The sequence below is a fragment of the Chelonia mydas genome, chromosome 11 (assembly GCF_015237465.2).
Source record: "Chelonia mydas isolate rCheMyd1 chromosome 11, rCheMyd1.pri.v2, whole genome shotgun sequence".
In the NCBI taxonomy this organism is placed as follows: Eukaryota; Metazoa; Chordata; order Testudines; family Cheloniidae; genus Chelonia; species Chelonia mydas.
In genome coordinates, this window is record NC_051251.2 from 20,255,889 (window position 1) to 20,327,977 (window position 72,089).

The 72,089-nt window shown below is 40.8% G+C and overlaps 1 protein-coding gene across 1 annotated transcript; it reads right to left on the bottom strand.

Moving 5' to 3' along the window:
- Positions 1-1,218: 1,218 nt before the first annotated feature.
- Positions 1,219-58,311, bottom strand: NXPH2 (neurexophilin 2). Its single transcript, XM_007057473.3, has 2 exons — positions 57,867-58,311; positions 1,219-3,710 (listed from the first exon to the last, which is right to left on the bottom strand). The coding sequence occupies exons 1-2, from the start codon at positions 57,918-57,920 to the stop codon at positions 2,967-2,969; spliced, it is 798 nt and encodes a 265-aa protein (XP_007057535.1). The 5' UTR covers positions 57,921-58,311; the 3' UTR covers positions 1,219-2,966.
- Between the last annotated feature and the right edge of the window lie 13,778 nt (positions 58,312-72,089).

Here is a 72,089-nt window from a genome sequence, read left to right on the forward strand (position 1 = left end):
GGTCCTCAAAGAATCAATCCTGAAGCACTTACATGAGAGGAAAGTGATCAGGAAGAGTCAGCATGGATTCACCAAGGGAAGGTCATGCCTGACTAATCTAATCGCCTTTTATGATGAGATTACTGGTTCTGTGGATGAAGGGAAAGCAGTGGATGTATTGTTTCTTGACTTTAGCAAAGCTTTTGACACGGTCTCCCACAGTATTCTTGTCAGCAAGTTAAGGAAGTATGGGCTGGATGAATGCACTATAAGGTGGGTAGAAAGCTGGCTAGATTGTTGGGCTCAACGGGTAGTGATCAATGGCTCCATGTCTAGTTGGCAGCCGGTGTCAAGTGGAGTGCCCCAGGGGTCGGTCCTGGGGCCGGTTTTGTTCAATATCTTCATAAATGATCTGGAGGATGGTGTGGATTGCACTCTCAGCAAATTTGCGGATGATACTAAACTGGGAGGAGTGGTAGATACGCTGGAGGGGAGGGATAGGATACAGAAGGACCTAGACAAATTGGAGGTTTGGGCCAAAAGAAATCTGATGAGGTTCAATAAGGATAAGTGCAGGGTCCTGCACTTAGGATGGAAGAATCCAATGCACCGCTACAGACTAGGGACCGAATGGCTAGGCAGCAGTTCTGCGGAAAAGGACCTAGGGGTGACAGTGGACGAGAAGCTGGATATGAGTCAGCAGTGTGCCCTTGTTGCCAAGAAGGCCAATGGCATTTTGGGATGTATAAGTAGGGGCATAGCGAGCAGATCGAGGGACGTGATCGTTCCCCTCTATTCGACACTGGTGAGGCCTCATCTGGAGTACTGTGTCCAGTTTTGGGCCCCACACTACAAGAAGGATGTGGATAAATTGGAGCGAGTCCAGCGAAGGGCAACAAAAATGATTAGGGGTCTAGAGCACATGACTTATGAGGAGAGGCTGAGGGAGCTGGGATTGTTTAGTCTGCAGAAGAGAAGAATGAGGGGGGATTTGATAGCTGCTTTCAACTACCTGAAAGGGGGTTCCAAAGAGGATGGCTCTAGACTGTTCTCAATGGTAGAAGATGACAGAACGAGGAGTAATGGTCTCAAGTTGCAATGGGGGAGGTTTAGATTGGATATTAGGAAAAACTTTTTCACTAAGAGGGTGGTGAAACACTGGAATGCGTTACCTAGGGAGGTGGTAGAATCTCCTTCCTTAGAGGTTTTTAAGGTCAGGCTTGACAAAGCCCTGGCTGGGATGATTTAACTGGGAATTGGTCCTGCTTCGAGCAGGGGGTTGGACTAGATGACCTTCTGGGGTCCCTTCCAACCCTGATATTCTATGATTCTATGATTTTCTTTAACAAAGGATTTTTCTGTATGAGGCTTTGCAATAAGAATAGAGAAATAATCTAGTGAGTGACATCCTTGCTGATTTGACATATAGTCTATCTAGTTGTTGGTCCAGAAGCACAGCTGCTTTAGCAAAACTTCTTATATTCATGTACCTTTCTGTCAGTGCTCATCAGTTCATATGTAACAAACAGCTCTCTCCTTTCCAGCCAATCCCTTTCCAAACCTTGGCAAAGAGCTGTGACATCAGACACTAAACTGTGACATCAGAAAAGAGAAGCAGAAGTTTGCTTCTTTTTACACACGTGTCTTGGTAATCAGCAATGGTGGTAAAAACAATAACAAAAAAAATACAAATGTCATTTTTGCTTGATCCTAAACTGTTGAAACTGATTTTGCCATTGACTTCAGGGGAACAGTATCAGTCCCTATGTAAGCAGCATACAGGGCCAGATCCTCTGGTGGTATACATTTATACCAGCTGAGGATCTGGCCATATGTTGAAATGTGCTGCACTAATGGCATTGGTTTATAATCTTATATGTGGTGTCTAGATTTTTGTTGACCTTTCATTTTTCAGGGATTGTGGTTTTCTTCTCTTAAAAGATACTAACTAGTTTAACTGGGTTTCATGAAAAAGAAAAGCATGTGTTATTGGGGTATTGGCCTTCTCTTGTGATACTTTTCCATTTCCAGGAAGGTAATAAATCAGGATGCGCTGGATAGCAAGATGTTAAGGTAAATACTTTCCTTTAAATGGAAACCACACTCTTATTTATTCTGGGACTTATTGAACATGGACCATGTTTTCCCAGGGTACACATATATTCTATTACCACCTTAAAACTAGTACCGATATAGATGTAAACATCCGAGTATAAATCAAAACAATGGTGACCACAATAGGGAAAAATGTACACCAAACCTGTATACTTGGTGGGTCTAACAGACTAAGGATCACTGCATTTTCACAGGTAAGAATTTGAAGAAACAGCTCTTCCATTCCAGTGACTATGCATTACTGCCGAAACACAGAGTAGGAATTCAATTCTCTTTCATTTCTTTAATAGAAATAGCATTTTATTTAAATATTAGGACTCAATTCATCAAATCCTCTGTGTGTGACAGTCCTATTGACATCAATTGAAGAGTTGTTGAAATTATTGAGTTTTGCATGTGGAGAGCTTGCAGGCCTGGCCCAGTTGTCTTCCTCTTATAGTTTGTTGTTTGGGAACTGTAGGTGCTAACAAAATACAATCAGGATTTGGACCCCAGGATGTGAGGTGCTGTATGTACCAAGTAAACTATCTCGCTGCATCTGCTATCTAAAGCAGCCCTTTAAACCTACTTCAATAAAGATAGCTTTCCAGATCAGTGTTTAGCACATGCATAATTTTGTTCCTCCTTGCCACATTTTGCTAATGTCTGATATTTCTCTTATTATTAACAACATAGCCAGAATGTAATTGTGTTAAACGAAAAGGATTGTTACATAAACAGGCTGAATATTTATGAAACAGCACAAACATCTACAATTTTTTTAAAGACATATTTAACCTGATAGGGAAGCACTGTCCTCTGCAGACGATTAAAGGAAACTCATATTTATGACCAGTGCTGCATTTCTACAGTTACTGAGAATCTGAATTACATCAGCCAGAGGACAAATAGGGCGTCTCACTATGGTAATTATAATCGGGGCAGACCTTTTGCACCAGTTTGTAATCTACACTGTAAAAAGCGATGTAAATGCAGATAACTTTAAATGGTTTAGAACACAACCAAGAAACATGGCTTTGTGTCTGCTCTTGGTAGCAGATCTTTGAAGGGTCAAAATTGCACAAGGCAGTTTTCTTAGCCCGATCTGTTTTTTCATACTCAATTCGGCAGTTGAAGGACTTGGATTCCTTGGTCTCCAGCGTTGACTGTGGAGAAGATTCAAATTCCACCACCTTGGAAGGCGGCACCAGGCTTACAGAAACATTTCCAAGACCTGTTGAGTTATGTCGGAAATAAACACTGAAGGTTCCATTGCCATGATCAACAATTTTCCCTGTGATGAGGAGGTTTAGTTTAACAGTTTTGATGTTGGAATGGAAGTCACCCCACCCAAACATTTTCTTGAATTTCCCAGTTTTTACTATTGGTCTGCGCTTAGTCCGTGCAAGAGATTCTTGAACCTCAGTGATGTTGGCTAACCAATCCCAAAAGTTTTCTGTGCTGTCTGAGTATGACATCTGGCCATGTTTCAACACTGGAGATGGCTTAACAAATAGGCGTAAAGGGTTGATGATCCTGGAATGGACAACGTTGTTGACCAATGTCTCTGCAGCATCTTTGTCTTCCCAATCCAGCACTTCTGTGGCATGGACTATTTGTTTAGTGTCACAAAATATCTGTTTCAAAAGAGAAAAAGTGAAAATAAAAATGTGAAGATAATGGGGTGGTTATTAATATTTAGTTGTACATAAATAGGGTCCAAGCCCTTAATTGCATGACTAGCCTTTACATGTAATCCCATTCCAGAGGACTACTCTGAGTAAATACTACTGTTATGAATAAGGATTTCCAGGACTAGGGCTCAAAGGGAAAAGACTGATTTCTTAACCTCAAGAGATTAGTGTCTTAGAGGTAGAGTGAAATGGCAAAGCAGAATTTTCTGTTACTATTTTCATTTGCCTAGTGTCTCTTCCCCACCCTCCCCTTCAGACCCTGTTCTCTAAAGACTGTCTGTTTATAATGTCCACACGTAACTTTCTTTTAGTTGTGCTGTACCTATTAATGCCTTTTATATTGGTCTGTGCCTAGTAACTTACCTTGTGCAAAACACTGTAGTAGGAAGAGGGCCTGAAACATAAGCCCTTGTATCAGAGGCCTGGTATGAGGCCTGAGGCCTCGGCTAAAGTAGTGGTCAAAACTTTGCTAATATAAAGCAAAATCAGGCTGTGAACTAGAGGCAGGCCCTGCTCACAGAATCTGTCAAGAATAGGGGTGATACTGCAAAAACACATATTCCTAAGAGGTGCTAGGCACAGAGCACTCACGCAAACGCATTCCAGAAGGATGGTACCAGAACACCTTGATACCAACACATTCCCTAAAGATAACAGGAACACACTGACCCATCCTAAAAATAAGGTCAGTGTGATGGATAGAGATGTACAAGGTGATGGGTGATAACCGGCTACGTCAGAGGGTGTCGCCTAACTATGTCAGAGGGGCAGTATGTAACTTGTTTGTCTTGATGTATAAAATAGAGTCTAAAAGGGAGTGTCTTTGGTTAGCCGAAGGATAGTGGAAAGTCCTGCCACTAAATGAGCTGCGTCCATTGTCACGGGCATACATGTATTGAGTGTACTTGTAGCAAGTAGGGATGTAAAAGGCTAACTAATAAGACTAACGCTTTAGTCTTACTGGTTAACCCGCCTTAACAGTTAACCCTGGGCCAACCCGCTGGATTGGCCCCAGCCACTTAATCGGTTAACCGTTTAAATGACATATTTTAACCATTTAAACGGTTAACTTTTAAAATGGTATTTACATTCCTAGTAGCAAGTAGAAGGCACCAATACTGTGCTCCGTTGACAATAAACCTAATCAAGTTCCATCGCTAAGAACTGAGTCTGTGGTTATTGGACAGTTTGATCAGAGCCTGCTGTACAGGCTATCTGGCCAGAGTCAGTACAGCACGCAGAGAGAACACACACTCAGCCAACATCTGACCACAAACATCATGTAAAGTTAGCACTCTACTCTCAAAAAGACATAGGTATCTAACTGACATTTTAGCTACCTAAATCCCAGAATGAGGCCAAGTGATTCCCAAAATCCACACTCTCCTGCTACTGACCTCACTCACTCGGCACCTAAATTTTTGCTGTAAACATTCTCTAGGCATCTACATTTCTGTCTCTGCACATGCATATTGCTGCCTCCCTCTAGACGTCTGGATGCCTATGCCCTAAAGCGATGCACAAAGCAAGGGGAAGATAGGTGTTCCTTCGCCTAACTTGCCTGCAGGGCTCAATCCAGTAAGTGTACTCAGACCTTGCCTACCAGATCAAGATGAGCTCACACAACACAGCTGGGTGTGGAGGAGGAGGACCACCTCTTCCATAATTGTTAGGTCAGTGGCTAGGTACTAACCTGGGATGTGGGACACCCCAGTTCATGTACCCCACTCCACTTGAGAGGGATAAAGGATTTCAGCAGGGATCTGACACCTCTGAGTTAGGGTTCAAAAAAGAACTAGATGGGTTCATGGAGAATACGTCCATCAATGGCTATTAGCCAGGATGGGCAGGAATGGTGTCCCTAGTCTCGGTTTTGCCAGAAGCTGGGAATGGGCGACAAGGGATGGATCACTTGATGATTACCTGTTCTGTTCATTCCCTCTGGGGCATCTGGCATTGGTCACTGTCGGAAGACAGGATACTGGGCTAGAATGGACCTTTGGTCTGACCCATTATGGCTGTTCCTTTGAGTGCCCTAGCCACAGGATATGGACTATAGTGTATTTTGATGTGGGGCTCCTTCAGTCTCTCCTACTATGCATAAATAATTTTAAAAAGTTATTGGAGCAGGGGGACTGGATTCTAGGTCTCCCAGGTGTGAGCTCTAGCAATCAGGTTATAGAGCCATTCTCATGCTTGCTTACACGTGTGCTCATGCTCTGTCTCTCTGGCCCAATGACTCTTTCATTAGTTATCCACAGTGCCACAGCTTCAACAGGAAAGACTGAGGACTTTTCTACATGGTGTGGTAATGTGCCTATGGAGGGGTGGGGTATGATTTCTAAAGCAGATTCATGTGTTAGACATAAATTGGTCTGTGTAGACCCTATTGGTGCGCTTCAATGTAGTGCTGTTTGAAATAGTACTATATTAAAGTGCACAAGGAAAGCATTAATGGACACCAGCAGGGTCTACATGGGGCCAATCAGTGCATAGCACATTAGTGAGCTTCAGAAATCACACTCCCCAAAATAGTGCATTATCCCGCGTGTAGACAAGCTGTGGTGGAGCTCTACATGAGACTATTCCAGAACCCAAGGGACTAGGATTCTCACCTGAGGGCTGGTAGATTCCATGTGAGAGGGAGAAGGGATTTGAACAGGGGAGGGGCACATGAATGGTGAGTCTCCCACACTCCAGGTGAATAATGTAACCATTGGGATAAAAGTTATGAGAGAGGTCCTCCACACTGCTGCTGCCTGCAAAAATGGCGTAGGTGTCTACCTCCAAGAAGAGATTTGCAGCTGAAAATACCAAGCAGAGGGCGGCACCTCCCTTTATCCTGGGTTTAGATACCAAGTTCCCTGGAGGGGCAGGGTTTAGGACACACCCCTTAGTTTGGCACCTGCTACTGGCTAGGTTAGGTGAGAAGCTAGCATGCTGGCTTTTGTGAATCCTATTCTGAGATGCCTCTCTCTCATTCATTGTATAAGAAGTAGGGGTGCAAACTTCAGAAAAATGTGAATCTCATTGATCTGAAGCTGATAAAATCTGGTGAGTGTGTGTGCTCCTTCAGAATAGCTTAGATGACACTTCCTTCAAAAATATAGAAATATGTGTTATTTTTGTACAATTCTGGGGCAGGCTTCAGTATAAACAAAAATGTTCTATAGTGATACTGTATAGGCATGCCATATCTTTAGCACTTTTCAGGATCCACTTTCTTGAATGTATAATGAAATCCATCCTTCTCAATGTTTCACTTCTCCCATCTTCTCACCTTGCAAAACACAGAAAACTAAAAGGCCCTAGTCTGTTATGTTCTCTTTACAAACACTCATGTTTTCTAGTAATAAGACTCTAAAACAGCATCTGAACATACACAGTTACTTTTTACAGTCTTTTTATAATGTAAAAATTGAGATGAACCTGAACCAAAACTTTCAGTCGAATGTTGAAGGGGGTCCAAAATATGAGTCTGCATCTCCATTTAAATCTACAGCTGACTCCCTCTCTGTACAACATACTCTGTACACATACAACATAATAAAGATCACTCCTAGGCAGAGACCTTGTATGTCAAGTTTCTGTCTCTGGACTAATTTTTTATGGCTGAGTTATCAACTCATAAATATAAGGGATTCTAATGGAAACACTGACAGATGCTTATCTATAATAGCACAAAAAGGACTGCTGTAATGATACGATGGAAACCTGTCAATATGATGAAAGGGCCTGGGTGAAGAAATGGCATGTTTATGTATGGCTTTTTAGCCACTCGCAACCTTGCTCACAAGTTAAAGAGCAGCGGGATGGTTTGGGGAATAGCACTTTCCCAGCACAACTTGCCATAACCACTGCTAAGCAAATAACTATCAGCTGCCTTGTTACAGAAACGCCATATTGCTTGGATGAAACAAGAATGGATCCACACTTTCACCCAACCCTCAGTCCAAAACCTGCCACGAACCTTTTCTGAAAAATGAAAAAAGGTAACTCTTTTGCTGCACTTACAGATTCCAACTGGGGCCCAGAAGTAGCAATGTTGAAATACCATGATGGAGGCTGTTAAAACCATGTTTCCTGCCTGCCTGGAAACAGGAGGGCTCCCGGAAACTCGTCTCTGGGCCTGTTCTGAGCAAGGTTTGATGACTCCCTGGTTAAAATGCAGGTGCCCAGTCTGCACTTGTACCTCTACTCTTAATGGCAGCTGCACTGGTGGGAGCAATGGAGGAAACTAAGAAACAAAGCGTAGAACAGAAATTGATGAGGTTGGCCGTGAACATGTTGTGTGTCTACACTCAAACTGGGAAAGTAACATGGCAGCTTATAGTGTTTTGCCTTTTGCCAGGGGTGTAGGCTTGCACACAATTGCCTTTCTCTGCCTAGTTCAGCACCCTCCCCCCCTTTTTTTTGCGCACCTTATATTGGAGTCTCTAACTGTGCTTGTGACATCTGTTTGACCAGACTTTTTTTCTCCCAGTTCTCTTTGTAGTAAGAAATCCTAGAAGGGTTGCCTAACATACTGCTGGTGATGCTCTGTGCATTTCGTTAAGGTGCTCTATCTCACAATGAGACAGTACGGGGCTGCTGACCACGTTGTCCCAGAATTCACTGCTACAGCATGGTGGTTGTGGATACACAAACTGCATGGTTATGATGTGAAAAATGTAACTGTATGGACACCGCTCAGCTGTTTGTGCTGCAACAGGGTCAAATGCGTGACACAAACTGCTAACAAAAACACAACTCTATTTGTGGCATCAATGGGGCTTTAGAGGGTGAGCTATCATTAATCAAGGTGCTGGGATCACAACACTGTATTGTGTTAAACCAGTGGCATCTGATCACATCACATTACGTAAGAGCATGCGGTATATAAACCCCCCATAATCTGACATGTTCCTGTAACAAAGGTGACACAGATGACTGCATCTGACAATTTTCTGTCTATTTTTGCACAATATCCAAATAGCCGGTTATACAAATAATTGAGCTATGGGAATGAATATTCTGGTGCAAGGAATATTTCACGCAGGGAGAGAAGAAAGAAATAAACATTGCTGGAAGTGGTGAATAAAACCGTAAACTTTAATATCGGACTCCACCTCCATTCCTATTGTTATCTTGTCACACTAATTCCATTGAGAGAAAAAGGCTCAGCAGCTGCAAAAGTTGAGGTGAATCAGTTGCTTGAAAGGAGCTACACCAGCTCTTACTAGGGAAATGCTTTGTTTTGAAAATGTTTAGTTTAAAAATGTTGCTAACAAAGAAAGACTTGACTTTGGACCTGCCAGGGCAATGCACCACAGGAACCCGGGAGAGGAATATGGTGAGATTGTTAGAAATATGAATTTCTATATGTGCTTTTCTATTTATAACTTTATTTTATTTGTGCAGATTCTTTTATTTTCAAGTCAAAAGGTTTTACAGCATAGAAGAACAGAACTCTCCAAGGGTTCATTTTCCTCTCTACATTTCAAAGGCTCCGTATTTGATGACAGCTTTTTGTTATTAGTGAGCACAGCCCAGTGCCTTTTGTTAAGTTGTTTATTCACTTTGGTTAGCAATTTACAGGAAATAAAAAAATCGGTATTAAAAGAATGCAGCACATGCTGGAAAACTGACTTCCTCAGCATCTCACCTCCAGACTCTAGCTACATTTTGCTGTGTAGCCTTCCTTGTAGTGAAGATCATTGTTGTCTGAATAGTTGAAAACTCTTGTTTAGTAAGTGAGAGAACTTGTGTCTTTTAATTTGTTTGCCTTCTGCAGTAGGTCCCGCTCGTTGCACCTGCTTTTGCTCATTCCCCGAAAGCCAGTCATAGATTTTTGAGGTCGGAAAGGATCATTAGATTATTCTAGTTTGACACAGACCTTAGAATTCACTGTTACCTCTGTCTTGAGCCCATATGCTTGTTTGACCGCAGCATATCCTCCAGAAAAGCACCTTGTCTTGATCTGAAGGTATCAAGAGATGGAGAATCCACTACTTCTCTTGGTAGTTTGTTCCATATGTGACTTATTTCTAATTTGAATTTGTGTGGCTCTAATTTCTAGTCACTGCTTTCTGCGATGCCTTTCTTCTACACTAGATTGAGGAGCCCTTTCATACCTGCTATTTTCTCCCCATGAAGGCACTTATACATCATAACCAAGTTTACTTGATTAGAGACATGGGGTAAAATTCTTGCCCGATTTAAGTCAATGAGAGTTTTGTCACTGACTTCAGTGGAGACAGGATTTCATGCCTGGTCTCACTTATGCAGCTCCCCGTGAAGTCCATCCCTTGCTCATGGTTTTCTTCCTCCCAGGCTTTGTCTGCGAAAGAAGGCTAAACTGCAGAATGCCCTAGTCTGGGTGAGTTTTAAGCTGATTCCATATTTTGGACACTGGTCCTATTTATATTTTTACTTCATTTGTTTTGTACATCCTCCCAGCCACCAGAGCTTTTCATGTGAGTGACTTTTTAAAATGTCATATTAAATAAACAGAAGATGATAAGAATTGTATCCTTGTAAGGGTCGAATTGTCCTGATGTTTCCAGGGTTTTGCTCCAAGTTATCAGTCAATCTTGGGACATGGTTTTTACAGGGGATCAGTGAGAGAGGCACCAACTTCATCCCTGCCAGGGTCATTTCAAGTCTCTCAGAAATTAGTGCAAATGAATCGGGGAAGGGGAAGAAATAGTTATCGGAATAAAATGGATCTGAACCATTATTCCATCCACTAGTGATGCTGCTGTGATCCTTCTAGCATATCACTGAGCTGTCGGGGGGGGGGTCCTAAGAGGGCCAAGATTGTTGTCAACCTCTTCCAGCTGCCTGAATGAATCTTATCAGAGCTCCACTTACGTGGGAAGCTAGAGTCTGGATGTAGCTCCTAACTCACTCAGGACTTGTCTACATTTGAAATGCTATAGCAACATCACTGCAGCTGCACCTCTGTAGCGATTCAGTGTAGGCACTACCTAGGCTATGTCAGTACTACGAACCTTACAGCAGCACAGCTGTAATGCTGCAGCTGCACCGCGGTAAGGTCTCCTGTGTAGCCGCTCTATGCCAGCAGAAGAGCTCTCTCTCCCACTGGCATAATTAAGCCACCCCTGAGTAGCAGTTGCTATGCTGGCGAGTGATGCTCTCCTGCCGACATAGCGCTGTTCACACCTGTGCTTTTGTCAGTGAAACTTTTGTTTCACCTGACAGACAAGTTTTGCCGACAAAAGTGCTAGCATAGACATAGCTTTAGGTTCTCCCCGAGAGGCGGTAGCTAGGTCAATGGAAGAATTCTTTCATCAACCTAGTGCTATCTAAAGGAGGACCTACGTCAGCTTAACTACGTTGCTCAGGCTTTTTCACACACCCTGAGCAACACAGTTAAGCTGAATGAATTTTCTGCTGTAGCCCAGGCCTCCGAATGCTGTACCAGTACCAAGGTTTTATTTTGAAAAACAGATATTCATGTTCACACTATAACTTCTTATGGTACTTCTCTGGCTTCTTCATCCTAATTTCAGTATGTCTGCAGTCTTTTATACTGTGTATTGCAATAATAATGCAAAATCACTGAACTGGTGGAACAAAAACCTGAGCTTGAAAAAAGGGGAGAGGGAGAGAAATTGCTCTGCTTTATCTGTTTGAACATTCAATGATTTCAACACATTTATCAAATTTTAAATAATTTATGCCTTGACAGGGCTTATCAATTTTGCAAAGCACACACATTAGCTAGATACAATGATATCATATTCGCTTTTTCAGCATCTTACACTTGAGCTCAACAAGATTAATAAAAACTCAGACCTTCATCAATTAAACAGAAAAATATAAAATTGTATTCCATTACAGCCTTTTTGGTATGAAAATTATGACAGATTCTAATAATTCATCACAACCAGCTGAGCTTGAATTTTACTGATAATTAAATGTGTTTCTCCCAAAGGCCGAGACTGTGATGGGTTTTATGGTGGCAGATGCGATTGCTGTCAGGAATGCTGTAAGGAATTTAGGAATTAAGGATCATCTTCTATTAACCAGATTACACAGAAGAGCCATATTTGATGCTATCTAGTCACAGGCATGTTTTTCAGAATTTGTTGTGCGCCTATATGCTTTCATCATGATAAAGATTTAATTCACATTCCAGGGGCATTACTGGCTGGGAATGAAGGCCCTGATTCAGCAAAGCACTTAAGGACATGCTTAAGTCCATCCCTATTCTGCAAAGCATATGAATGGGTATTTAAGTGCTTTGTTGAATCAAAGCCTAACTGTTAAACATGTCAAGTGACTGAGTGAAATCACTAATGGCTCTTCTGTGTTGTCCAGTTAAAAGAAGAGGCTACTTTGCCAAAACTGACCCATCAACTGGGTAACTGGCAAATATGAGACTGCTGGATTACACAGATTAGCAAATTTAAGTGTCTAGCATTTACATTGATTAAATGAGTAGTTACCAATACAGCTGATGAAAAATTTTCTATCTAAATGTTTCTGGTAGACAATGCAGCTTCCATAAAATCAAAATTTACCTGGGGAAAACCTTGATTTTTCTGATTCCATTTTCCATTGGGAAAATCTAAATGAAATATAATTTGGGTCAATCTGAATCAGAACATTTTGGTTTGTTGAACAGAATAAAACACCTCATTTTGGCTCGGTTCATCATTGAACCGGATCTGTCTGAGCTACCCAGTGCTTCATGGGGGTGCAGTTCAGGTGCCTTATGCCTTTGTACTCCTTTATAAGCGGGGCTCCCTGGCTGGACTACATTTCCCAGGATGCACAGCGGTCTCCCCTCTGGTTGAACTGCTGTGACATCATGGGGAGATGTCATCATCCAGCCTAAAGAGAAGAATGGGGCATGAAGAACCTGAACGACAACTCCCATGACGCATTGCAGTAGCTCAAACAGATGCAGTTCAATGTTGAACAGAGCGAAAATGAAATGCTTTTTAATTTTTTAATGGAAATTTTTCAGAACTTTCTGTTGGTCGAAGGAAAAAATCAGTATTTCTACTTTTCACCCCAATTCTGGATAAAAGCAAATATCAGAATATCTGAATTTTCCAAGTGATGGACATTCTGATTTTTGACCATCTTTGATTCCCAGACACTTATACTGTGGTGTTCTGAAAATTGTGTTAAAGTTATGATCTGTCACTTTAGATTCTCATTGGCTTTCCTGTCCTGCTTGTAGGTAGGGGGCTCTGTAGGGAAGCATGCAATCTGGGCTTACCAGCAGTCAGTCAGCAGCCAGCCTAGAATAAGGCATGGGGGCTGAGTTGTGGCTCTCTCTTTATGGAGCAGCCTGTTTTGTTTCTCTTTGATTTGGGGTGGTTGTGTGTTACTCTGGATTCTAAGAAATCAAGAAGTGTTACATTATAGTCTTCCAGCAACAATAGTTGTTTTTATGTAACTACTCTGTGTGCACACTGTGAAACATAACAGAGAAAACTGGTGATGAGGATGTATTAAAAATAAAAATGTAAAGCTAAAATGGCTATATATGGCAATATGAACCATTTCCAATTTAATGAAAGAGAGGACAATTTTGCAAGATATATTCGGAGAATTAAGCAGTATTTTTTATGCATGTGCTATAGAAGATACTGATAAAGGGCTGTTTTCCTAACGTTGGTGGAAAAAACAACTACTACTGTGCTTAAAGTTGTTTTCCACAAAAACCTGGTGAACTGGAGTATAAGGGCATAATATACCACGGGCAAATGTGAGCTAAACAACTTTAGCTGAAGTCAATGGAAGTTGAGTGCGTGCAATGACTTGCAGAAGGCACTTACCCTTTTGCCAGGATTGCGCCCAGTGTTTCCCTCCCTTGGTCCATTTTGTGTGAAACGGACGCAGATTATTTAATGACAATTATGTTGGATGATTACTGGAAATTATTTTTGAAAGGTCAATGGGGCGTGTAAATATCACGTAGCTCCTTTACTTAGGAAAAAAGAGGAAGCTTCAGGAAAATACAACAGGCTTCTGAATTTGATTTAAGTTGTGGGGAACCTATTAGAATGACTAAAATGAGATAGTTTTGCGACGTAAGGGACAGTCAGCATAAACTCTCAAATGGACGCTCTCATCCAACTCTCTTATTAGAATTCTCTGAGTACTAAATTAGTAGATAGGAGTGAAATAAACATGGATATAAATTTGCCAGGGCTTCAACATTTTACCAAACACCTCTTCACCAGAGATAAAGTTCAGGGACCCTCAGCCTATACAACTTTCTTCAACCTCTGACACTTTCTGGGGTTACTATTTTTTTTAAAACTTACTAACACAGAGAGGTGGCTCCATACTCTCTCTCTCTCTCCCTTTCAGGAGTCCCAGTTTTCCCCTTTGTTTCCCCTTGTGCTTTATTCTTCAGTGCCTAAGTTCTGGAGACCCAACTCCCTGCTGTGCCTGGAGAACCTGTGGAAAGTGGAGTGCAGTACACACATGGTATCACACAATAAAAACAAGTGTGTTTTTAACTTGGGTTGAAACATCATTGATAACACGGCAACTTGGCTTTAACTTATCTATCTCCTATGCTTGACTTGGGCAGGGTGGACTCCAGTGTTTGGGCAGCATTTTCTCCCCCTGTGCATGCTGTGGAGTGGTCACAGAGCACAGCTGTTACCTGAGTAGCAAATCAGAGCACAGTTACCAATAGTTGTGCTGGTAATGATGGGAAACTGAGGGAAGGGGTGACTTGAGCTCCAGAGCTTTGACTCAGGCCTTATCTACACTGTGGGGTGGGGTGGGGGAAAGATCGATCTAAGATAGGCAACTTCAGATATGACAATAGCATAGCTGAAGTCGACGTTTCTTAGATCGACTTAGAATCACTTACTTCGTGTCCTCACAGCGTGGGATCGATGGCCGCCGCTCCCCCATTGACTCCACTTCCGCCTCTCACCGTGGTGGAGTTCCGGAGTCGACGGCAGAGCGATCGGGGATCGATTTATCCCATCTACACTAGACACGATAAATCAATCCCTGACAGGACGATCACTAACCGACGATCCAGCGGGTAGTGTAGAGATGGGCTCAGAATTCTACCCAGGGAGCCTGCTGAGAGGCTGCAGAGGGTTGGGTTGACTGAGAAGGGAAGAGGTCACTTATCAAAGCAATCTGAATGTTGAATAAGGTTTGGTTCTGTGGCCAGGACAGGGACAGAGGTTTCACTGGCCACGCGCTTTCACTGCATCTCACTTTCAGCAATTTTGTGCTCACTTTATCTGTCTTTTTAACTGCATGTTTCTTTGTTTCAGGCTCTCCTGTTTAAAGTATATTTTACAAAGAAAAAATTCAGATGTACTGCTCATTGGCTATGGCAAAGCTATTATTATCCACTTAGCAATACCAGTCCCAGTTCTAACCATAAAAATGTGAGCCATAGCCACTTATTTCCTGATGCTCTGTTTCCTAGTACCTTGCCATTCATTGTGAGAGAAGATTTTCACTGTAAAATGCAAAACACCTGTGGTTTGAATGTGGGAAGAGTTGTTTAGGATTAAAACGGGGGCCAAAACCAGAATCTGTAATGTCAGGATTAGGCCCTATATTTGCTAGAACTACACTAAAGAGAGAAGAATTATGGCTAATACAGTGGATAACAATAATACCCCAACAATACTAAAGACCCTCCCTATTTACTTTGATTAACAGAGCAATCTGAGTTTTGTTAGACATATGTCCAAAACTTTGAATTAATTATTCCTCAGTGTAAATGAAAAGATCACACACACATTGTTGCCACAGTTCAACCATGCTAATCAGAGCGAGGTATGGGAGGTGGGAGTTAAAAAGAGAGGTTAAAATACATACCTTGGAATGCCCTTTGCTTCACAGTCTGGTTATCAAGGGCATTGAACACCCATTCCTAAACTGAAGCAGTTTTCATTTTGCAATTCACCCTCTTAAATTGTAAATAACAGCCAGCCACTATGGCAGCCCTTCTACCTCTATTTAGAGATTATGGAATCTTTGTGTTACTGCTCTTGCCCAGTTAAAAACCAATAGTAGTCACTAATTTGGTTTTCATTTTCTTGATCAGTAGTCTCATTTTAAAAGATATTAAAAATATTTTCACTCTTTTTTAGGATAATGCCCATTTCAGCAAAGATACACATTCAAAAGCAGAACATTGCAATACAGGGCCTCATTATTCAGAAGCGTTGAGCATCCAGAATCCCATCAAAAGTCTGTGAAAAAACTTAAACTTGAGTTAAACTTGGATTTATGCTGGAAATGGCCCACCTTGATTGTCATGCACATTGTGGGGAGAGTGGTCAGTTTGGATGAGCTATTGCCAGCAGGAGAGTGAGTTTGTGTGTGTGCGTGGGGGGGGGGGGGGGGTGAGAAAACCTGGATTTGTGCTGGAAATGGCCCACCTTGATTATCATGCACATTGTAGGGAGAGTGGTCACTTTGGATAAGCTATTACCAGCAGGAGAGTGAGTTTGTGTGTGTGTGTTTTTTGGGAAGGGGGGGGTGAGAAAACCTGGATTTGTGCTGGAAATGGCCCACCTTGATTTTTATGCAGGTTGTAAGGAGAGTGGTCACTTTGGATAGGCTATTACCAGCAGGAGAGTGAGTTTGTGTGTGTGGTTTTTGGAGGGGGGTGAGGGGGTGAGAGAACCTGGATTTGTGCAGGAAATGGCCCACCTTGATTATCATACACATTGTGAAGAGAGTGGTCACTTTGGATGGGCTATTACCAGCAGGAGAGTGAGTTTATGCGTGGGGGGCGGAGGGTGAGAAAACCTGGATTTGTGCTGGAAATGGCCCAACTTGATGATCACTTTAGATAAGCTATTACCAGCAGGAGAGTGGGGTGGGAGGAGGTATTGTTTCATGGTCTCTGTGTATATAATGTCTTCTGCAGTTTCCACAGTATGCATCCGATGAAGTGAGCTGTAGCTCACGAAAGCTCATGCTCAAATAAATTGGTTAGTCTCTAAGGTGCCACAAGTCCTCCTTTTCTTTTTGTGAAAACTGTGGGTGCATAACACCTCTAAAAATCAGCCCTTTACTATATTTGGGATTTGCAAATTGCTTTGCAGCTGGGGAGTTTTAAAGCATCTACAGCTACTGCAACTTTGCTGCACTAATGAAAGGTGGCCAGAAATCCCCTGTTCAATAGATTATATAATTGGATTGCTTTAACAATTCTGTCTTGTCTCCTGTAGTTAAAACTAAAATGACATGCTGCTTCAGCAAAAAAAAACACCCTCATGATCGAACTTTGCAGCCCATTAAATTTTCTGCTTGTAAATGAATCTTACAAAGAACTTCCCTCCCTGTAGAGAAGACACACAATAGTATCATCCCTGCTGACAAAACTGAAAACAATCTCTGCAGCACAACATATTGCTATCAATGATTAGTGGTATGAGTTCTCCCAAAACCATATCTCTTCTGAATCTTTAGGGAATTGTCAGAGCAGTATAATAGGAAAGTGACAGAAAGGGAATGAGGAATGACAGACTCAAACTATATATCAGTATATTAATTGTGGATATTAATATTTCCTGACATCATACATCATTGTCTGAAAAGCTATTAATACCGATAAGTACAAATAGGAACTCAAACATCTGAAGGAAGGCATGAAAACAATTGAAAACTTTGCTCAGCTTGCCTGAAGATTTATTTAACTTTTAGCCTTTTTCAGATACCTTTTAAAAGTTGCCAGACTGACACACAAGCTATATATGACACAAAATATAAGTTGGAAATATAAAAGGAAATATACGGGTTCAGCACTGTTTTTGCTGCTAATGTTGAATATGGCAAATTCTTCCTTTTAAGTTGGTGCTGGTAATGTGGGAACAACATGAGCACCTTGAAAGACACGTTGCCATTTTTTTTTCATGCAAAGCTCTAAGAGAAGAAATATACAGGTAAGGGTTAAGGAATCAAATAGAAAACTTCTGAAAGCACAAAGTAATTTTCAAACAAAAAAAACATAAAAAACTCACACTAGAAACATACTGGCTCCATGTTTGCAAACGTTCCGATTTAGGCTGTGAGCTCACTATATCTTCTAAACTAAGCAGATTTGGGCCTGTTCAGTGCTTGGATGAAAGACCTCAAAGGAAATGCAATGTGTCTCAGGAACCTGGGTTAGTTATTCGGTACAGAGCATTCTTTCCCCTTATGGGTCATTAGTGAATCAGTGTTGCAGAAGGGATGCTGCTGTTGGAGGTACTGCCTTTTAAATGTCATGAAAATGGAAGATCCCAGTGTCAGGGGTCATTAAAGATTTAATGGCATCTTTTATTACCTTTAGTGTGCTATCTAGATCCCTATAATTATTACAGATGGTCAACATTTTTCCAACAAACCTTTTTTCAATGAAAAATGGCTTTTTTTCGCTAAATGAACATTTTTGCAAAAATGTTAACTTTGTTTAAATTGTCTATTTTTTGGTGAAAAAATGGGTTTTTCACAAACTTTTTTCTTAAAAAAAAAAACAGAAAATTTCTGGGGAAAAAATTAAACAAAAATTGTTTTCTTTCAAAATTTGTTAGTGAAAAATGCTTTGTATTTCCCAACCTGCTCTAGTAATTACGTTTTGCCTATCCTAAATGTTAGATTAATTGCTTGCAGTGTACACACTATGTATAGTATGATCTATATTTTGAATTAATCTACCTGTTCACTGAGAACAGCCATTTTCTGAATTGCTCCCACCTATTCTCAAAGAAAACACATACTGTAGTTTCTCAGGGAGACTTTACTTTTATTCTTTCTTATTATTTTTCTTAATCTAACATAAATCTCTTTGGATTTAAAGTACATGCTTTACTCATTTGTCAGTGTAAAAATAGTTCTTCACACTCTTGTCCTAAACTCTTGTGTAGCGTTGCTGTGCTCCGTAAAACATGCCAGTGGAGATTACTTTCTCTACCACTGGAAAGCAATTTCTATATTGTTATAAAATGTCCTGTGATCTTTCTGAATAAAAAGTGCTATGCAAAATATTGTTCAGGAAGTCACTGTTTTTTGCATATTGTTTCTTGCAATTAGAGGCCATTATGGAAATTTTAGTTCAGTCAAATCTTATTTTTCAGTGAAAAGAATTTAAATATGAATTGAAATGAGTCCTTAATACAATTTAAAAAATCCATTTGGGATAGGAATTGGCATACTAGATCAGACCAGTAGTCCATCTACTCTGGCAATTTGTCAGAGGCCAGTACCAGCTACTTCAGAGAGAGAAATCCTGTATTAGGCAGTTCTAGGTGTAACCTGCCCAAAGGCAGGGACAGGTAAGGCATAGGCACCATGGGCCCAGGCCTAAGGGTCCATCTCTTGGGCCCAAGCTTACTTTTTAAGCAAGTGTTCAGTCCTCCGAACTACAAAGCTTGAAAACGTGATGCAAGTGTAACAGATGCAGTGATATCTGCCTGAGCCTGCAGAGAACCTGGAACAATAGCTCTAGATGGTGTGATAAGGTTGCCAACCCTCCAGGATTGACCTGGAGTCTCCAGGAATTAATGATTAACCTTCAATTAAAGACTGTCATGTGAAGAAACCTCCAAGAAGACGCCCAACCAAAATTTGCAACCCCAGGTGTAAACTTCTTTAGTTTAACAAAGAGAAGGTTATGGGGTGACTTGATTACATTCTATAAATAGCTACATGGGGAACAAATGTTTAAAAATGGGTTCTTTGCTCTAGCAGAGAAAGAGGTATAACACAATGCAATGGCTGGAAGCTGAAACTAGACAAATTCAGACTGGGAATAAAGTGTACATTTGGAAACTAATTAACCACTGGAACGAGTTACCAAAGGTCATGTTGAGAGTCTCCATCACTGACAATTTTCAAATCAAGAGTGGATATTTTCTAAAAGATCTGCTCTCTGAGTTATTTTGGGGATGTTCTGTGGCCTATGTTATACAGAAGGTCAGCCTACATCATCACAGCTGCATCTCTTACAGATTAATACCATGATCCTGCTACCTGTTCTGCCTGGGACTTCTACGTATCGGCCCATGTGGTTCAGATGGCAGAACTGGTGGCTTCAGAAGAAACGTGGGCCTAAACCAACTTCTTAAACGTAGTTAGCTGAATTTTAGAAAAAGTTCCACCTCACTTTTTGTATGGCTCCATCCTGCAAGATGCTGAGATGCCTTCATCCCACACTGAAGTCACAATGCAACTTGCAGAAGCTGCTCAGCACCTCACAGAGCCAGGCCCTAAATTAGCTTTCTCTTATTGCAGATTAAAATGGGAACACGTAACACTCTTTGCCAAGCTATCACCTGCTGACCATCCGTCTGCTGAACTTTATAGATAATAATTTTCTCTCCTGCTTCTTTCTTTAATGCCTGAGAGATTTCACTTTACATTTGCTAAGATCAGTTAATTAAAATACCAATTTCAAACTGTAATTATCTGTTGGTTAGCATTGCTGGTTGAACCAGCAGTAGTGCCAATATGCTCCTAACTGCAGGAGAGTTCACAGATGTTCCAGTCCCCAGGAGTTTCTAGCAAGAGTAACTATAGAACTTTAAATCTCTTCCAAGGTTGCTTCTATTTGAGAATGTATTTTAAGAATAATAGCAAAGCTAACAATTAAGAATAGTTTATAGAGTGTGGGGGGGATACTTTCATGGAAATCAGTAGCATCCACAAGAAATAAATCTTCTGATATTAGTGAAGTCAGCTATACTCTGCATAGCTTAAAAAATTTAAACTAGAAATGGGCCTGAATGTACATGGATCCAGACTTAGCCCCTTAGAATTTTGGAATCTATTTGGGTTTGGATCAGAATGTTCGGGACTTTGGTGATCCACCTTGCCCATGAATACACAATACCAAAGATTGCTTTGAATGCCTATTTAACTCTGCACCATGACACCTCTTTTTATTTTAACTGCTTTGTGGGAGAAAATTTTAATATAAAAAACCTAATCTTTTTAGCAGGCTACAAGTACAGAGAGAAGCTGCAAATTTTGAGTGGATTTCAGAATGTGTATTATAACACGTAAGAGATCATTAACAAAGAAAAATATTAGTTACCTACACCCTTTGAGAGTCTAACTAATGAACCTCTAACAGCTGCTGTTGAAAAATCAGCAACACTATTACTATCAGTTTCAAGACAAAGCACAGCTGACAGATGTTTGAAGTGATAAATCAGTCTGCACAAGGATTTAAAATAACAAGCCCCAAATGGTCTTTAAAAGACAAAGGTGCTAGAGCAAACTATTTCCAGGCACTTTAGATACTGTCAAAAGTTTAGATCACTGATGCAATTATATTGCAAAACAGTAATGACCAGAGTTATAGATTATGAAATATCTAACAATGATAGTACCTGAGCCAAATTTTGAAAAAGTTTTATATTCATCTTTGCTTTTGATGGCAGTATTGAGAACACCATGCTGCCCAGAATATTACTTCTGGGGATGTGTTATGAAAAGTTCACAGTGGGATGATGTATAAAATGAAAGCGAATTGCATTTTTCTTGTACATTTTAATTAATCCTATTTTAAGACAAGCAGTTATATCTTAATAGGCTTCGAACACCATTATTTAACTAAGTCATAAGCTTTTTTTGTTGCTTCATTGATGGCTGAGCCTCATAACACATTACCAAAGTGAGAAAGATAATTAAGAGCCCATTCCTATGAGGTACTGGGTGCTTTCAAGCTCTGTTGGCTCCAGTGGGCAATAAGGGTGGTGACGAGACCTCTAACACGAAATACAGACTTCTTGCACTTTGCTTCAACTTGCATTCATGCGTCTTACGAGATAGTTGGTAACCTTTATAGTTGAGTATGAGGATAAGTATTATGTACATGAAATAAAAATGCAGATGTTTACAACCTCAAAGCCTATGCATTTTACTCCTGATTCAAACAGAAGGTCATACGGATCTAGTCCTATGAGGTATTAAGTGTCTTCAACTCCCATTACTGGAATCCACCTAGGAAAATGGATCAAGATGGAACATGCTGGGCCCTGTGGTGTCCATGGCAGAACAGTGCTGCTCAATTTGCATTACTCTTATTCATCATCTTAAGGTAACACAATAGGTAGCTCTGCTATGCTAGGAACACTACAGAACCCAGCATGCAATGCTTATCTTGAGCTGAACTGTCCCGGGCACCTTCTGCATTTAATCCATGGGCCACACTTTGGTCACCCAAGCAGCTGGGACTAAGCTAATTTACACCATCTGAGGATCTGTTAACTTAGGTTTCAGAGTAATAGCCGTGTTAGTCTGTATTCGCAAAAAGAAAAGGAGTACTTGTGGCACCTTAGAGACTAACCAATTTATTTGAGCATAAGCTTTCGTGAGCTACAGCTCACTTCATCGGATGCAGACTGTGGAAAATACAGAAGATGTTTTTATACACACAAACCATGAAAAAATGGGTGTTTATCACTACAAAAGGTTTTCTCTCCCTCCCCCTCCCCCCAGTCTCCTGCTGGTAATAGCTTATCTAAAGTGATCACTCTCCTTACAATGTGTATGATAATCAAGGTGGGCCATTTCGAGCACAAATCCAGGGTTTAACAAGAACGTCTGAGGAACTGTGGCGGGGGGGGGGGGGGGGGGGGGAAGGAATAAGCAAGGGGAAATAGGTTACTTTTTATAATGACTCAACCATTCCCAGTCTCTATTCAAGCCTAAATTAATTGTATCCAATTTGCAAATTAATTCCAATTCAGCAGTCTCTTGTTGGAGTCTGTTTTCGAATTTTTTTTTGTTGAAGGATAGTAACTTTGAGATCAGAAATCGAGTGACCAGAGAGACTGAAGTGTTCTCCGACCTGGTTTTTGAATGTTATAATTCTTGACATCCGATTTGTGTCCATTTATTCTTTTACGTAGAGACTGTCCAGTTTGACCAATGTACATGACAGAGGGGCATTGCTGGCACATGATGGCATATATCACATTGGTGGATGTGCAGGTGAACAAGCCTTTGATAGTGTGGCTGATGTTATTAGGCCCTGTGATGGTGTCCCCTGAATAGATATGTGGGCACAGTTCGCAACAGATTTTGTTGCAAGGATAGGTTCCTTGGTTAGTGGTTCTGTTGTGTGGTATGTGGTTGCTGGTGAGTATTTGCTTCAGGTATTTGCTGTCTGTAGGCAAGGACTGGCCTTGTGAGATTTGTGAGAGTATTGGGTCATCCTTCAGGATAGGTTGTAGATCCTTGATAATGTGTTGGAGGGGTTTTAGTTGGGGGCTGAAGGTGACGGCTAGTGGCGTTCTGTTATTTTCTTTGTTAGGCCTGTCCTGTAGCAGGTGACTTCTGGGAACTCTTCTGGCTCTATCAATCTGTTTCTTCACTTCCGCAGGTGGGTATTGTAGTTGTAAGAATGCTTGATAGAGATCTTGAGCTGTAGCTCACGAAAGCTTATGTTCAAATAAATTGGTTAGTCTCTAAGGTGCCAAAGGACTCCTTTTCTTTTTGCGAATACAGACTAACCCGGCTGTTACTCTGAAACCTATCTTGTAGGTGTTTGTCTCTGTCTGAGGGGTTGGAGCAAATGCGGTTGTATCGCAGAGCTTGGCTGTAGACAATGGATAGTGTGGTGTGGTCAGGGTGAAAACTGGAGGCATGTAGGTAGGAATAGCGGTCAGTAGGTTTCCTTAGGGCTAACTAAGGTTAACTTAGGGCTATTCAATACTGAATTACTCCTGGTGCTGTTTTTTAACCTATAGTGCCAACTTTCTGAAAAGTGGGGAGGGGGTCTACTGCTGTTCCCAAATTCAAAATGTACTTTCAACAAATAGTCTCCAATGTTTGTATAAAATTTGCTGTTCCAGGGAACACTGCTGCCAGCAAACACCTTCAGTAGAATATGTACTGAAAGGAAACACAAAAGGGTGTAAACAGAGTCGAAGCCAATTTATTGAAAAATGTAAAACAGGAAGTAGAGGGAATTTTTGGCAGTGTTTTGCTCAACTCCAGCGCTAGGTCATGGGTCCTCTTGTAAAGGAGAGTGAGACATGCTTCCTTCTTAATAACAATGTATTATTATTATGGAGTGTGATCCTGCCTCAGCACAGGAGGCTGGATTTGGTCTCTGGAGGTCCCTTCCAGCCCTACATTTATATGATTCTATGGTCATACACACTTTTTTCCTTAGGCATACAAAATCAGAGTTCTACTTCCCTCCTTTCTCATCCTCCCCAGTGCAGATGGCACCTGCTGTATTTACTTGGGAGTAGGGAAGGGCTGAAAAATGCTGCTTCTCTTTCACTTGCCCCTTCTGTTGAGTCTAAAGAAGTGGCATGCTGGAGTACTTGCAACAACCTAGACATTATTACCTTTGTTTGCAGTTTAGTCTGCAGAAGAGAAGAGTGAGGGGGGATCTGATACCAGCCTTCAATTACCTGAAAGGGGGTTCCAAAGAGGATGGATCTAGACTGTTCTCAGTGGTACCAGATGACAGAACAAGGAGTAATGGTCTCAAGTTGCAGTGGGGGAGGTTTAGGTTGGATGTTAGGAAAAACTTTTTCACTAGGAGGTGGTGAAACACTGGAATGGGTTACCTAGGGAGGTGGTGGAATCTCCTTCCTTAGAGGTTTTTAAGGTCAGGCTTGATAAAGCCCTGGCTGGGATGATTTAGTTGGGGATTGGTCTTGCTTTGAGTAGGGTGTTGGACTAGATGACCTCCTGAGGTCTCTTCCTACCCTAATATTCTATGATTCGATGTGCACACATGTTGTTTGTGTTCTCATGCTGACGTCACATGCAACAGCATGGCGTGGTGTCTGTTACTATTCTCCTCAAGTTATGCATGAAAGACCATGACAGTTTTCAAAATTTAATTTAAATCCTTTCCCATTCAAACCAACTAGCATAAAGTAGCTTGCTGGGGCACTTCTTGCTCTCTTTTTGACTGCCTACCTATGTGCATGCATGCTGCCTTCTTACACAAATTGCTTTTAAAAAAAAAAAGAGAAATCACTGATCGAGATTATTATTATTATTTTTTTAAAGGCAACACTATTACCCTCTGACTAGGAGCAGCCAGCCACATTGGCACCTCTTGTGCACTGCTCAATGTGCTGATCTTTCTCAACCGAGTTCTGGAGCAGCAGCAGTGACTCTGTACTTAAGTCTGTATGAGAGCTTCTCTTATAAACCCAATTTTAATCCCTTTTAATTTGTTCACCCCCTCCCATATTCCACTGAAATGGGGGAAAACCCTTCCTTTAAGCCTGAAAATTTGTAGTCTTATGTCCCAGGAGGACGTGGGGAGTGGGGTTAGAGATAAATTGGTTAAGGCATTTTGAAATTAGATCAGTTTCCTAAAATTGAAGGAGACATTTTTTGACCCACTTATCAATTTAAACATAACTCAGCTTCTGGATTGAAAAACAACAAATATTACACATGGTTAGTCCCATTAAAAACTAGTGCTTATACCTAATTTTTAATTTAGGCACGTTCATAAATCTTTGATGATTTTTGTTTAGGACCAGGGCCAGCTAGAGCTAATCCCCAAACAACAAAGTAAGGAATTTTCAAAGTGGTGGGCCCAAAACTTAAATTCCAATCTGTGCATATTTTATCAGGGTTTGAATGAGAATCCTTTCACCTTCTCTCGGGTATCCGGATGTAGCAAACATATTACTTTGCTTTAAGAAAGGGATGGGGAGAGATGGCATAGTTATCTGGCTTAAGCCAGGAGAATGATTAATATCAGATACATACACAATCTGGTCACTTTGAATAACTTTCAACTTGCAAGAGTATTCAGAGACAAAACACCAGTACTGTACTACATGAAGATAATTTCAAATCTAGTTGTTCTGCATAAACTGCCTCAAACTAGAAAAGGGACTCCAGTAGGTTAATCATCACACCTTCCTATTTTTAGTGTGAATTACTGTTAACTCCCCAGATACCGATTTGATCTTCCAGGGACTAATTTCTGTTCCAATTGGCATGTTTTTACTGGACTATTTCTATTGAGCATAACACTTTCAAACTGTGGAAGAGCCACATTAGCAATATGTTTATAGTTTGTTAAACAAGCATCAAAGACAACAGATAGACATCAGAAAGGGGAGATCCTCCACCATGTTGCTTTAACCTCACAGGGAACTAAAATTTATGTTTTAATAAAAAAAAAATTGCGTAACCCTGGACACAAGAATGCAGGAAGCAATCATTTGAGATTTTGTACTGAAAAAAGAAGCTTAAAAGAAAAGGCTAGAAAAAAGTAAAATACACACACAAACCCTCTGCTAGGGCACTACAAATAACATTACTGTATCAACATAGACTACAAATTCTCACATTAGTGGGTCAATAACCTCTGTGTCTGTGCTATCTATATTAATAACTGCATACCCTGCAAAGGCTCAAATTTGAGTTCATTTTGTATACGCATAAAAGATGAAATCCTCGTTCCAATGAAGTCAATAGGGTCAGGCTTTCAGCACAAAAGTTTAGATGCTTGTCTGAATTATCCAAATTCTCCTCCTTCAACAGCTCCTATGACCTTCCCACAGGTTCCAGTCCTGCCTGCTTTCTGATGACAAAAGCAGTTTGATCCCTCTAGCAATGTGGGGTTCCTGTCTCCTTTTGGATTTTTTCTATCAAACATCATGTAGAGCTCTCTTGCAAGTACTGTACTTGTTTCAGACATGGAATTTGCTAATCTGAAAAGCAGCTGCTGCTTGTGCAGTAATAAGTTTTTGTGTTTTTAAAAACAGATTGAACCAGTTTGGAGGAATCCATAGCTGCAAGCAAGATTTATATTTCACTGCCTAATGGACCACCTTCAGTACATGCCACTTACTACCATTAGGTTGGTGATAGGAGGAAGGGCTTTCTTTTTCAAATGGCCAAATCCTGAGCCCACAAGCCAAACCAAAGTAAAATAGCTTTGTGTATATGAACTACAAGGAGCTAGGGGAGAAAGAATCGTCAGTTCCCATTCAAAAGTAGGGTCTGAGCCACATGTGCCGCAGGGTCATTGCTGCTATCGTTGGGCATGAGGAGTAGTGGTTGAGGCATGCTACTCAGTCCAGGGCTGGATTTAGGGGCAGGCAACCGCCTGGGGTGCCGGCTTGGGGGGGCACCCGAGTTGCTGGTTTTGTTGTTAGAGACAAAAGGGAAAATAGAAGTTTGAAGTAAAATGTTTCAGGTATTCTATATGTGGATTCATTTTTCACTAACCTCCTAGAATGTTCTGGATCTTTGTAGAATCTCATGGAACCTTCCAGACTTTCTGACAACTACGTTTTCCTTGAACTTCCTAGAATGTTGTCCACCATGACCTCGCGGGTATATAAGGGGTGGAGCATTGCCAGTCAGTCAGAGAGATGTAAGAACAAAATGAAATGAAAGCCCAGCTGCGATATTGTGAATCTTGTTTTATTGTGTAATTGTGAAAGTGTACTTGTGTTTTAAGACCTGAAGAGAGTAAGCGGTGACTAATAAAGGACCCTATTTAATGAGACGCCAGAGAGATCTATCAAACCACTATCTATGCAACAATACTGTTACTACTTTTGCCACGATTAACACGTAATGTTTGATGACTTTCCTAGACTGCGGAACATAGACTTTTGCTCTCCCTCATACTGTTTTCCTTTGTAGAAAATAAAAGAAGCCTTCAGGGGCTTAATGTAGAAAACAAAAAGCTCAATTGCAATCTAGTTTGCCGCAAAGGACAAATTTGATGGGAAAATATCTGAAACAGAACAACATGGTATTAGGCAGTAGTGATCATCCCAGTGCAGGAGAAATTGAGGAGCAAAGTGTAAATAATGGAAGATAAGGAATGAAAATGTGAGGAAAGTAATGGAGAATTGTGCAGTTTTCCTGGTGGCATAAAGAACAAAAAAAAAAATCTGGGTTACATGAAAAGGAAAGAAATGATAATGAAGAATTAGCCTCGCATCACACAGGAAACAGCCATGAGAAAAATTGCACACCCAAATAGATACATCAGATCCTGCTTTCTGGCTGGTGATCCTAAATTCTGCTGATATTGGTCATACAATTTTGAATGGGCCAGACAAAATCAAGGATATGACATTTCCAGTCAATGAGCAGAAGCGACACTTGTCAAAGTCACACTGTGAAAGAATGCTCAAGAATACTGAGAAACTGAATCATTGACAAAGTGTTCTGTTGTTGTTGCAAAATATTTGAAAAGAATGCTAAATTCTTGCTTGCGCTTTCTGGGTACAATTACAGGAATAACTTAGCAGATGCTCTGAAGCAACATGAAAAGTCACCCGGCCATTTTATGGCCTACTCCAAATGGTTGAAGGTTTAGTCCAGGCTCAAGCTGAAGAGAGTCTGATCTCAATTACCCTCTTCACTGCAAAGAATAATTTGGCTTTCCGGGGCTCGTCCAATAAGTTGTTCACTGAACATAATGGTAATTTCCTCAATTTGGTAGAGCTCCTTGGGAAATACATCGAGTAGTTCGTAAAGCAAAACAATTCAAAATGAATTGATTGTCCTTATGGCAAGGAAGGTGCTTGATAACGTATTGAAGTGTCTCAGCAAAGCGAAGCACTACTCTATAATAATGGACAAAACTCCTGACATTAGTCACAGTGAAAAGATGTCATTTACAGTAAGATTTGTTGACAATGAGGATGGCTGTATCCAAGTAAAGGAACACTTTATCTGTTTCCGGTCTGTGGACGACTTTACTGAAAAAAGCGTAACAGAACTGTTTATGAACATTTTGAATGAGAATAAAATAAAGCTTCAGAATTGCTGTGGCCAAGGCTACAACAACAGAGTGAACATGAGGGGAAGAAACCGTGGTGTCCAGGAAAGGATTCTTGCACTGAATCCAAGAGCTTTCTTCGTGCTTTGTGGCTGCCAATCCCTTCCACCTGGTTGTCTCAGATGCAGTGCCATCTTCTTTAGATTCAGTATCTCTCTTTGGAGTACTGAAAAGAATATATGTCCTGTTTTCAGTAGGCAGACAGGAAGACACTCCTGAACAATTGTATGGGGCTTCACTGGATGCTGACACATGGGGAATGTTTGGATGTCAATGATAAAGACCTCTATGTTGAATTGGACAATATTGTCACATTTTGCAACATGGAAGCACTCTCCACTCCAAGTTCTCCAATTTACTCATGATGTAGAGTCGAAGGACACTTTTCCTAATGTATGGATAGCTTTGAGGATTCTGCTCACTCTGCCGGTCTCAGTTGTGAGTGGTGAGCGCAGCTTTTTGAAGCCCGGGCTCATTAAAACACAGCTTTGATCGATGATGGCCGATGCTTGAAAATGCCGTTGGCCAGTCTTTGGCTCTCTCTGACACTGCTTCAGTTAGCAAGGGCAAAGGTGAGAAAAGGACCTTTTGAACTAAAAGACGAGGGTTAACATTCTAAGGCTGTCACCAACTGTAACACTATTTAATACTGGTCCACCCAATGCTGGTGCACAATTCAATTACTTTGTTAATACATTTCAGTTCTTAAAATTAAAAAGTTCCTGTAACTTTAAAGGAAACAATTTTTTTTAAAATTTGCTTATGTATGGCATGAATAAATACAGATGGTACAGATCCTAGCATGGAAATGTATCATCTTATATGACAGGGATGAACCATGCATGCAGATTGTGCATCAAAATCGTGAAATGGGCTACAAATGCAATAAAAAATAAGGTATTCAAAAGTTTAACAAACAGAGGGGAGGACACTGAAAATGCTCCTTGCCTGGGGTCCCATTTGGTCTAGGGCCAGCTCTGATTCAGTCCTATTCCTATATCCTCCCTCCCCCACTCCCTCCAAAAATACACTTATGGAGCCACTGGCCAAATCCCTAGCAAGCCTCCAGCATATGCCTGGATTCTCTTCCCCTCTGCCATGAGCTGTGGAGATCACCTCCACAGCATGCTGTGTGAGAGACGAAAGTCTCCCTGTTAGAGCTGGTCAGACAATGACATTTTTATTCCACAGGCAATTCTGACATTTCAAAATGTGTTTTCATTCCAAATTGGAATGACAAGATAACATTTAGAAATTTCCAGCACAATGAAAATTCTGAAAACTTCAATTCAGAACCACTGAATTGTTTCATTTTGATAATGTTGAACTTGAAACACTGTAATATAAAATATTCATTATATCATATGTAGTATTAAATACAATGTCTATATATTAAAATTAATAATTTAGTATAATGAGTCTCAATTAAACATTTTAAGTTAAAAAATATTAAATCAGGCCTTAAAAATCATGATTAAAAAAACTGGGTTCTTTTTATGTGCCTTGCCGTCTCTTAGCCTTTATGGGTTCACTCCGTTCAAGTTTTCAAGCTTTCCCCCACACCCATGAAGGCTAGAGACTTCCTTTATTATTTTTTTTTAATGAAAACTGAGATTTTCACATCATCACTTGACTCCAGGAGCTGAGGCTTTAAGGAAAATGCCAAATGTAACAATAAAATCTCCAGAGTTGGCAACAGAGTGAGTGTGCTAGAGGCAGGGCCCACATAGATCACAGCATACTGGGACCAACTTCTGCAGCAACATCCTCTGAATTCCATGGCAGCATTAATTATTTTTATCATGATTCTACTACACTCTGATTCCTCCTCTGGATACACACACCACTCTGGCTCATAGGTGAAATATGTATTGACATAGAATGTTTGGATTATTTTTTTGGATGGGAACTTTGTTATGCTCTTCAGGTGGTCTAACTCTACCTTTTGGGACTCAGCTGCTTCACCGTTCATCAGATGGGTTAGCTCACCGACCTGCACTTCTGGTGTGACTACACAAGCATCACAGGCAAGAGAGTGGACTGAATTTATGACAAGGGACTCAGCACCAATATGACAGGAAGTGGCATGAGGTTTCTTTGGTTTTATGTTTTTTTAAAACAAACAAACACACACACAAACAAAAACCCAAACAAGCCATGGCTTGTGAATAGATGAGAAAGGTGGTGTTATTTTGGAGGAAGGAGTTATGAGAGATTTGGTGGGCAGGGAGAAGAACTGATGGTAAGTGTGACAGGGTGCACTAGGTGTGGATGCCCTTGCTGGAGGCTGTGTGGCCTTGCCACACCCCACCCCAGAAAAGGGCAGTAGAGAGGTCCTCCAAGTTGCCTAGAGCAGCTGTATGGGAAGCAACCAATCAGGGCCCAGCAGGCTAGTATAAGAGGAGGTGCAGGGCCAGCGTCAGATCAGCTTCTTGCTAGAGCTGGAGGAGAGTGGATGGTACTCTAGGCTAGCTGCTGGGACAAGGCCCTGAGGTAAGGGCTACATCCAGATACCCGCAGAAGATTAAAGCTCCGGCTGGGGGTGTGGGCTAAGGTTGGGGCTGGAGACGAGGGCTTTGGGGTGTTCTGGGCTGGGATCAAGGGGTTTGGAGGGTGAGAGGGGGACCAGGGCTGGGACAGGGGGTTGGGGTGAAGGCTATGCGTGGCACTTACCTCAGGCGGCTCCCAGAAGCAGTGGCATGTCCCCCCTCCGGCTCCTCTGCGGAGGCATGGCCAGGTGGCTCTGTGTGCTGCCTTGTCCATAGGTGCTGCCCCCGCAGCTCTCCTTGGCCATGGTTCCCAGCCAATGGGAGCTGTGGAGCTGGCACTTGGGGTAGAGGCAGCACACGGAGACTCCTGGTTGCCCCATGCCTATTTGCCTTAGCCCCACTGCGCTGCCGACTGGACTTTTAATGGCCTCGTCAGCAGTGCCGACCAGAGCTGCTCGGGTCCTTTTTCAACCTGGCGTTCCAGTAGAAAACTGGACACTTGGCAGTCCTAGAAACTGATCTACAAGGCCCCAAAGTCATCTTCCAGTCTGCAAAGAGGCACTAACTAGTTGCTGTCCATAAGGAACCCAAGGCCCATGTTTGACTTTGCATACATATTGAGTGAATTTCAGCAAAAGTTCTGATAGCTGAAAATTATTTGAACACTATTTCAAGTGCACCTGTTTGCAGCTGAATAGTTGGGAGGAAGCGTTGTTCTTTCTCCATGGTGCCTGCAGCATAATTGGCTTAGCTGCTTTTTCTCCCTTATTCTTCAAGGTCAGTACACGCTGTGACCCAGCACAGATTGTGGGGAGGAAGAGAGGTTATGAGGAGGATTTGCTGCCTTCTTGCTCCTCTGTGGCAGTGGCTGCTGCTTCTCTCCTCCCCATGGCCAGACCATGATCCTCCAACTGCTATTTCCCTTCTGGCACCTCTGCAGCATCAGATCTCCTCCTGCTCCGGAATAAACTCAGAAACCTGGCATACTGAAGGTTTGATGTGTGCCTCGGGCTACCCTGCCTGTCTCATGCTTCACTTCTGCAATCTCCACTTTAAAATCATCATTTTGCCACTACTGTCAAGGAAACTGGCTTGTCATTGCAGCTCTCTAGTTTTAGAGAGTCCGCAAAGGAGCATTCACAAGAAGGGCTCTAACCTTCCCAGAGAATTAGTCTGCTTTCATTTTTAGAGAGACAAATTTCTTGGTTTACCCCCCAAAAAAGTAATTCTTTCTGGAAAAGTTTTAACTGCCAAAATCTCAAATGTAAAAAACTAAGATAAGAATCTCTAATAATGATTATCAGGGATATACTGGAATTCCCATATACTTCTTTAAATCAGAAGTGCAATGGGCACACTTAAAAAGTTTAATTCTGGTTTCAGAGCTACTACAGTTCATTTTAAATATTACAAAAGTCCAGCTTGTGGTGCTGTCTTCATAATAAAATAGGCCTGCATTTGCAACCAGAATACATGAGGAAAAGTCCCATACCACAAGTTAAGGTCTTCAGAAGCAGGCCCATTAGGACTCCCATTGACTTCAGTAAGAGATGGCTCATGCCCATATAGACTATAAATTCCTCAGGACATGGAACCTGTCTTGTCCTCATGTCTGTAAAATACCAGTCAGACATGTAAATAATAACTGATGTGTGACCGTGACCATAGAAATTAGAACAGAACCAGAGAGGTAATATCTAGTGACAATATTCTGTTATGAGAATGGGTAAGTACTGGTTTTGTTTTTAATTACTAATATCCTGCTGTTATAAATGATCAAACAGAATACATGTGGTTGTCACATACCGCTTTATCCATTGCCTCAACTGAATACCATTTTCATTTTTTAATATTCAGCCAAATATCACAATCAGACACTCAGGACATACACCAGGAGTTTGTGAAGCACAGCTAAGAGTGACTGTTGTAAAATATTTATTACAGAGCCACTCTTTTTTTAATCTCCTGTATATTATTATATTCTTATAACAAACAAAGGAAATCAAACCACAAATCCTACAATAACATGATAAACAGGGTCTGAGTTTGCTCCCAGCAGTAAAGTAATATAACACTGAGATTTGAAACTCTGTCCTTCATTTCCCTTTTTCTGCCTTGTCACTAATGCTGCAAAACAGGGCATTATCTCCTATACCAGATGTGCTGCAATATCTAGGTTCAATAAATTTGGAGTTTCAGCCTTATTTCTGCTTTTGTGTTTTAAATTGGATCCTAAAGTGACTTTGATTTAGGTTTTTGAGGGGGTTTTTCCTCCCTTCATTTAATTAGAGAAATGGAGACAGTACCAGCAATGGCTAACTGGGAGATTTTGGTAATTCTGCAAAATTTGAGAAACCGTGGCCAGATTCTGATCTCTTTTAAATTGGCGTACATCCAACTTCAGTGGAGTTAGTTATACCAGCATAAACAGCAAGAGGATCTGGTCAGCAGGTAATAGTCTCTTGGCCAGTGCCATAAACGGCCTTTTAACTGGCCCATAAAGTGAAGAGAACCAGAAAGTCCATTCAAGCCACTGCCAAATACAGCAGCCATGGTAAGGCATTAAGGAGTTTACACAGTTTCTGTTTAGTCAGGAAGTAAACATACAGGGGCAGTACAAGAGAAACCAATATGTCTCTCTCAAACAGGAACTAAGGCCCAGATACTTGGAGGGATTTAGGCTCCTACCTTTCATTGAAATCAGTGCAGACCCAAATTAAAATGTGGATGAAACACGCTTCTTTTCTGGCATGTTGGCAGGGAAGGCATGTTTGAAAGAGGGAAATATTGTGGGGGCTAGCTCAGAGGAGAGACACCTAAGTGTTTTCTACCTAAGTATTCCCTATGTTTTGTCCCATTATTGTATGAATCCATGAAGTATCTAGTTTCTTTTGACCCTTCATTCATTTGGGAATTGATTCAATGCACTTTGAAGTCAATGGGAAGACTCTCACTAGCTTCAGTGATCTTTGGATCAGAGCCCAAGAGCTTGATTCTGCATGGTGTTGAGCAATCTTTGTGAGATGCTGGGTGTGCTTCTCTGAGACTTGAAGAAGCTCAGCGCCTTGCAGGATCAAACCATTGCACACCTTTAAAGAAGTGAAGCATAACGTGTAGTGCTTCTAGTCATCCTCAAATGAATGAGTTAATTAAATTAAATTTTTTTGCTCTAGTATGTAGCATAGTCCAATTAAGTTGCTAAGTCAATCACATCAGCATAAACCAACCATATTGTTACATAATTCTTTTTAATAAACAAAGTTATAATTATATGAACGAGGTTATAAGGTGCCAGATGCTCCTAAGCAGGGAGCCTAATTTATTTCATTGATTTCAAGAACCAACCCACTCATGTGTAATATCTTTTAGCATCTAAAATGTTAGTTCTTATCTCAATGAAAAGTAGCTTTCTGTCTTTCTCAAACATGTAGGGAGGGAAAGTTGCAGAAGAGCTGAAATGTTGCTCCCACTCTGCTCCCTGCCACCCACTCAAACAAATAAATATTGCCATGAAAAACTGAATTTGATTCAGGTCTTTGCCAGGATTTTTTTTTTAAATCTATGAGATAAGAATTGTAACAGAAAAGAACAGAGGTAAAATAATGTCTAATTAACTACACCTACTATAAAGGCACAACATGCAATACGTGAAAACAAATGTGTTTAAAGAAAGACCAGATGTTAGCTAGAGGTTAGTGCTTCACACTGGTGCATGGGGGTTCACCTAGGTTCATTTCCTAGTCACAGTCGCAAGGCTGGCGGAGCTATCAAGTAATGCACCCAGCCCTAGAGGGGAGTGCTCTCTCTGTCACCTGTGACTCCTCTGGCTGAATAAGCAGTGGCATTTAGAAGCTGGAAAGGGATCTCCACTTACTCCCTTTTAGGAAACAGGATAACTGTTCTGCAGTTCAGACTCAGGTCTCACTGGGTACAAAAGGGGGAGGAAATTTAAAGTTGGGGTGTCTGTGATGTGGACTCCTTAGGAGGAAAATATAACACAGAATTAAACAGTAGTCTAGTAGGGGTTGTTTTTACCGTTTTTGTCCTTGCTTTTAGCTTTTGTCTACCAAAGTGAAGATTGTACAATAAAAGATAAAGTGTTTATGAAGAGCTTTAGAAAGGGGATGGGTGAACCATGAAGAATTCCAGTTTTGCATATCTCACTGTTTTTGGGGCTGCAAAGCTAATTGTAGTTTGCAGCCTTTTTTTTTTTTTTTTTTTTTTTTTGCATAAGCTGGTGTGTGTTTAAAGGTGATTTAGATTAAAACAAGCATAGTTTTTACATGAAGAAATTTTGTGATACATATTAGGAACTGAATCATCCCTTAATATGCAAGGATAAGGTAACACAAGGGGACGAACTCTATCTATTGTTTGGTACATACTGAGTATACTCAGAATTTCACCACACCATTCTGTTCCTTTTCCCATTCTTTCTGTATGTATTTTTGACTCTGCCACTCTCTGCTCATCTTTTACTTCATAATTCCATTGTTTTCCCTGCTTTTAAAAAAACCCACTGTCTTATCAATAATAACAACACTATTCAGGCTATTCTCACACTTTCAGGATATTTGTGTGCCCCTGAGATTAGGCAAAATGAGTTGTTTGATCCCTAATGTAAAGATTACTATTTTAAAAAAATATTTTTGCAGTTGAGAAATAAATATTTGCTGCATCCTGTACAGTCATGGCTTATAAAGCTTTCAAATTGCTATCAGTCCACTTGCCAAAGGTAACTAAGTATTTGTACTTAGATAATTTCAGTATTCAGAGTACTACTTATAGTGTCATAAAACATTTATCTTGCATAGTCCTAACACCAGTATGTGAATCGATACTGAGACACAGTGGAGTGGAATTAAGGAGCATTTTAAAACTTGGAGCAAGAAATCTTTGTGGATTCAGGCATTTGTTTCTTCGCAATACAGTTCTTCAACTATACCAGAAATGGACCTGGTATTTAATCAAGATCCACTCATACAGACCGTGGCACAAAGATCTGTGCTAGCAAATCCCAATGCAGTACTACTGGGGCTTCAGTATAAGGGAAAGGCCCTACACAAGGTCTGGGAGGGATGGAGTTAAAAACCGTCTTCAGACAATCAGCTCTGCACTCCGTTAAACAGCATGGATGGGAAGGCAAGTGTTTCTTAGAGAAATTGGCAGTAAACACTAATATCCTTCACCCTTCAGGGATTCAGACTATCAGGGACTAAGCTGGAGGAGACAGAGAGAGGAAATACTGAAGTCTAAGAAAGAAGCAGGGATTTCTTCTTGCTGTTACTACAGCCAGGGTGACTAAGGCCTGACTTGCTTTATAATAAGAAAAGGAGTACTTGTGGCACCTTAGAGACTAACCAATTTATTTGAACATAAGCTTTCGTGAGCTACAGCTCACTTCATCGGATGCATACTGTGGAAAGTACAGAAGATCTTTTTATACACACAAACCATGAAAAAATGGGTGTTTACCACTACAAAAGGTTTTCTCTCCCCCCACCCCACTCTCCTGCTGGTAATAGCTTATCTAAAGTGATCACTCTCCTTACAATGTGTATGATAATCAAGGTGGGCCATTTCCAGCTCAAATGCAGGTTTTCTCCCCCCCCCCCAAACCCACTCTCCTGTTGGTAATAGCTTATCTAAAGTGATCACTCTCCTTACAATGTGTATGATAATCAAGGTGGGCCATTTCCAGCACAAATCCAGGGTTTAACAAGAAAACATTGTAAGGAGAGTGATATGTATAAAAAGATCTTCTGTACTTTCCACAGTATGCATCCGATGAAGTGAGCTGTAGCTCACGAAAGCTTATGCTCAAATAAATTGGTTAGTCTCTAAGGTGCCACAAGTACTCCTTTTCTTTTTGCGAATACAGACTAACGCGGCTGTTACTCTGAAACCTTGCTTTATAATGTTCACTTTGGGACTCTGTCTAAACACCGTTACTTTATATATTTACTTTGGATTATGATTGAGGGGCATCTTCTGGGACAGTAACCAAGAAAAAGCAACAGCAGTTTGTTTGGAAATTTGAGGAACACTACATTTGCTATAACATTCTGTTTTTAAAATGCACATCATCTCACAGGTGTTCAAACGCCAAATCTTTTGGTAAAGCTGTCCTCTATCTAACCAGCTTGTCACTACATATGTTAATAAACGGTAGGTCAAGCTAAGTAGGAAAACATAGCTACTCAACAGTTTTCTTCCAAATCTGCAAAATATTACAATACCAGATCAATTTTGAGCTGTTGAGACTAATCTGTCTATTGTTTGAATTTCTCATTTTAATCTAAAACCCCTTGATACACCAAATGCAAACTAATACATAAGTCAAAATGACATTGTTTTTGAAAATAAAAATCAGCTGTCTGACTGAAGGATAGGCTGGCTACTTTGTTTAACTTTTGAGTTCACTGTAAACAAACCACCAGTTAAAGTCAGTGTGATCTTGAATAGGTTACTGAGAATTACAAAACCTTTTTCCTATGGCTGGTCTAAGCACTCAATAAGTTTACATCACTATGTCTGCAGCTAATGTAGATAAGAATATAATAATCAGTATCTGAAGTAAAAATTAGTTTTTTGTTTAACATTTTAGTTCATTTTTGGACCGGAAACCCATATTCATGGTACGTTGTGAAATTTCTGGGGAGATCTTACACATTCATGACATGTCCCTGGGAAGGTGTGTGGCCAGTGATATATACATGCTGACTTGGAGAGACAAGCGAGAGTGGAACAATTCTTACAGGGCCATTATTGCAAAGCTACTCAGCCTGCCTTACTTCTAAAGGTACCACCTACTCAGGGAATGCCCTCTGTGCCCCACTAGCCCAACCAATCCTTTTCATGCTACCAAGCAGGTTGTGTCAATACACCATACCATAACATAAGAATGGCCATAGTGGGTCAGACCAAATGTCCATCCAGTCCAGCATCCTGTCTTCTAACAGTGGCCAATGCCAGGTGCCCCAGAAGGAGTGAACCTAACACATAATGATCTAGTGATCTCTCTCCTGCCATCCATCTCCACCCTCTGACAAACAGAGGCTAGGACACCATTCCTTACCCATCCTGGCTAATAGCCATTAATGGACTTAACCTCCATGAATTTATCCAGTTCTCTTTTAAACCCTGTTATAGTCCTAGCCTTCACAACCTCCTCAGGCAAGGAGTTCCACAGGTTGACTGTGCACTGAGTGAAGAAGAACTTCCTTTTATTTGTTTTAAACCTGCTACCCCTTAATTTCATTTGGTGGCCCCTAGTTCTTATGTTATGGGAACAAGTACTGTAAATAACTTTTCCTTATTCACTTTCTCCACACTACTCATGATTTTATATACCTCTATCACGTTCCCCCTTAGTGTCCTCTTTTCCAAGCTGAAAAGTTCTACCCTCTTTAATCTCTCCTCATATGGGACCTGTTCCAAACCCCTAATCATTTTAGTTGCCCTTTTCTGAACCTTTTCTAATGCCAGTATATCTTTTTTGAGATGCGGGGACCACATCTGTACACAGTATTAAAGATGTGGGCGTACCATGGATTTATATAAGGGCAATAAGATATTCTCCGTCTTATTCTCTATCCCCTTTTTAATGATTCCTAACATCCCGTTTGCTTTTTTGACTGCCTCTGCACACTGTGTGGACATCTTCAGAGAACTATCCACGATGACTGCAAGATCTTTCTCCTGATTAGTTGTAGCTAAATTAGCCACATCATATTGTATGTATAGTTGGGGTTATTTTTTCCAGTGTGCATTATTTTACATTTATCCACATTAAATTTCATTTGCCAATTTGTTGCCCAATCACTTAGTTTTGTGAGATCTTTTTGAAGTTCTTCACAGTCTGCTTTGGTCTTAACTATCTTGAGCAGTTTAGTATCATCTGCAAACTTTGCCACCTCGCTATTTACCCCTTTCTCCAGATCATTTATGAATAGGTTGAATAGGATTGGTCCTGGGACTGACCTTTGGGGAACACCACTAGTTACCCCTCTTCATTCTGAAAATTTACCATTTATTCCTACCTGTTGTTCCCTGTCTTTTAACCAGTTCTCAATCCACGAAAGGATCTTCCCTCTTACCCCATGACAACTAGAGGCAGGAAGCACTGGCAGTGTCACCAGCACTCTTTGGGCTGTTCTTTGCATCAATGTTAAATGACCAAACTTATCACCTACTGCTGAAAGTATAGATTAGATTTCTCTAAAGGAACAAAATGTTTCTTTCTTTTTAGTGTGCATCAGCAAAGGTGCCAGACCTTATTAGAGATCTACCTTTTGTGGATCACTGTGCACTTTTAGCTCATTTAGAGCAAAACTTGCAGATAATGACTTTTCATTATGCAGCAGGCTAGGTTAACTTCAGCTTTACAATTAGCTTTGCAAAGACCGGGGTTATATACCATCTGCCACTGAGCCAAACATCTAGCTCACTGGTACAGTAATAAACATAGGGGGAGGAATCTGGTCCTTGTATAAGACAGTGCAACTCTTTTGAAGTGCTTGGGGTCGTAGATCCCATTCCTGTTTCTATCACTGACTTCAGCCCAGATTCACAAAGGTATTTAGGCATCTAGCTCTCATGATTGTAATGGAAGTTAGGCACTTACATACCTCTGAGGATCTGGGCCTTACTGTAAGACCGGAGTTGTCACTGAACCTCTCTATGCCACAGTTTACCCTTCTCATAGACTCATGGACGTTAAGGCCAGAAGGAACCATTGTGATCTAGTCTAGGGGTTCTCAAACTTCATTACACTGTGACCCCCTTCAGACAACAAAGTTATTACATGACCCGGGGGAGGGGGAGCCCAAGCCCCGCCACCCCAGGTGGCGGAAGAGAGGGCTGGAGCCCAAGCCCCCCCACCCCCACCCTGGGTGGGGGTGAAGCTTAGGCTTCAGCTTCAGCCATGGGTCCCATCAAATCTAATGCTGGCCCTGGCGACCCCAGTTTGAGAATCGCTGATCTAGTCTGACCTGTACATTGCTGGCCACAGAACCTCACCCAACCTCTCTGCAAGACTGACTGTCATGCAAACTCCATAATGCCCTCTGCTGCTCAAGCATGACCCTGCCAGTGCTTCCTGACTCAATTTCCTCAGCTCTCCACACACCAGCCTGTGCTAGTGATGTGACTCAGCCCTCCAGCCACATCACAAGCAAACTTAACCCCTTACAGGATAGCAACAGGCCAAACTAAAAACTCCCAACAAACAAAAACGTTTTTCCTGGCCTTTCAGGGCACCTCTTCAGCTCATCCTCTGGAATTTGTTCTCAGCCCCTTTCTGGGCTACTTTTGGCTCATTCCCAGCCCCCGCTGGCTCTGTTCCTGGCATCCTTCACTGCTCTGATATAGAGCACTAGGCCTCTGGGCCGGTTCCCCTGGAGTACCCAGCCTCCAGCAATCTCTGGTTCAGGGCCTTCCGCAGGAGCCTACCCACCGGGGAGACTGACCTCCCTCAGCCCTTTAAGCTGTCACCTGATTTCCTTAGTCTCACCCTCACAGTCTGGGAAGCAGCTAATGAATTATGGTACAGGTATAGCTGGCCCTATCTCCCCTTAAAGGGTTCAGTCATTCTATAACACTGATGTAATAATACCTTAAATAATTATTATTGATCAAATGCTTTAAGACTGTTGGATGAAAAGCATGATGTAAATACAAAATTAATATTAGCATGAATCATTCCAAGAAATATATTCAAACAGTGTAATTTTCTTTGGAAAATATTTCTGAAGACGTTAAAGAAATTGCTTTCAAAGTATTTAGCTGCAAGTTCTTAGTATCAGGTTTTGAAGAACCTTAATCAGGGACTCTGCAAAACCAGGGAGATTTTACATTAATTAAAGTTTAATTTAGTAAAATGCAATTCCAGGGGATAAAATAACAAAGCTGTACTGACATGAAGAGTACTGAGCACTTTACCATCTTGGTCTCAGTATCTGGATCTTTGTGTGCACCCTTCAAGACCCATAAAATGACCTTAGGTCAACAAGGCCTATGACACCCTTAGCGAAGGCAAATATGATGATTTTGTTTTGGCTAAAGCAGATGAAAGTGCAGTTTTAATGTAAAGATCTCACCAATTTTTTAAAATCTTAGATGGGGTCTCTAAAGATTGTTTATGTTTAGAAACTTGGGTTCAACAATTTTAAGGCCCAGGTGATAAGTTAGAGATGCAGTTACTACTGGGCAGGATAGCAAGTCCATTCAATCACTGAACACTTTAGCATCTGAGATGTTCCCTTCTGGACCTGGTATAAAACTCTGGCTGACTCCAGGTTGGCCATTTTATTCAGAGAGTGAAAGTGGCAACAACCTTTTAGGCAAATAACCCTTTTATTTTATATGTGTCTTTCCTTGAAATGAAAGCTGTTTGCAGAACTTGTAGCAAACATCTTCAATTTTGGGATAGTTTTCAGGTGCTAAATTCCAAGGGAGCTGTTTTGTGGATACACAGTGTGTCATGCAATGTGATGCTTCTTCCTCACATTGTAATCTGTCCATTTAGATATTGGTTAATTGTTAATATATCTAAAAAAAATCATATTGGGGTTGTACGGAGGACAGTACAGCGCTTGGAGAGACAGACTTCAATCACTGTCTAAACTGCAGTATCTTAGATATGGGATCTTCCTTTGCCTAGCTGGAATTTAAAAGACCCTAGTAAAGTTATGGCAATTTTAAGACACTAATTCTAGTGGAAATTTTATATAATCATTTGAATCTGGATCATTTCCTTTGGGGAGCAAGGTATTTATATCTGCTATTCAGGTGATCTTTCTGTAACATTAAAGATAGATGACATATATTGGAAACAACAGTGAAGACAAAGCAAGGAACTCTACTTTTTTATGTCTCCAGGAGGAGAAAAAGATTTTGGTGCCTATATTCAGAGCTCAAAGCTATAGACAGAATCATGAAGAAGGAAGAATAATTTGCCATGAAGAATGATGCTTTTGGAGAAACACAATAGAATTTCATTGTCTCAATGGAGATGGAGAGAGACCCGTTGTGAATTACTGAATTAGACCATGATCCTTCACTGGGATCGGCTAGTGCAGATTCCCCGTCCTACATGGATTCCAGGGGCTGTAGTGTCACCCTGAATGGGCGCAAGTGTCTGCACTAGTAGGTGCTGCAGAACTGGAGCCATAGCGAGAAAGTGAGTAAAGAAAGTGGGGGAAAAGATGATGCATTATAAAACGTACGTTAATCACTTATGTCAATTGTAGGTTAGTATTTAATTGTAACAGTTTGTGGTACATTAGTAAATGAACTGTAATATACTGAAGAATATTTTATGAAACTAATTTAGTCATAGATCTCGCTACAGAATCTGCTATTAAATCTTTGCTGAGAAGGGGGAAGAGACTGTCAATTTTTAATGCCATTTATAAAGTGTGTAGTTTAACAAAGTGCACATTACCACGGTCCTACTGTACTTTCTCCTCCAGGGTTAGTCATTTTACATTTATGCTTTTATTTCTTTCAAAGGATTTGCACTTCCATATATTGTATATTCCAGGTAGGTATAAAATTTGATGTTTCTAACCAAACTAATGAATCTCTCATACACATTTATTGTTCTAATTTCTGGTTACTACCTGCGACACCACAAAAACAGCTTTATCCAAGCTCTATATGGGAAGTTTATCTTTTTAGCCGTGATGATTTGTAAGGAAGCTGGTTGAAGCACCAGCTAGTAGGATTATTTTACAGACTTGTCTAACTTTATTTCCTTCAAGACTGGGATATCTGAAATAATATCTGACTAATATCAACAGAACACATGGCCTCTTTCAAGTGCACCTCTAAAAAAAGACTTTTAATTGATTTTACATTTATAACATTGACAGCTGTCGGAGGTGTCATTATTTGCAACGAAATGCAGCTCCCAGGAGCTGATGGGACACTTCTTGATTAAGAAATTGCTGAAGCTGTGAGATAAACAGTTTGGGCGTTTGAGGGTGCTTGTATATAATCCTTGGTATTATTGGTCTTTTAGATGGGCCATTTTTATGTATTATTGTGTTTAATCACTTCCTGAGCACTGCCCGTGGGCTCAGCCCCTATGCAGAGCACGGTGTAGAAGACAGCTTTGCCCTGAAGAACTCACTATTGAAGAAGACAAACAATAGACAACAGTGGCAGAGTGTCTTGTCTTGTTTTGTTGGGCAGAACAGCAGTGATATCTATTGGTGAATTAAGACTAATAGGCTGCATAGAAGACTCCTGCTTGAAGAAAGGATATGAAAAATAAGAATGGTGCGGGTGTGCCAGACTGAGATAGCAAGGGCATTCCAGCCCTAGGTCAATGTGGAAGAAGGCTCGGAGATGGAAATGGGAGAGATCCACCATCATCATTGTTAGGTATAATGTTGGTTTGTTTCACTACGAAAGCACGGACAGATTAAAGGGAAGCATTCACCACATCATTCCTCCATTCTTCTGACTGTAACTAGGGCCCAGTTTACATTAGAAAAGGTATGTTGGTATACTTATACCAGCAACCCCCACACAGGGTAGACACAGCCTATAGTAGAGCCCACTTAATAGAAACCCAGATATTAACAACTTCTGTTTAATAGCAACATTTTGCTGGGAACCAATCCCATAAGACTTTAATGTTAATGAGATTCGGATATTGGCAATAGCATGCTTCTTATTAGCAATATTTTTGGAAGAAGGTCACCACCTGCAGGCAGGTATGTGGGGCTGCAGCCTCAGAGAGAAGCACTGGGACATGCCAAGCACCCCCTGCAGGCAGGGCAGGAAGTGCTGGGACCTGCCTATCCTAGCTGCAGCTGTGCAAACCTGCCTGCAGCTAGTGCTCAGACCATCCTAGCAGTTCCTGCTGGGGCTGCAGCCCTGCATACCTGCCTGTGGACAGGGGCCACGCAAAAGGTAAGGGGCTGGGGCGGGAGGAGTTCCAGAGTAACTCTCCCTGTGCTCTCTGGGGGCTGCACTGCCATGGGATTGCATGTACGGAAGGAAGTGCTGGGATATGCTGAACCCTGATTCCCAGACAGTCCCCATGAAAAGCCCTGGTAACCGGGCTGCAGACCCCCTCCCTGCTGCTGCCCTGCACACAGGCAGATTTGCAGGTCTGCATTCAGGGAAAGTATCTACAAGCACTTCCTTCCCTCGGTCCTGCTTCACAAGCCTGCCTATACTACTATACCAGCAAAAGACTGCTTTTTCCCAGTACACCTTATACCAGTTCCCTGGACAAAATAAGCCATAACAACAAAAGCATTCTTTTGACAGTGTAACTGCATCTACGCTAGAGCTTTTGACGGTATAAAAATGTAATTAAAAGTCACCACTACCACTCTCTCCATCCACTCCTAAGTGAATTCGCCATACACTTCAGAGACAAGTCTTGCAAATGACAAACCTCTTGGCCCAGATCCTGAACTGTGTCAGGACCAGCACAGCCCAAGGCTCGGGGTAAAGGTGTCCCCAGCATAAATCAGTGTGGCCTCTACTTTACACCCAGTTGCCCAGGGCACCAAAGCAGTAGCAGCAGCCAGATCTTTAGGCCAGGCCACATCCTCTATGTCACAATGGGAAATCGGAGACATTTTTCACTGATGAAAATATTCATACTTTCATGTCTCAGGGCATATAGGAGAGAACATAAAAGGACAGGCTTAGCATTTCAATGACTTATGAGCAGAACATGCACCAGTGGTATGAGGATGTTATTCCGCATCTGAAAGAACTACTCATTGAATAGTTCAACAGTAAATTGTTTGGTATTTTGCCCATTTACGTGTGTGTACTTTGTTATGCCATTAGAGGTTCTTATATTCCTCTTCCAATGAATATTATGTTGAAGATGTGCCTGAACGAAAACCCCAGATCTGACTATTCCACTTTTTGGTTAAGTCTGGGTCCAAATCTAAACCATTATTAAAGGAGAGTTTAATTAAAGTGGATACTGGTTTGCACCCTGGGGACTATATATTTAAAATTCACATACCATTTAAAGTTGTCTCCTCAGTTATCAGCTTTATTAACACCAATTAAAAAATCTAGTAGCGAGTCTGAACTGGATGAGACAACCCAATCCATCAAACCCAAACTAAGATAGTGACTATTATATATGTAGCTTTCACCACATTAATCTTTTTACTCCACCAAAAAATTAAACTATTACATTCATTTAGAATTGCATTAAAATGTTATCAAAGGCTGAATTTAACAGTACGCTAGTATTCTTGATCTTCATGATTATTATGTGGGTTACATCAGAATTTCTCTCTCTCTTTTCCCGATGGTTAACAACGTAGAACATTGCGATGATTAAAAACAATAAAATGAATCTTGAGTAAAATAAGCAAGTATATAGTAACAGAGCCATTCCCCTTCCAAAACACCAGAGTATCCCTAAATAAGATACCAGATTTAAATTCCCTAGTCGTAACAATTTCAGGCTCTCCATTGCTGATAATGGATATCACATCATGAAAATCTGCATAAAAGGTTTAAGAAATTAGTATAATAAAATGGATTTGAGTATGAAACACGTCAATTTTTTTCTTTTCCCCCATATATTTACTGGTGTTCCTTTCTAACACATTTTATTTTAAATAGAATGGGCTGGGAGATGGATGCACACTGGTGAATTTGCTTTCCTGTCCTAACGGGGGAAATAGATTTTATTTTTGAAAACTGTAATAATTACACACAATCAAAATGTATGAGTATTATTTTAAGCTGATTTTGATTTGTGCACTTTCAATTGTGCATTCAGTTTTCACAGCTGAACTAGTGGAAAATACAAAAAAATTGGGAAAGAATTACATGAAAATGGATTTAACTGTTTTTGGAACTTGGTGGGAAAATCTGTCAGCAGTAGTTGTACCATTTTTGCTGTAACTAAAGCTGGGTTTTGAGAGGCAAAAAAACCAACTTTCTCTGCCCCCAAATGCTAATGGATGCACTGCAGTGGAAGCGCAGCTTGCTGTACTGTTTGGTCTTGATGTGAATTTTACACACCAGAGCTCATTGCTACAGCAAGGAGACCTTGACAGGGAGAAGGTGTCAGAAGAAAAAAATACTGTATACACAAATAGTGCAATCTCTATGGCATCCGCAGTTTTTGGAATGCTTGGCTGAGTGCTAAACAAAACCGCAAAACAAAACAAAATCCACATTTAAGCCAATGGGACTTTTGCCTCAATAGGGGATAGCCTCACTAAGAGGTTTTTGTAAAAAAACGCTTTGTGTAGAAAACAAAGCCAGAAAGTTTTCTGCATCGTTATAGTTGATTAACAAACTGGGCAAATAAACGAAAGCAACATCCAAGTGTACCTGGGATCCACACACTAAAAGGGTTCACTGGATAGCCTCTCTCCACAAGCTGAGTTTGACCACAAACAAAGTGGCTGAAATGCTCCCCATGGTTTTGCTGCCTCGGTTCTACTCAGCACTGTAGCAGTATTGCTGGGGAAACTGAGGCAGGAATAGAAGGGCTGATTTTAAAGTGAAGAAACATTGAAATTCATGAACTGGGCTTCTCCTACCCATCCTTTCACACGGTGCCAGTCTCCATAGCACAGCCCTGTAACCCTCTATGTAAATTGCAAACTAGCGGCCAGATTCATCAGTACGGAGCAGCACAAAGCAGCTGAAATGATGTTCTGGAATATCTGCCCTTAAAAAAAAAAAGTTTTAAGGTTGCTACATCACATCTTCAACTCAGAAATATCACGAGCACCATTGTCTTTGAGTTTCTTATTTAGTGTCTGTGTATGAAATTTTTAAGAGTTTTCTTAAAAAAACAAGGACATTCCAAGAGGGAAAAATTAAGATGGGGATTGAGAGGACATATCAGTAATTTAGAGTAAGATACATTACAGAACTGTTGTAATTATCCCAAAACCAAGCATTAGAAAGCCAGGATATTAAGAATTAAGGTTACACTTTAAAAAAATGTAGAACATGTTGGTGTTTGGAAATGCACGGTTAAAGCACTCAAACAACCTTAACTCTGCCCTGTCGTGATGCTATGCATAAACATACAATTAAGGCATTTTAGTATCTGTGGTCCCACATAAGATTAAATGGATATTTAAAGACGCTTAGTTTGTTTTTTTCCATATTTTTCTCTTCATGGTGTCACTAAGAGGCAGACTTAAGATTGTTTGAGTGCCTTCGCTGTGCATTTCCATAGCTTAGAATGTTTCAATTTTGTTGAAGTGTAACCATAACTCTGAACTTTCTGGGTTTCTAGTGCTTGATTTTGGAATAATTACAAACTCCCTACAGTGTATTTTACTCTAAATTACTGCTATGTACTCTCAACCGTGACATTTTTTTGTCTTCAAAATATGACATCAAAACATTGGGTTGTTTTGAATGCACTGTAGCTGTAATACAGCTTGGCTTTAGGAAACCCAGTGATTCAGCATCTCATCAAATTCTACTAGAAAAGTAAATTCAAACAGCATATGAAAAGTATCACATGAACTAGAAACTGGATTATAAAAAGGTAGCGTTAAACAGTAGCATATTAAGTTAATGGACATATGTCAAGAGGGGGTGGCACAGTGTTCACTGACCTGGATAACTTCCCCTAACGCCACAGATCCAGATATAGTGAGGAAGTCAGCCTCCTCCAGGGCAGTGTGGCTCCATCCTCCTACAGATAGTATGCTACCGCTCTGGGCTTGTAGAGGTGAAGCAGAAAGATCCTTTTAAAATTAATTCTAAATCTAACTAATTACTTGTAAATTCTCAAACTGTATTCTATACTCAAAAGTGCTGTAATTCTAGGAAGGATAAACAATAGATACCTTTGTACATAAAAGTAGTTGAACTCTTACTTTATGTGCAAAACTCAATTCATTGTTAACTATGGATCTGTGACTAACACTTTCATAATGTTCTCTCTCCCTCTTCCACCCTTCATTTGTTTTGGATTTTTTAGGCCCAGTCCTGCAAGAAGCTCTGTGTTTATTGCAATGGACTACATAGGCACAGAATATCCACCCACACAGAGCTCCTTGCAGGATCAGAGCCTTTGATGGCATGCCTTTCAGGACATGATTATGTCTGAGTAAGCAGGGTCTAAGTGAGCTCTCCCCTGGTATCTAGTGATGAACTGGGAGAAAAAGACTTCAGAAGTGGACTGTATTTGCTTAGATACACCTACTCTGCCTAGGTACTCCGCAGATGGAGCTACTTTGCCAAAGTAATCAATTCTGGCTGGTTTGGGGTTACAATTCATTTTTGCATTTAATGCTGGGATAATGAAATATTATTCTTATTGCATGAGTAAAGGACAGCAAAACTTTACTTGGTATGTCTTGACTGAGGGGGGTCACCCTAGCTGAAATCTCACTTGCAAAGCAGAGGTAGGGATGCCAACAACCAGTTAAAGAGACAGGAGATGGGGATAGTTGTTTCTGTCCACCTTTATAGACTTTGCTTAAACAGTCCTAGACATCATCTGACCCGCTCTTCTTCTTCCCAGTTTTTAAAGACAGAGCTGATTAGATTCAGCTGAGAGTCCAATGTTTCTGTTCAGTGATTATCAGAGTTGAATCACTGATAGCAGACCTAGGGGCTAAGCCTTTGACCTTGTGTGTGGACAATGTTGCAGAAAAAGGCAATGTGGAGGCTACGCTAGCAGCGAGGTTCCCTGCTACACAGTGAAATCACTGAGAGCTAGGCTGAGGGCATGGCTACACTGGAAACTTCAAAGCGCTGTCGCGGGAGTGCTCCTGTGGCAGCACTTTGAAGTGCGAGGATGGTCACCCGCGAGCGCTGGGAGAGAGGTCTCCCAGCGTTCCTGGTAATCCACCTCCATGAGGGGATTAGCTCTGAGCGCTGGGAGCCTGTTTACACTACCACTTTAAAGCGCTCTGACTTGCTGCAATCAGGGGAGGGGGGGTGATTTTTCACACCCCTGAGCCAGCAAGTTAGAGTGCTATAAAATGTAAGTGTAGCCAAGCCCTTAGTGGTGGAACCTCAGCACATGGCATCACAGAAGTGGTAGCGAGCAGCAAAGAGCAGCGGCAAGCAACCAGCAGCAGAGTTAGCAGCTGCAATAAGCCAATTGCGGAGTGGCTCAGCAGCAGCAGAGGCATTGCTTGAGCGCCCCCCCTACCCCTGCACCACCACTTCCAGGGTGGAAGGTGAACCCACCTCTGAGCTCTGGGTCTTTGCTGACTAAGGACAACCAACTATCAATGGGGTGTAGTGAAAGGAAAGGGGAGTGACATGTTAAAGGGACATTCATTTGTTGGACTTTCACACTGCAGGGTGAGAAAATGAGGCAAAGGACATTGCCCATATGTACTGTGGGTTGGGTGTTTGCTTGTGGTCACATGCATTTGAATCATGGTTGTGTTGTTTTCACAAATGAATGCTTGATTTCCTTTCCCTGTTAAAAGTTTTCTTTTGTTATACACAGACTTGGTGCTTGCAAGGGGGAAAGTATTGCCTCTTAGAGGTACCCACAGGTCCGCCGAGGGGGGGAAAGGGGGTAATTGCCAAGGGCCCTGGGCGATGTAAAAGGGCCCTGGGCCTCCTGGCCGCCGCTGGCAGCACAGCAGAGCTAAGGCAGGCTTCCTGCCCGTACTCACTCCGCGCTGCTTCTGGAAGCGGCCAGAACGGCCGTACAGCCCCTGGGGGGACCTCTGCCCCCAGCGCCGACTCCACAGCTCCCATTGGCTGGGAACTGTGGCCAGTGGGAGCTGCGGGGTGGTGCCTGTGGGCAGCGGCACACGGAGACCCCCTGGGCCCTCTGCCTAGGAGCCGCTGCCAGAGGGGTGTGCTGGTCACTTTCAGGAGCTGCCCGATGTAAGCGCTGACCCCCTGACCACCTCCTGCACCCCAACCCTCTGCCCCAGCCTAGAGCCCGCACCCAAACTCCCTCCCATAGCCCGACCTCGCACCCCTTCCCACACCCAAACTCCCTACTGCACCCAAACTCCCTCCCAGAGCCTGCACACTGCATCCCCTCCAGCACCCAAACTCCCTCCCAGAGCAGAACCCCTCAACCCCTCCCACACCCCAGCCCCCTGCCCCAGACTGGTGAAAGTGAGTGAAGGTGGGGGACAGCAAGCAACAGAGGGATGGGGGATGAGTGAGCAGGGGGGCGGGGTGTCTGAGAAGAGGCAGGACAGGGCGTGGCCTCAGGGAAGCGGAGGAGTAGGGAGCGGGGCAAGGGTCTTTGGGTTTGCGTAATTAGAAAGTTGGCAACCCTACTGGGCGGGCATGTGGAAGCCCTGGCCGTGCTGGAAGAGTGCGCCCAGCAGTGCAACCAGCAGCTTGCTGGGCACTAGCCAGCGCAGGTGCAGCACTGCCCAAATGTCGGGCGGACCGCATCCGCGCGGCTTGTGCATGTGTGGGGGCCTACTGACTGTTCTGCCCTGGGACCCAGAACTGCTGTCGGTGGGCCTGGGTACCCAGGATCTGTTAAAGGTGGTGGTTAGTTTTCCCAGATCACTGGGTGGGTGCTCAAGCCGGTTCCGTTTTGCATTGTTTTGAGAAACTCCGAAATACTGAACCTGGCCATTGTTGCTGCCGACTCTGGCAGAAGGGTTACATCTGCACAGAGTCTAGCGCATTTTGGGTGCTACTACAATATAAATAACAAAAGTGCTTGGAATAAAGGTCAAAAGAGGGTGAGAAATTGTTTGCATGATTCAGGGTGGAACAAAGTAATGAGATGAAATTAGAAAAAGGTAGACTAAATATCTTAAAGGTAGACTAAAACTTGCAAATGGTATGATCCGTTAAATTGTGGAACTGGGATAGGTTTCTAATGAAAGTGGTGAAAGCTATGTTGCATGAGTTATTAAAAATTAGACTAGACACCATGATAGAAAATATACCATAGGAACCAATCCGGTGCTGTCAGGGGTATAGATTAGATAACCTAACAGGTCTTTTTCTTTAAGTTGCATGATTCTATAAATTTCCTAAAGATGCTCGACAGTAATTTAAGCTACTAGACTTCATTGGAAATCAAGAGAGTATAAATTAAATGTAAAGACAACTAAAGGACATAATTTAGGAATTTTGGGAAATATTCTAAAACATAAATAGGTCACTTTGGCTTTGAACTCAGGAGAAGAAGAGTTGAAGGAGAATATGATGTTTGAAGTCAAACCTATGGTTGATTTATGTTGGCCATGTTGGGATGATAACTTTCAAACCTTCTCCTCTTTTTTACATCTCCCACTTATTGGTCCACCAGAAATTCCCAGGCAAACACCTCATCGCTGTAGCAGAATTTGGCCACATGGCAATTTGATAGACAGAAATAAAAAGATACGTGAAAATACATCCCGTGCACCTGGAAGAAGCCAGCCCCGTATCTGTTCAGTAAAAGTGCCTTTACTTTTACCAATACTTAAAATCAAGAAGCTTAGATTGGCAAGAAAGAAAAGGGCAATGCTTCTCACAAGTACTCAAGAATGAATTGGTGTAATTGACTTTAATGGTCCCATCTAGTGTGTAAATACAAATTTAAGACTTTTTTTAAAAAATGGTCTGTGAAAATATATTTAAGAAAATGTAAAATTTTAGTTTAATGACCCTCGATATCCTAATGATTCTTGAGATGTTAAGATCTATGCTGTAAATACATACACACAAGGAATTGTTTAAAAATGTGTATTACTGATCTGATGGACTGAGATAGTTGAACTGGAGCCATAAAAGTTTATCTTGTCAGCATGTAATATTGATAAAAATAACAATAAAAACCTTTTAAAAAGCTTGTTGTTCAACTAGTAGAGATACTGACTTATCTGGAGCCTTTATGGCTTGGTGTTCAGTATATATGAGTATTTAGACACAATTTTAAAATCTGTATGCACCAACTTCCTATTACGTCTAAGGAGATCATGATGCATGAATAAATGTTACCAGAAATAGTGCCTGGATCTCATGAGTTCTAGGCCCACGTCCAAGCCACTAGACCACAGCATCTCCTGCTGCCAAACCCCTGCCAAGCGTTTAGAGTAAAATTTTCAAGAGCACCTAAGTGACTTAGGAGAAAGTCAATGGGACCTAGCTGCTTAGGGACAGATTTTCAAAGGTATTTTGGTGCCTAAAGATACAGACAGGTGTCTACAGAGCTTTAAGCATCTAGGTAGGTTAGGCAACTATTTAAGTGCTTTATAAAATCTCTCTGGCTATATCTCTAGGTAGCAAAATACATTTAAAAATCTTGCCCTAAGTCGTAGGTCCCATTTACTTTCAACAAGACTTAGGTTCCTAAGTGCCTACGGGTACATCTACACTGCGATAAAAGACTCACGGCACAGCCAGAGCTGGTCCAGGTCAGTTGACTCAGGCTAGTGGGTCTCAGGCTGAGAGGCTATAAAATTGTAGTGTAGACATTCAGGCTCCAGCCCAAGCCCAAACATCTATGCTACAATTTTATAGCCCTCTAACCCGAGGCCCGCAAGCCTGAGTCAACTGACCTGGGCCAGCCGCAGGTCTTTTACTGTATTGTAGACATAACCGTAGTCACTTCTAAAAATGGGATCTTGTCTCTATTATCGTCTCTCTATCTCCATATTTCCCATCTGTTAAATTAGACCACTAGTAATTAGCAAAAATTATTGCACATATTTATTGTGTATTTCAGCAGGGGCTGTGAGGCAAACATTATCATCCCCATTCTACAGATTGGGAAACTGAGATGCAGAGGTTGAGTGACTTGCTTGGGAAGATGGGAGACGTGTTGTGATCTAGTACATTAGGCCTGGGCATCACCATCAGGAGACCCAGGTGTCAGTTTTCTACACTGTCTTGCTGTGTGATTTTTTTTTTTAACAAAATCCTTAACTTCTCTATACCTCAGTTATGCTACATGTAAAATGTGACTAATATTTACCTACCGCACAGGACTAGATCAACCGATGTTTGAAAATCATGTTTAGATCCTTATGTGGAAGGTGCAAAGTATCACCATTATATTTCATTAATACAAACTGAAATATAATTCTCATTCCACCTTCTTAATATACATCTTTCATGTCATGCAATGGAAATTTCACAACTTTGTTAATCCTACTACCCACAAGAGTTGGTCTGTTTTAAACGTCAGTCTCTTTCCATCCTCCTTAAACTATCTATACTCTGCTGTATTAAGCCAAGGCAGATTTGGTTTTACATTTTCTGCAGAATCAAGCAAAACACCAAAATAAACAAGGTGAAATCTTGGCCCTACTAAAGTCAACAGCACAACTCCTACTGAATTCAATAAGAACAGGATTTCACCCACGGGATTTAAGGTGACTGGAGAGTCTTGGTTTTCTATTTGAAATGCAAAATATACAGGATTTGCCATGTCAACCAGCTGTGATTATTTCAGGCAAAATTATCCTTACATAGAGGGGGCCCAGGTTAGCAGGGATAAGGAGACACAATTCAGGTTTGAGGGGACCTTAGCACTGCATTTCAGACTTTTCAACACATACTTCTATTAACTGCAAACTTTGATGTATGTTGATTTGCCAACTTTCAAGATGTTTGTGTTTCTTCTAATATTACAGAGTTCCAGTAAGGTTCTTTTCCCCTTAGAGTTGTACCTTCTTATCAATGATTTAAGTCTGTTTTAACAAAGACTATGTCTGAGAATTTTGGATTGTTTGTCAAATCTAATTTTTAATAAAGGTAACTATTTCAGCTATTTTAAAAAAATTAAACACAAATGGACTAATTTCTTACTGATTTTCCCTTAAACCAAAGCTACATTAACCAGTCTTACTGAGAGAAAAGTTCTTAAATAAACTTCTCCATTGCATGTGCACGCACACACACACACACACAATCACAAGCAACTTAAAAATAACTCATCTGCTTTTAAAAAGTATTTATCAAACAAGTGGCTCTTAGATGAACAGCATGTTTGACAACTCTTTGCCAAGTGAGAAAGTTTATGGCTAAGTTAGAATTGAGTTTCATGAGAATGCTGACATAACTTGAACTATAGGCACTACCAAGTGCTGCTATATATATATATATATATATATATATATATATATATATATATATATATATATATTTCAAATCTTATGCTGCAAAGCTTCAGGAACTAGAATTTGAAGAACAAACAAGCAGTTAAACTACCCTGTTACAGAACCATTACAATGCACTGCACTAGCATTTGTCTAGAAATGTAAAACACTGAGATAAAGAACTACTGGCCCATTCTTACAGAGCTAAAGAAAAATCAGACCTGCACCCATGAATCAAATGCAAAAATACATGACCATTGATATTACCTGGAATTAAGAAAGTGAAGGTGCGTTGTTTGTTTTTGTTTATTTGTTTAAGTAGTTCCCCACATTTTAAATTAGGGACCTTTGTAAATAACATGACATTTTTCATCAGCAAAATATAAATAGGGGAAATACAATGAAGTTAAGAAAAAAGCAGGCTAAATATCAGGAAAACTTGCTAACAGTAAGATTTATTAGAATGGGGAATAATCTCCCAAGGAGAGCGGAGGAAGCCCTAACTCTTCAGACTCTTAATATTAGATTTGACAAAACACTGGCAAATGTACTGTAGAAAATAATCCAGTATTGATAGAGGATGTAGTAGATGACCCTAGTACTTTAGTTATTTTCCACTGCTAATGGTGGTGATTCCATTATTCATAAAATATAATTACTAATGCAACACTGAGTAATTAAATGACAATTGAACATCTTAATTAATATTAAATGTAAAGCAATTGTAACTACTGGTTATAATATTGTAGCAGCTTTTTATTTTGTCTTGTTGCCATTTAGCCAATAACTGCCCAGATCAGTATTGACTGTGCACAAATTATCATTCTGACGTATACTGACTAGGGATGTATGGAGTAAACTGATTTATAAATTGAAGATACTCCTAGAAAAGTGAGTTAGTACACCTCTGTAATCTGATATAATGGCATGCATTCTCATTGTATAATATACTTGAATATATAAAGTAGTGTAAAAAAGTGTGCATGTCTATACAGACTTTCATTTGTATTTGAAAAGCATATACTGATTTTGAACTGAAACTGGATAAAGTGTATTTTTTATTTTTAGTTCTAAACGCCTTAAGAAATATGGCACACTCACTGATGTATTTATTTTTTGCATTTTAGCACCTTTTCTCATTAAACATGAATATTATATACTTAAGAAGAAATTAACCTAAAAAAATCATCATCCCAATTCCTGTAAGAAATTTTGAGATGAAGGCGTGTTGATTATACAAAGTTTGCTGGGTTACAAGCATTTTGCTCTATCACAACTCTAAAAATGGTAATTTTCTCTTAATTGGCTGAAATGCGGAACCCCTTGTAGTATATTAAGATTTTCTATGTTTATTTTTGATGGTTTAAAAAGATAAGACAAGAATTGATATTTAAATATCACTAATATCAGTTTGCTAAAATTCTACTAATTAGATTCCAAGAAGAAATTATTCATTTGAAAAATCTAATCTATATACCACCATAGGCACCAAGTGTTCAAAATTCAATTTAGTATTCTCTGTTTAGAACAAAATAACAATAAAACTATAGCTTAACTTTAGTTAACAGAAGGCAAATGATAAATAAATGTCCTGATATAATCCAGTACACCACAAAAGTATAAACACAACTTTTTAAATATTAGCATTACTTGGTACCCCAAAGCTACCCCTACAATCTAAGACACTGTTGCTTTGTTTCAAATTATTTTTGATTAAATTCATGATAAGCATTGCAGGACTAAGTGCCTCCAAAGCTTTAATTGTTTGTGATGTAAATAGTGAAAAGGCAGAATAATCACGACTCCCCCTCTGAGAGTTATACAGCTTGTATCATCTGAGAACAGGTATTGACTGCATGTGATTTTTGTAGCATCAAAGAAAACATATTTTGGTTCTTCAAAGTGATCAGCGTTCACACTAAACAGTTTTAAAGACCACAGCAAGTAAGTTCACATCATCATCCATAAAAAATGTGGAACACAACTGATGCCTGTTGGGACAAGTTTTAATCAGTCCCTTTGATATCTGGTAGTAAAAAAGAAAAAGAAAAAGCGTTTCCATTTAGTTCTCTCCTCCTCAGCAACTTTGTAATCCATTTACTGCTTTCCATTCACATCCCTAACCCCTGTGTGTTGGTTAGCTAGAAACCGTGTTGTAAGAATGTGAAGAATGTAAACAGCCTTTTATTGTCCAAAAGGATAGCAGTGTGAAAGAAATGTGTGCCTTATCGCAAGACTGCAGCTCCGTACTTCATTGCCATGATAAAGTGCTGAAGCAAAAAACATTACAAGACAAGCACAATCCAAAAACGGATTAGAATTTGACATAAGCTTCCTCAAAAACTAATCAATCAACTCATGCTTTAATATTAGAATCCAGTTCTTAAGGAGGGCGTTTAATAATCCTTTCAAGGGTTATTACACATTCCCTATTGACTATGGTGACAAACTTTCAGATACTAGACAGCTAGGAAAAGAGGCAGAACTTTTGCAGCATAAATCAGAGATAACTGCTCACATAATTAACATGCTCCTGGAAAAAGGCATTTTGAAATAAAATTACAACGTTTTCTTTGCTTTCAGGTAAGGCTGGCGAACTCATTTTAAGGTTCTTTATCCCCCCCCCCCCCCCAATTCAGTTTATTTTTCACTAATATCCCAAGAACCAGAATTTTATTTTCTCATTAAAAGAGGTGTGCTAGCGATTACACTCTTTACACACCTATTTCAAATAAACATCTCATTTTAATTTCATTTTGTAGCTCCAGCTTTTTAAATCTATATTGCCGAAACCTACTACTTCAGTCACTCAAATTCTTTTGCATTTAACGTATAATTAAACAGTACTACACAGGCACATGTTCCTGTATCGAATCCAAATGGACAGAAATCCTTGTGTGGAGTCCAACAAAGAATCATAAACTCTACAATAACTGTTTAATATGCAGTTAGGAAAACAGAAAAGTTCATAAGGATAATAATTTTAAGCCAGTGTTTGTCATTCACTTCCTTAAAGTAGTTAACTAAATTGGTACTGCGCAATGCTAACTGTGGATCTAGAGTAAGGTTCAGAAGTGGAATTGTGGTACTCTGAAGCATCGCGTAGCTCAGGATATTCAACATGTCCACCGTCACAGATATGTCCTACAGGCAGTTACAGCTTCTATTGTTAGAGAGCATTATTTAAAATACAGGCCTTAGAAATTTGAAATCCCAATTAAACTTACTGAAAAATATTACAAAAAATACAGAGAAAACTATGGCACTCTTAAAAGAGAATCTTAATGTATGGGTCTGTAACAATCAGTTGCTTTGCTGCAAGTTGTCGCTGCCTTTATTGGATTAAAGTCTACTCCCTATTTTATCTCCAAAAGACAGTAGGCAGGTAGACAACAATCATTACCTTTCCCAAGTAACATGACAGCAGTTTAATGGGAGAGAACATACAGATTGTGTGTTAAGAACTCGTATTTAGTTGCCCTTAAAGTTGCACGAAACAAGCAGGCAGAAAAAAGAGTGTTAAATGCCATGCTCCCAGCAAAAAGGCACCACAATCCAGCATAATCACCACCGAGCACAAATGTTTGATGAAGGGGCATGTGCTCCATTACTTTGGAAATCTGAAACTGGTTACAAAAAACTAAACTCATCCTGGATAATTAAATAAACCCTCCGCAAAGACTCTGGTTTCAGGTATTTCTAGCCGACATAACAACCTGCAAAGGAATGCCTGCTGCTTTGACACAGAGATAGATGCAAACGCCTTTCAGAAGCGCCTTGGCTATAGCTTTCCAAGGGCTCTGCAGTTACTTCTAGCATAAAGAATTATTTTTAAAAAAAGAAGCAGACTTACAAGCTGAAGGAAGCTCTGTACCACAATAAGAGGCAGGGGCTGCAGGTACATCATTCTGGCTTGGAGTCTAGGAGATGATTTCCCTTACTTGGATCTTGCACATCTCCACTTTGGGGGGCAGGACTGAGTACAGGGACATACCACTGTGATCACCTTAAGCAAAACGCAAACCGGGAGAATCAAACCCCCAACACATCCTCAGCGCAGCGCTCCGCTCCTCAGGCAGCGGGGCGACCTGAACTGGCCACGGCAGAGCCCTGCCGTGCCGCTGCAGGACCGGACCTGAGATCCAGGGGGGCCGTCACCTCCCCCCGCCCCCCCGGGGGCCGAGCAGCCGCCGCCGCAGCGGCAGCATCCCCGCTGCGCACGCCAGCCGGCTCTCCAGCTGCCCGCCCCGCTCGCGGGCTGCGCGAGGCCGGGCGGGGAGGAGCTTGGGAGCGCGGGGTCCCGCCGGGGAGTTGGGGGTGGCGTGGCAGTGAGGAGCCGCGGTCTGGCGGGGGGGGGGGGCGGAGGAGCCAGGCACGCTTGAGGGGGGAAGTGCGGTGGCGGGGCCGGGGCGTGCCCGGGGGAGCGGCGCTCGGGGCGGGCCCCGCCGGGCAGACAGGACGGGCAGGGGCGCCAAGGCCGGGGAGGTGCTGAGGCGGCTGAGCCAGGAGGGGGAGCCGCGGCCGGGGTAAGCGGCCTGTCCCCGGGGGCACATCGGGCGGCACCGCTCTGACTGAGGCAGGAGCTTCGAGTCCGCGGCCCCGGGGTGTAAGGCTGAGGGGGGCGGGCGCCGGGCGCAGCCTGGGGGCTCTCTCCAGGCCCGCGGGAGCGAGGGGGGGGTTTGTAATCACGTGCGCGGGCCACGGGGGTCTGGACCAACCCTCCCCCCGCTCCCCCCAGCGCGGGTGCTCCTGCGCCGGTATCCCGGGAGCCCCCCCCCCCCCCCGCCAGCCACCAGCCGGGAAGGGGAGAAAGGCAGCTCGCTGGGAGTGGGGCTGCTGTAACCCGGAGGGGGGGGGGGGGGCAGAAATGTCCCGTTCTGCGCGATGAGGATGGGGGGATTCATAGGGCGGGTTAAGGCTTGGCGGTAGCAGGACTGTCCTTTATTGCTAACCCTCAGTCCGTGCCCGGTGCGCACGGCTCCGCTGCAGGCTCAGGACTGACCACGTAAAGCAAGTTTGCATTTTTCACCTCGGACAGGACACACTGGGGATCACCTTGAACATCATTTCCATCTCCTTTGGCCCGCTGGTTAAAGAAAAGTATTTAAAATGATCAACTATTTAACCCCTGCCGCCCGCACAATCTCCCTGTTCTCACCGCTTTCCCCTCTAAAAGGAAAGGGAGGATGGTTTGGCTTAATTTACCCATTTTATCCTGATTTTTAGGAAAGCCCGCTGTATTTATAGTGCCTCATTTATAGTTCCCTTATAAATCTCTATTTGCAGCTCAGATACAGTGCTGGAGAGGGTATGGGAAAGTGTGTGTTTTGTTTTCAGCGTTGTTCTATAGGAGAATAATGCTTGGCAGAAGCAGGGCTACCCAGCTACAGGACTTGCAAACGTCAGTTTATGTTACAGCGTTTAGGCATTTAGAGCTAGTTATAGGAAACTATTTAGGGTTCAACACAATGAGATTTCACTTTCTTCCCATGTGACTCCAGAATGTTGCCAGAAAGACTGACTATCCTTTATAAAATGCACTTTTCCATGTTACATACCTTAGCAAGGGCCATTGATTCTTCCCGGAGACATGAATGCAGGTGGCTGCACCAGCTGTTTCATCAAAGCCAGGGTCCATCATCACCATAACTCTGGAGACACTTACAACTTTCTCCAGGGGATCAGAGCACACAAACCCTATTAATTAACTCACCCCTCTGAGCTAGAACAGTGTCTACAAGGGGAGGGAAAGTTCTTAGTTCAGAGCAGATTGTTTTCACATTCAGGAAAAAGAGTGTTATTGCTCATGTTACAGAAGAGAGTAGAATCTAGCACATAGGTAATAAGATACAGGCATGGCAAGTCAGTTGATACACATGTTTGAAAAGATGCAGGGAAGGGGTGGGGGGGGCGAGTCCAAGCAAAACAAACCAGGATGAAATGATTTTCTTTTAGTGGCTAAAAAAAAAAAAAAAAAAAACACCAAACATACACACCTGGCCCAATTTTTGAGAAAAGGATAAGAAGCTTGATGCTTTTCACTCTCTGCCCTCCTTCCCCTAAGTGCCAGATGATTAGTTAAACCCTGAAAAAGGAGAAGTAAAGTTTTGAAAACATGGTGTGTTCATGAGGCAAACTGTTCAGCTGAAGTTCCAATGTGCTCATAGAGCAGATAGCTGCGTTGAACACACACACCTACTGCTTTCTGTGGAAGTGAAGTGGTAGTGCTTTTATTTTTAATTGATGTGACTGTTTCGAGCTTGGCAGTGCCACATCTTTCTAATCTGTAATTTGCATGTGAGGTGATATGCAACCTCTCTACCACCAGGCTGAAATTGGGATAGCAGCAGTTGTTTCATTTTTCAAAACCATGCCTGTCATTTGCAGATTAGTTTCCCCGTAGTTTTCTCTTGCCATGTCTCATCTCATTACTAACTCTATGTTCCAGTTTCATTTTAAACTTCTCAAAGCCTCACTAGTAAAAAAATGTTTAAAAATCCTTTAAGTGTCCAGAAAAACAGGCACAATTTTACCAGATGATTGCAATAATGTAGTTGTATCCATTAGTTTCCCACTGAGGTTCCTCTTCTGTATGTTTTATATATGGAATTGTATTCTGTGCATGGGATATAGTCTTAAATCTCAGGTATTCATTTGGGTCTGAAAAATTACACTTGGTCCATAACAATAAACAAAATTCAACTAGGCAAACTCTAAAATGAGTTCATTTTCATCACACTCTGAAGATACAGAAAATACCTTGAACAAACACACATGCTCATTGAGACCATCCATTAAAATTCAATCTGCACAGGTGCAGATATTTTTATAATATTTAATATTTTGAAAGTTTGCCCCACTTATGTCCTTTTTAGCAGATTTGCTTAGTGCTGCATTTTTACTTTTTTTTTTTAAATAGAGAATAATCAATTTCAATGACATATGGATTTACACTTACCTAATAGAATTTGAATCTAAATGCTACTTCCATATCCTGAGTTAAAAACAAATGGTGCCTTCTACAAACATATTTGTTTGGGGACTACGTATGTTAATTTCAATTAAAAGAAATTATATTTATCCACATATAAGTTAAACAATTATTTAATCGGCTAATGTATTAATGAGAGAGTGCCCATTTCTATCAAGGCAGCGATATCTACACACCATCCTATTCTGTGCTGAGCTACATAGGAATGCATTTGTCTGATGGTAAACTAAGCATAGTAGCAACAACACAATCTCTCTTCCCTCTAATAAATGGAAACATCGTGAGCGCTATCTGCTGTACAAAGGCAGTACTACCAACATAGAAATAGAGATGTATGCAAGCACACTGCAAAGATTTTATTTCCAAATCAGGGCTAGATTATGCAGTAGTTTGAAAAGACTGTTATGCAATTAGTCATAATTATAAAGACTAAATTCGGATGAAGTATTTAGATAGATCTTTCTAAAATGAAAAGCTGTATGCTATAAATTCCAGGAAAGCTGAATTTCTGTAATTGGCTTTTAATGGAACAATAGCGTTTAAACTAAAGTACTTTAGTTCTATCCTATTAAATACAAACAGACTCAATTTAAATGACATTAACGTTGTCACACAAACTATCAAAAGTTGGCCTTAAATCATACTTTTCCCAGATTAACTAAGAGTAAAATGTTTGTAAAGCACTTTGAAGATGAAAAGCACTATGTACAGTAAATGGTAAGTATTATTAGTTGTATTCCATCCTAGAGAATTCACAATTAAGAATGAAATGTTAGGCCTAAACTTTGCATTCCCTTACTTTGCTGTGTTGGTGTCAACCTAAAATGTTGTTTGAATCTGGGTGTGTTAATTTTCTGGTTTAATTTTAAGAAAATAAAAAATCTTTCCCCCCGAAGGTTATAAAATACATAAACTGCAGGAACAGTGCTGCCCTGGCTGGGGGATGGACTAGATGATCCAGTACTGGGATGCCCACAGTATGGACTCAGTGCCAAATATGGTCCCAAATCATCTCTACCTGTAACTACAGACTAAGGACAAAGATGATTAACAGCAGATTTTTAATGATAGGGAATCCAGTCAACAGCAACTTCTGTTCCTCTATCAAATAACATACAAGCACAAGCAAATAAAACTTTTATTGATCCATGTGCCAGTGTGGCATTCAGTCTCACTCTTCAAATTGCTGTTCAAACTCATTTCTTTTGGTTAATCTTAAAGAGAGTCCTCCACCTCACCCTTCTCCCCATTCTGTCCTCTAATTTTAATAGAGCAAATTAACAGGAACAAAATAGGCACATACCCAACAATGAACATATCAAGGGTCACCACTGAGTGTAGAGGGAAGAACTGGGGTCCACACCAGACAGAAAACAATAATGGATGGAGTAGCTGTTAAATGGGTTCACTTTCTTTTCCAAGAGTTTCCAGCAGTGCTGGGCAAAGGCCCTTACATCTGGGGTTCAACAAGCATCCATCTTGTGACCCCTTATATTCATTATGAAAAGCTGTAATTAGGGGAGAGGTTGAGACTTTGGACTGCAGTATCTCCGTGTGACCGTGGTTGCTGGAGGGGCCACAGAGACTGCTCAATCAGGGCAAACTGCAAAGAATAGGTCAGATGATCCCCCAAACTGGTGATTTACTCTTATAATTAGATTCACCATGCCGGTAACAAAACCGCTTCTGTAATACCTTACTGGTTAGCAATCCAGCTTTTGGCTCCCACCCAGACAGCCAGGTCTATATAGTGAGGGTTATTTAAAATCTTATTCACCATATATAAAGTTCTACCAATCTCAAGAGATTGGACACATTATTCACCAGGTCAATGAATATTTCAGACCTTACTCAAATATATGCTCACAGCCAATTCTTATTAACTAAATCTAAGATTTATTAAAAAAAGAAAAGAGTTACTCTCGTTAAAGATCATTATACATACAGATCTGAGTAAAGTTCTTATATCAATTTCATAGTAGAGATGGCGAGACTGCTGATTTGTAAAAGTCCTTTCGGAATCAGTTCAATAGGTGATAGTCCAATAGGCAGTCCATGTGTAGAGTTTGTTCAAATTCTTCCATGAGAATTTGCAGGGATAATCCAGGGTACACCTGGAGACAGTCTTGAAACTTGAACTTTTCTTGACAAAGTTTAAGCAGATCTGAGAACCTCAGAGTTACGAATACCCCAGGAATGGAGGTTGTTTGTAACTCTGAACAAACATGGCTGTTATTTCAAAAGTTTACAACTGAACATTGACTTAACACAGCTTTGAAACCTTACTATGCAGAAGAAAAATGCTGCTTTTAACCATCTTAATTTAAATGAAACAAGCACAGAAAATATTTCCTTACCTTGTCAAATCTTTTTTTAAAAAAACTTTCCCTTTATATTTTTAGTAGTTTATGTTTAAACAGTACTGTACTGTATTTGCTTTTTTGTGTGTGTGTCTCTGCTGCTGCCTGATTGCATATTTCCAGTTCCAAATGAGGTGTCTGATTGACTGGTCAGCTTGTAATTCTGGTGTTCTTAACGTTGAGGTTCTTCCTTAGTAAGGATCAGGTCCCAAAGTTCTTTTATAGTTGAAGCTCAACTGTTAAAGCTCTTGGCAGCAAGTGATCACAGCAGGTATTCTCTGGATGAAGAATGGCTTTGAAGTAAATCTCTATTCTTAGTCACACACCAGTAACTAGTTGCCTTCATTAGCATAAGACAATTAACCATTCAAATGGCTCATAGGTAGTTTACTACAAACTTCAAAGAGAAATAAAAACAATGATATTATTACACCACAAGTTTAATCTAAATGTTAACATCCCCTTTTGATCTTTGAATTAAAAGAATATTTTAATGAAACATAACAGCCAGGAACTGAAGTTTAGCACCTACAAATTAATTAGATCACATTGTTTACCTGTATCTTATTAGAAGTTTAACAGAGACAAATACAATTAGTATCTACTTCTAATTCTCTGAAAATACAGGCTTATATTTCAAGAACTCCAGTCATTTAACATGGCTTTGCTAACTATCTACAAGGAATGGCCCTGATTACCATTTCAATACTTTTCTAATATGTGCTTACAGGTGGATTTTGGGTGACTTAGCCTGCTGGTTGCTTAACATGCTGATGTTACTCAGTTCTACATCTCATTTTTAGTGACTGCACACACTACATATTTATTATTTTCCCACTGTCTGACAAGAATAGAGGATGGGATGAATAAACTGGATGAACATGAACTGATTTAACATGTTTAGTTAGAAGAGTGGGCTGTGGAGGCATTTATATAATTGGTTGAGGGTATGTGCCCACCTTTTATCAAAATGGTTTGTCTCCTGAGTGTTACTGAATCCATTTTTGTCCTGGATTAGTAGGTAAACATAGGGACATGTACCTTTCATTCTCTCTGGCTGACTGTAAGGCTGCCGCCATTTCTCTCTCATGTAGACATTGTAATGATCATCAGTGACTTTGTGATTCAAGGATCGATAACCACAGTGCATTGTACTTTGAAGTCCACCTTCCAAGTGAAATTAAAGATGTTGGTGTTGATCTTTAAAAGTCTGTATCGTTTTGGGATTTAAGTATCTGGGGATCACCTCTCATCCTATACCCCAGTGTGACAGTTAAGAGCTGCCATGGGGCTCTTGCTGTAGATTCCTGAGTTTGAACATTTCACAGCTGGGCTTCCAACAATTTGTGGAGGGTTCTGTAGGAAAAAAACAGGACACATGAGCCTGATTCATTGAAATCAGTGGGTGTTTTGCCATTTACTTTAATGGGTATTGGACTGGGCTCATTTCTTTACGGATTCAGATCTCAAGTGTTTATGTAACTCAGTTACATCATGGCCTTCTCTTCAGTGGAATAAAACAATGTAAGCTTAACTCAAGTTCGCTTACTTTAGGTAAAATCCTGTGGAAGATAGTTTGTAGTTTTCACAAGTGTTAGCAGGTCAAATTAAAGAGTAGTCTGCCTTTAGTTCAGCCTGCTAACTCATGTGGAAACAGACTTGTCTTTCCTAGGATTTTACATTGGGTTAGCTCACTTGAATTAAGAACACAGTTTTATTTTATCTAGTGAAGACTTAGAGGGTGTGCGTTGTTTCCCTCTAGTGGCTAGTCCAAATAGAGAATAGCAGTCTACTGCTATCAGCTAATGCAGTGGCTCTTAACCTTTCTAGAGTACTGGCCCTCTTTCAGGAGTCTGATTTGTTTTGCCTACCCCCAAGTTTCACTTCACTTAAAAACTACTTGCTTACAAAATCAGTCATAAAAATACAAAAGTGTCATAACACACTATTACTGAAAAATTGCTTAATTTCTCATTTTTACCATATAATTATAAAATAGATCAATTGGAATATAAATATTGTACTTACATTTCAGTGCATAGTATATAGAGCACTATAAACAAGTCATTGTCCATATGAAATTTTAGTTTGTACTGGCTTCACTAATGCTTTTTATGTAGCCTGCTGTAAAACTAGGCAAATATCTAGATGAGTTGATATACCCCCTGAAGACTGCTGTGTACCCCCAGGGGTATGTGTACCACGGTTGAGACCTACTGAGCTAACAGAATCACTGTTTTGGCTCAAGTAGTAGAGGTTGCTGTTGCAGTAATACTGATACCAGGTTCAGACCCTGCTGATGACCAATACAGGAGTTCATAACACTTACAAATTTAAAGCCTGAGGTATTGAGTGGCACCTGGATGGTATTAAATGTCCTTTGCTCCCTTTTACTTCAGCATGAGATGAGGGTACTTAGCACCTTTAGCCTTTAATTTGTATAAAGTTTAAAATTTGAAGTTGAGAAATACTTTAAATAAAATATAAATCTCTAACTCTGCATTCCTACAATTTTTATATGTTCGAAGATTTTTTTTAAAGCAAGCAAATCAAACTTACCTGTGAGCTGGTATCTATGAGTAAATAAAATATTCAAGCCAGGTCAATTTTTATGGCAGATAAAAACCTTTGAAAAAACAAGCTTTATAATAGATGTGCTGGCACAGCTCTAAGTAGAGTGGTAACAATAGTTTGCTAGTTAAAAGTGGGATGCCTGCAATAATGGTAATCAATACAGTTAAAGCCTTTTTATGAACATGAAAGAAAAATAAAAAGGGGGAACAAAGAAATTAGTGACTAGTTAGTCAAAGCTTAGTACCAAGTAAAACACTTGAGCAAATAATAAAGGAACTGATATGTAAGATCTTAAAAGACAATCTGATGACCAATATGCAGCCTAGTTTAATAAAGAACATACCATGCCAGATTAGTCTCATAGTTGTCTTTGTTACAAATATAGCTTCAAGAGTCTAGTCCTGAAAGCCTTACTCATGTGAGTAATCCTCATTCACCTCATCAGTACTATTGAAATCAATGGGGTTACTCATGTGAGTAAGGATTTGCAGGCAAACCGAATTTATTATGTATTATGTGTATTTTAATGGTGGCCCTAATGCATCTGGATTTTAGTAATTTAGTCCCCAATTCAGGAAGGCACTTAAGCATGTGCTTAAGTCCTTTCATATTCAAGAAAACAGTTAAGTATGTGCTTACCTTTATTGGCTTCAGTAGGACTTATGTATATGCTTCAAGTTAAGCACATATTTAAGTGCTTTCCTGAATACAGATGCCTTCCTGAATTGAGGATTTAGAAATTACCACATAAAGTCATAACCATGATCTTTCTGATTTAGTATCCTGCCTATAATTGTGGCATGTTACCATGTGTCCAAATCTAAGGGCTGTTCTACACATAGTCTTGTACTGTTGGTACAAAAACTGTGTGTAAACCAGCACTTAGACTTTATGATAATGTCATTAGAATAAAAATACTGTAGGGTGGGTACAAAATTGGCTGTTAGACCATAAACAGAACGATAAACCAGGTTGTATAGAGATATCAAAACTCCAAAACCCTTCAATATTGGGACCAGTACTATTTCAGAACATCATAAATGACCTGAATATTGAACATCAGTCAAATTTGCATGCAGTACCTCATTAGAGGGAATAAATAAACAGTGGAGGAGAGAAAGAAATTCCCAAATGATTTAGAGAGATTAGAAAAATATCCATATAGAATATGCTTTAATTTAGAGAAAAGACGTATAAAATTTAAGATTGTTGTTATTGATAACCGTCGTGCTGAGAAGGGTTTGAAATGATAATGGATGCCAAAGTAAATTTGATCTTGCAATGTGATGTTGTAAGAAAGAAAAAAGTATATAGGGGATAAGGCCAAATTCAGAATATTGTGTATAGTTTGGGACCTGTTGATATAAAATAGACATCAGACAATAGATAACTCAGAGGGGGACAGGAGACATCCTTTCAGGGGGGCAGGGAGGAGGGAGACAAACCAGGCTCCTCATGACCACCACTGGCACCCAGACCCAGCACATGACTCTAGTGGCCTATTCTCTCCCCCTCCCTGCCATCTGCCCTCTTTTTGGAATAACAGCCTTCTCCTGCTGTCCCTAATATAGCCAGTCCTATGGCTCCAATGATAGAGTCTGTGCTGCAGTGTTGAAGGTTTAGTGTTCAAGTGCTGTTGATGAAGGGGTGGTTTGTTTTAGTTGTTCATAAAATAACTTATTTTTACCCTTTTCCTTTTTAAAAAAAGGGGAATTCCATTAATATAAAACCCTGCAATGAAAAAAATGTTATTTAGGTTGCGAAGTCAAGCACTCAGAAGTTAGGAAATGCCAGATCAATAGTTGCCTTTGTAACCTTAGTTCTATCCTTGTGCATATGCATTATAATACAGTCTTTAGTTATGTAATCATGTACTTTTTCCCAACAGGACAGCTGTCTCATTTAATGCACAGGATAGATGCACAAGAGGGGGCAGAATTAAGGTTGGAAAGGCAACCATAAATCTGGCATTTCCTAACTTTCAAGTGCTTGACTTTGCAACCCCAATAACGTTCTTTTCAAGTAGTTTCTGCATGTAATAGCAATAAAAGTTAGATATCAGGTTTATTTAGTACAGAGGTAAAAGGGGTTTTAACATGAGGGATGTTCCATGTATTGAGGCTGACAGGATTTCCGTGTAAATTTAAGCCTCACTTTTAGAACTCTCAAATGTCAGGGTTTGTTTTTTTTTCAGCCGCAGCTTAATTTAGTGAGGCTTAATTTTACCCAGAAATCGCATCTCTCGCGATCAATTCACGAGAGTTGGCATGTCTGCACAGAGCTCTTCTTCTCAAACTTATACTTATTCGTAGGCATAAACCACAAGGGAGAGACTTCCTCATCAGTTAGTTACTTAGAAAAGGTGAATTTTATAATCTAAAATGGATCCCTCATATGAATCCTTTTAGCGCTTCAGCTACCCAATTTATACTTCAATTGTATTTTTCTTTTCTCCTGTTTCTGTTTTCTTCATTTGGCTGGAGAGTTAAGGAAATTATTGCACTCGAGCATTCCTCCTATTTCCTCTGATGCAGGTCATAGGTGGAGTGACACCAGATGACATTTCTTTGTGGGATAGTTTCGGGAACAACTGTCACATCATGGAGGATGCCTTATATCCCCCACTCCCATTTTCGGTTCATCTGTACATCTTTGTCTTGCATGCCGAGGTAAGGTGTTCCTCTTTCATCATAGGAGACAAAGCCTATGTTCCTCCTTAGCTGTCATACTGGGAGCCAATTAAGCTTTCATTCACCCCAGAAGCATGCAAGTTTATAAGATGTATTTTACCAGCAGGGGATGTAACAAATTACCAGATAGGCCTGGCTACAGAAATGAAGAAGATATCTTAAAATGACATGGTCTTTACTGATTCCTGCTGAGCCTACACTTTCCCTGTGACATACATCTTTACGACTTATCAAACCTAGCTAAGCGCTTTGATACACTAAATGCAGAAAAATATATATTGAAATAGGATAAAAGTTGAGACACAAACTGACAAAAGTGAGGAAACTGACTAACACCCTACTGTTAATGCACACGTTTAAGGAAAAAAGGGCACATCATCCATTTGAGTGAAAGGAGAAGGATTAGCTCCTAGGAGTTTTGTATTTTTGTGCTGTCACAATATCATTCATTATTTAAGTACAAATTTTCTGCAGCTGAAGTCTTTGTAGTTCTTTTAAAAAGCTGTAATGATTCATATGGACTCAGAGACCTTGTAGTTATTTATGTATTTATTTAAAAGTTTGTTTTCTGGAATAGACTAATAAGATAATACAGCTTGAGCTACGTTCTGACCTCAGTAAGACCAATGTACATCCAGAGTTATCAGAAGTCAGTGAATACTTCAGATTTATAATGGTGTAACAGACAGCAGAACCTAGCCCCTTGTGTTCATGCAGGTCTCAAAGAGATGTCAGTCATATAATGCTCCAGCATATTTCAGGGGAATGCACACAGTATATGGCAGGATGCTAAAGGCCAAATCCAGCTTGCCTTGCTTACTTATAAGCAAGTAGTCCCCTTGAGGTCGGTGGGAGCAAACAGGAGAGGTGCTGTCAAGGACTCATCTGAGTGAAGCTGACTGTAATGCTGATTCCACACAAAAGAGCTGGGGGGAAGTGGAGGAAATAATGTATGTGTCCAGTGGCTCCATGCCAAGCCTTTCACACCCTGCCTCCTCTTGCATGGATCTCTGAACTGTGGAACTCTACTTATAAGGTCCAGGACAAGAAATGGGGGAAGAGAGAGAAGGAATAGGACTTTGCCAGATGTGTAAGTTTACTTTTCACCCCAATATGGATCAAGGATTAAAGCATGGGACCCCATTACACTGATATTAATAGTTAATCATTATTTTTATAATAGAACAGGGATGACCAAACTTACTGAGCGTCTGAGATGCATACGATAATCTTCAGAAGTTTGAGAAGCCCTGCTGGGACTCAGGGCTTCAGCCCTGCTGGAGGCACCTGCCAGGGCTCGGGGCTTCAGCCGTGCTCCTACTGCAGACACCTCCTGCAGGACTGAAGCTCTGGGAACTCCTTCTGCGCTTGGCAGAAGCCCCTAGCCCTGCCACAGGGAAGAAGCTCTGAGCTCCCCCTCCCCCAGTCTGGTAGGTAGAGAATGGCAGGGGGGCACGGGGGGTTCCGTGAGCCACACTTTAACTGTAAAAGAGAACAACTGCATGCGGCTCATGAGCCATGGTTTGGCCATCTCCTGTAATAGAGATTTCTATAGAACTTGGATCTGGAGCATCTGGGTTACTATCACCTTTCACTAGGATTACAGGAAACTAATAAGGCAGCTCCAGTTACTCTTTGTTAAGAGATTGCTGGATGCTGTGAAAGGGAAAACAGAGAGGGGACCTCAGACTAGCACAAGAATCACAGTGGAATGACCATATGGAATGACCATATATGGAATGACCATATATGCAGGGAAAAGCTTGTTTGATTGACAGAAGTCCTTCCCTATGCAAAAATTAATTTACCTCTATAACCAAAGCCATTATGAGGCTCAGAATAGTTTGGTTAAGGAAGGTAGTGAGGAGGTGTCAGCATGGCCTTTCCATCACAAAGCCTCTACTCTATCGCCCTATCCCTTAGCTGTGGACTTCTGTGGGCAGAGACCTTGTGACCTGCTGTCCTTCCTTAGCAACCTGTCTCTTCTTCATGTGTGACCAAGCGGTTCACTCTCCTGCTTTGGCATTTGGGCTTCCTTCAGAGATGGCCATTGGCCATGTAGCTTGTTTTCCTCGTTTCCAGTGAGGAATCTTTTTATGGGCTGGATGGCTGGTCCACTTCCTTGATAAGGGGCAATGGGACCCCCTCCACCTGGTTCTGCTTATGTCTGTAAACTTCCTTTTTCTTAATCTCTGTGGGGCTGGTGCAGTTCTTGTTACCTGGATTTGAAATGATCCACTCTGCATGTTCATTATGAGGCATTTGTGTGTCTCTATATTTACACATACCTTTACTTTACATATCGTTACAGCCACTGTATCTGTTTGATCCATACTACTTGGATACTGTTGTATGTTAATGCGGTCACATGTATCTAATTCTGTATTTGAACCTGATTATAATATGTACCTTGATATTACATGAATACTTGTGCTGTGTACCCTGAATGGGCTGTTTTTGCAGCCTTTATGATAACTCTATAAACATACACTGAGAGAGTTTATAACTACTTGAGTATTTAGATAAGTTTTAGAATGACCACTTCAGTTTTATAAAATAGACTCATTTTGGGGGTGTTTCAGTGACTCAAAATGAAATTCCTTCATGGGTCCTGCACTAAATTGTTTTAAAAGTCCTAAGTTAAAAGAAAACGTGATGAGCTGGTTTTTCATTGCTACACTCCTTTTTGTGTGCAAGTTCTATTCTGAGCTAGTAGCATTTTATACTCTGCATGGGTATAAATGTCTACAAAAATACAAGCTACTGGATCATCAGGCCTTGCTTGTTTAAATATAAAAGTCAATTAGAAGTCTGACAGACAAGGGTCCTGGAAGCAATATGCAGCTTGAAAGAAAAGATAAAGTCCTAAGCAGGTTAGTGATGTACTGAGTCCAGTTCTAAACCATTTCAGTTCAGAGAGTCATGCAGACTGGCTGTGCGCCTCCAGTTCAGAAAAGGAATGTTAAAAGCAGAACTGGCAAATGAAATTAGAAAGAGGCGAGGATGGAGACACTGAAAGAAGAAAGTTCTGAAATTGTTTTTTGAAGAGATCTGCAAATATTTCTAATACATTTCCATATAACATCATACCAATGGTTTCACATTGTACCAAAACAATCCTTAACAATGGTCTGAGAGGCCAACATTAGAATAAGATTGCTTTCAGACAGTGCTTAAAACTAAATAAATACATAAAATAAAATCCTAGATTCCACTAATGGCTCCACTTCCAGCTCAGCTGAGAATGAATCACCCACACATTTATCAGATAAAACAAATATGATTTTTTATTGTGAACTACCTGACATTAGCAGTGATAAAGAAATCTGTTGCATTTGAATACAGAATAGTGAGGGGCATAAAGATCAGTCTTTAGAATGGTTATAAACAGATGTACAAATGTAATATTTTCCTTTATTCTTTCAAGTTGGTCAGGAGTAAAAGTAATAGGTAGATACAAT

Excerpts from the sequence above, each read along its gene's own strand:
- NXPH2 (XM_007057473.3), bottom strand. The coding sequence starts at position 57,920 with ATGATGTACCTGCAGCCCCTGCCTCTTATTGTGGTACAGAGCTTCCTT. Across the intron at positions 3,711-57,866 it reads TACAGAGCTTCCTTCAGCTT|ATATTTTGTGACACTAAACA; the intron begins GTAAGTCTGCTT and ends CTTTTGAAACAG.